Raw genomic sequence first — 72089 nt, forward strand, 5'->3', positions numbered from 1 at the left:
TTTTCCTTTATGTTTGCCTCCTTTTCTATTAATACAACTAATTCTCTTTGTGTGTGAAGCATCTGTACAAAATGCTTCTCACTCTGAGCTGGATTTTTTGGAAGTTGCATGCTAGAAATCTTGAGATTTCTTTCCGAGCTCATTATTCTTTGGCTAGTCTCTTGTGTGAAGTTGGAAAAATCACACAGTTTGTTGTACAATAAGAATGTCTTCCCAAGTACAATTTTCATTCTTTCTAGTTTATTAGCCAATTCAACTTGTGCTAATGCTATATCATTTGATATTCTCTCATTTAATTTTGCCTAGAATTTTCTTTCTGACCATTCCATTAATTTTTCATTTTTATCATGGTCTGCATTAGTCACCCAGTCAATTGTATCTAATAGTTTTTCTATTATAGGCCTTGTTTCATCTGGTGACTGCAAGCTGAAGGCATCCATGAAGATGTCCTTTATCTTGTTCAATGCTTGTCTATACTTGTATTCTCTTCTCAATACTTCTTGTCTCTTTCTCCTATCTAATGCACCTTGTATTTCATTTATCTTTTCTATGGTGAGGTTGTTGGATTCATAGGAGGGAATGATGATTTCTTCATCAAGTTTAGGATCTCCATAGTGAAGTATCTTGGCTACCTTTCTAGAGCTCGAGCTTGGTGTTTGAACTTGCATTGATATCATATCAATGCTCAACTTTTGAAGAGTCTGAGTGGGAGTACCAATTTTTGGTAATTCAACCAATGTTTGTATTGCAACTTTGTCCTCATCTCTTGTTTCTTCCTTCTTTTCTTCTAATTTCCCTTTATCACTAACAATTGTTGGGGGTAAACTTGTTGACTATTCTTATTTTCTTGTATCTTCCCCTATTGCTGCACTCGGCATCTGAAGTCTGTTACTTACTGCTTTTGGTGGAGATGGTGGTGGAAGTAGTAGGAGTTTAGTACTAGTGTATGTAAAAGGTTGTTCCATAGGCTTCACCTTTTCTCTTTGAGGTGCTACTACTGCTCTTTGTAGTTCATCTACACTCACCAATATAGGGCTTGTACACAACTATGCCTGTAGAGTGGATTGGTGAAGGATCTTTGAGAGATCCTTTGCACTTAAAGGATTGAAGTTTTGACATGAAGTGTCAATAAAATCCTTTATTTTTATGATCTTTGCAGGTGTGATAGTGGCACGAGGAGGGCTAGGAGGTGGCATTTGTGTGTCTTGCACAATTTTTTCTTCCTGTTTGTCGAATGCCTTTTCCTCTCCTTTAGCTATATTTTCTTCTTCCTTCTTATTTACTTCCTCTTCTACTCTTCCTTCCTCACCTTTCTTCTCCTCTTCACTTTTATCCTCTATTTCTTTTGCTTCTTTTCTCTTGGCACTGGCTTCTGCCTTATATTCCTCATCAAATACATCGTCAATTGACTTGTATATTGACTTCCACAATTTTGTGGATTTATTTACAACATCCTCTATCTTATTTTGGAGGATGCAAAATGCTCTATTTTTAGGAGAAAATTTGATATTACGCCTTTTATTCGCCTTAACTATTTGACCTTTAGTTAGGTCTGGAAGCACTCTAGCTAGAGTTGATTCTCTTATCTCCTTTTCCATTTGCAAACAAAAATGCCACTTATCTACAACTATCTTGTACAACTCCTTGGGCATTGTACTATCTAACTCTAGAGGTGTGTGTTTGTATTTGGCCATCATTGCATACACTTATTCCTCTATTTTATTTTGCTCTTCTTTATTGAGCTTATTAAAGTCTATAGTCTTTAAACCATTCAAGTTTTCTTTTCTAATATTTACACATAACTTGTCAATGGTAGACTTAGAGAGATGACTTACCACTCTAAACTAGTTGTCATCTAACTCTATTTTTTCTTCATCTGAGTCTCATTAGGCAACATATTTCCTTCTCTTCTTTGGTTCTTCACTAGTTTGTGTTGTGGCTTTCTTCTTCTCTTTGGCTTCATCTTTTGCCTTTTGAGTTGAAGCCTTGGTGGTAGCCCTTGTAGTAGGCTTCTTTGTTTTGACTTTAATGGGCTTTGTCCCCTTATTTGCCTTGGGCCAAGATGCAGGTTGAGTTTTGGCTTTCCTTTTGGTGGCTTTGGCTTTAATAGTTGCTTCCTCAACTTCTTCTCCCTCAACACCTTCTTCTTTGTCCTCTCCTAGGCCTTGTGTCAATTCCAATGGCTCTTGCCTTGGTTTGTCTTCTTCTTGTTCATTCCCATCTTCATCTTCATCTACTTCTTCTTCTACTATAGTGCCTACTGCTTCTATATCAGCTCCAAATGTTTTCCTAAGCTTTCTTATCATTTTGTCCTTCTTCTTCACTATAGAGGCTATTTTCAAATTTGTTTATCATAAGTGCCAAAATGAGGAGCATCCTTATCAATCTCTTTTGCAAGTAAAGGAGTGATTGCAACTAAAGCTTGGTCTACATCAAGTTCATATCCAAGTGGCCTATGCCATCTTACTCTTGGTATCACAACTTGGATGTAGGTGTAATCTATGTCAACCAAGAAACAAATGTCATTTATATGCTGCTCAACCAGTGATACTAGTATCCTCATCCTTTGTTTCATGGAATTCTTGAAGTTCTCAAAGTAGCTTATCATCTGAGCATCAAAATTGTCTCCCATTTTCTCAATAAACTCATTGACTTGTGTAACAATTGTCTTGTTAGGATCCTATTTTATCTTTCCAACTGAAGGAAATTCTTTCATGACATAGAAAAATATGAAAACCAACATTGATCCAAATTTGCATTGAGCTCCTTTAGATTTCCTTATGGCTCCCAAATTTTTATTAATTTGTTGTAGCATGAGCTCTGCTAGATCATAAGTGTGGTCCTTCTTCACAAGTTTGTATGCAGCATCCACTATTATACATGGAATGTTGTTCAATCTGCTTAATTGATAAAATTTATGAGATATAACTCTGATAGTGAAATCAAGTAGGGGTTCAGTGATGGTATCAATGGTCATTCCCCTATTGTTCCATTTGGCACCAGTTTTTTTCTCTATGGCCTCCTTTTTGTCACCTCTCAGGGTCTTAGGCCGATCTAGGGTTGGGAATCCAATGACCCTATGAACAATTTTCTTTGTGATCTTTACTAGCCCTATTTCTAACCAAAATGATCCATCATGAATTTGGCTCAACACTATACAAATCCACTTGGTCTTAAATACAATGGGGAAAACTAGGGCTTTAGTTAAACCCTTCTTCTCAACAATTTGAAACTTGTCCTTCTATATACCCTTGTCACACAGCTTGTCAAAGGCATTTTAAATTTCTAGGTCACCTATGGGTCCAATATTATAGTTATAACATTTCCTAATGTCTTGGACCATTACTACTTTGTCTGGAATGACTGACAAAGCACTAGCTGGGTCATTTTTATAGGCAACTTCGGGTATTGGCCTAAATTCAGGCTGTTTAACTTCATTGGTAACAAGTAGAAACTCATGACCATCCTTTCCCTTTGTGGTTTTAGACCCAGATGCCATCTTAACTGAACTAGGGTTTAATATTTAAATAAACATTCAAATATTGTGTAGCTCGACACTTGATGAAATACCTTTAAATCGAAGAGTTTGGGTTTAATTACTATTGAGATTGACACAAATTGCTGCTAAATCACTGTTTGGTCACCTGTTCACTCTTCTCATTTTTGCTTTGTGTTTGAATGGCTTGAAAATGAGTGATTTTCAACTTTATTAGGCTCAAAACCTAGCATTTATTGCATAGTGCTTACAGCTATACACTTGGCACTTAAAGGTTTCAATATAACTTGGCTCCCATTGTAATTCATTTGCTCAGCTTCCACTAACATATCTCATTTGGCATCAACTAGACTTTCCAGCTCGACATATACTAGAGTTTCACTCAACATCCAAGGGTAGCTCGACATCTTCTACAAAATTTGCAATTTTTAACTTAACATCTTTTCTCATGTAGATTTCTTCTTGGCAACACTTATTTGTTCTTTTGGAACTGATGTATGATTTGACTTAGTATATCAGTCCCATACACTTTCCTTTGCTTAGTTGGATGAAGTGTGACCACTTGACCTCTTGGGTGAAGTGATGTCTCCATTGGATGTACTTGATCCATCTTTTCTTTGGCATGTCTTTTTCATTTCTGCCATGATGTGTTCCACATCAACTTTTTCTTTACCCTTGTTGACTCTTGACTTGGGTGCCTTGGCCTTTGTTGGAAAATTCTTGCTAACATGTCTTGTCTTCAAGAAACTAAAACATGTATTTTAGCTTAACCACCTACTATAATTTCCCTTGAAATGTGTTCTTATGCAGTTCTGAGGAACATGACCATATTCTTGATAGTAGTGACAACTTTTCTTGGTATTGTAATCCCAATTGTAGTGGTGTGCATAGTTGTTTCTCCTTGTAGGCTAATTAGGTGTCCACATAGGCTTTGATCTACACTCAAAAGCTCTATGTTAATAATTTTTGAAATTGTAGCAGTGACCTTCAAATCTTGGTGTCCTCATGATCTTGGTTCTGTAGTCTTGTGTTGTGTGTCCTTGCATGTTATACTTGTGATAATAACCTTTGTTTTTGGATGTGTCTTGCTGATTGGTCTTTCTACTTCTGCGAACATTAGCAGTGTGCCCCTTTTTATTATAGAAGTGACAAGTGGGTTTAGTGTTCTTACCTTTGTTTCTTCTTTCTTCTGCAGTCTTGGATGATTATTCTTGTTTAGTGTTGGTGTAGCCAAGTCCTAAAGTATCATTACTAGCCCTTTGTGATTTTAGTAATTGCTCAAAGTACTTGATAGCCTCATTGAGTTTATTGTAGCTTTCTGCTATCTCCTTTTCTCTCTTCAATTCATTCTACAATTGTTCATTCTACATCTCCAAGGTGGAGATCTCAATGTCCTTCATGTTTAGCTCATGATGAGCATTCATCATTTGGCTTAAGGTGTCTAGCTGCATGTTTGAGATCTTATCAAACTCAATTGTCTTCTCCTCCAGTCTATTGGTGAGATTTCTCTTGTCATCTTCTATCATGGCCTTGTCTTCCATAGCTCTTTTGTTTTGTTCAGTCACTTCACAAAGAATTATGGCTTGTGACTCTTGTTCAAGCTTGAGTAATCTAATTTCTTCAGCTTGAGCTCTTTTTTTCTCCATTAGTTATGCTATTGCTGCATCAAATTCCTTGGAATCTCCATTGGTAAAAACTTGTGTGGTGTTAATCTCCTTTTAGTGTATGTCATTTTCAACTATGACTATCTCCTTCCTTCTTTTCAAGGATTTTCTCAGTTCCTCTCTAGCTTCTTCTACCTTGTGTAGAGAAAGATGCACATCAATCACTTGATTTTCAATAATCTTGCCAACTTTGAAGACTTCCATCTTTTGATCTTTTTCTCTAAGCCATTAGGCTTCTCCTTGTGAGAACCAATGCTCTGATACCAATTGTTGGAATGTTCAAATGGGAAGAGTACTTTTGAGAGGGGGGGTGAATCAAAAGTAACTAGTTTTTATCCTTTTAAACCCTCATTAACACATATCTGAAAGTAAAGTACATGTATGTAAACATATAAGAAAACATGAAATGAAAGCATGCATCAACACATGACACAAGAGTTTTGGTAACCCAAAAAACCTCCAGGAATAAGAAGGTAAAACTGGGGTGGGGATGACACCCACAAAAATTACTACAACAATATGTCAAACCACTTCTGATGGTCTACCCTGTTAAAGGCCTGCCTTGTTAAAGGCTTTACATTGTGTCAATAATGACTTGGTTAGAGGATTTACAAACACTTTACATGAAGTGTCACCATGTTAAAGGATTTACAATAGGCTGTTAAACCCACCTAATATATAGGATTTTCAACACCTTATCCAAAGGTTTCAAACCTCATTGTTAAGCTAACCTATCAACATAGGATTTTCACCATCTAATACAATGGTAAGAGAATATTAGAACATTTGACCTAATAGAGTGCAATCTTCAATTGCTAGATTCAGGTACTAGATCCGCTCTTCCTATTTTGATCCTTGCTTGATCTAATCTTTGTATGTGTCCCCTGTTCTATTCTGATCAACTAGATATGTAATTGTTGCTCCTTTCACTAAGTCTTTCCTTCTTCACACTGAAATTTCACTATAATCTCCCCATACACTGTTCTCCTCCAGATACCTAATGAAGTTTTTGACCTCCTTTTAAAGATTGTAAAGACTTAAGGTTAGGTATGGATCTGTGATAAACATTAAATCTTCAAATTCTCACTCATTCCTTTCATTTTTCTTATTGGTTGCATGCCTTTTCCAATTTTCTGATTGGCTACATTCAAATCACATAGGGAATGTAAATGATTCATCCTTATCCTTTTTCCTTTTTGAAATCTCTCTATGTTGGCTCCAAAAATAATTTACATCTGAGTTTCTGAGGGCACAAACTCATATGTTGATTCTGTGTTACTCGACACATAGTGGACTACTGGTGCTTGACACATACTATTCTGGATTGCTTAGCACCTATTACACTTCATGTTGCTTGGCACATGAATATTCCTAAATCACTTGGCACATACTACACTCTATCTTGCTCAACATGAACTATGACTCGACACCTGTATATTTGCTCAACATCTATTACTTGCTCCACACCTAAAGTCACTTGGCACCTGTTAAGATTCTGAGTTGGCAACTACTATAACTCACTCGGTATACATAGTGTACTTAACATATATGGTGGAATTGGTTAAGTGTGTTGACACTCGAATGTCAAGACCATTCTAAGACCAACATATGCAATCTTAAAACTTTTAATAAATTAATATCTTTTTTTCCACTTATTTATTTATTTTTGAAACGTTAATTGATAAAATATTTATTAACTTAAATAATAATAGTATTTAGCATTATTTTAAAATGAACTCTAAATATATTATTATTAAATTAAATTAATATTATCACGTTCTAAAATTATACTGATAACTTTTATCTTTTTATTTAATTCAATTCTCAATTAATTAAATATAATTAAATATTAAAAATACTATAATACATTTCCATTAAATTAATTCATTAATTTAATAATTTAATTTGACTTAATTAATAGAAAAATCACCAAAGAATCATAAAAAAAATACGAAAACTCAACATAGAAAAACACATACAAGATCAAACTGAAGGGTTATAATCACAAATTAATGTCATTCGACGCATTTGTAAGGTAAACAACTTAGATACTTGTCCTAATTTTCTAGGACAAAAAGGTTAAAGTTTTAGGATTTGGACTCAAGAATTTATCTCCCCTCTCTTACCATTGAGATAATGTGATAGGGTACACTCATCTTGGCAATTTAGGGAAGTCGATACACAATACCTACAATCTGCATAAAATCCATGCAAGTAAAAATACAATATTCTAAACTAAACAGGAAATGGTAGGAAGTGGTGCATCATGTAGATCCCTAATAGTAGGTGACTATGACTCCCTTAACCATATCAGAAATGTCATACATAAAGAAAACATACACACACACCATACACATGCAGTATGGGGTAAGTATCCATTAAAAAAAAAAATGATAATCCATCTAACTAATCAATAACTAAAAATACTGTAATAATCATCATGCATGCATGAAGTATAGAGTACCAAGTAATATCATCATATATCAACTAAATCTGAAACAATACCTAATAATATCAAAACAATGCTACTAATCATCAAGCATAAAACTAGCCTAAAAGAGTTTGACAATAATAGAAAAAATGTAAACTAGCTAGGGGTAGGCACTACATAAGACCTACCCTAAGAATTTAAGGTGGAAGAAGGGGCTAGTGTTAACAAGAAGGTTTTAAATCAGGAAAGAACTAAGAAACATGTTGAGGAAATTATGGAGTTTGAGAATTTGGACAATAATGAGAAGATGGAAATAGACAATGATGAGAAAAGAGAAATGGGGGATTTTGGTTCTAACCTAGATGGGTACTTTAGGATAAAGGGATGTCAACTATTAAAGAAAATGTGGAGGGAAGTCAAGAAAGAAATACAGACACAAATGTGGGGTCAGAAGCCCTCAGGGAGGAGGATGATAAACAAAGTGATCACCCCTCACATAATGCCATTGAGGAGAAAATGGAGGAGGAAATGGGAAAGGAGAATGAAGACAAAGACCCTATTAGTAAGGATAATATCAAAAGTAAAGGTGTGAACAAGGAAAATACATAGAATATGGACATTAATATTGATACCTAGATCAATACTATGACTTCCTCTAAGTCTAGGAATGTGGTTGATGGGAGGGATTTCTGTCATGATGCTAAGCTCTCCTTTCTTCACACTACTAAGCTTAAGGCAAATATTTCTCTTCAAGGTGATTCATGGTTATATAATGAATTAATGGTTCTCAATATGAAAATGGGAATAATGTAGAGAGATTTGAATGTTAAACACACTAAGAGAACCCAGCTAGAAGTGCAAATTGGTAACATCCCTGATAAGCTTAATGAGTAAAAACATGAGCTTCATCACCTTGTACAGGAAAGTGGTCTTAAAATGGAACAAGTCACTTCCAGTCTTTGTGCAGTGATGACCAGTCTAGGAAAGAAAAGTTACGAAGAGATTATGTCCCCTGGTAATGCTTGAGTGGCGAGTCTTGGTGGGCCTAGTGAGAGAACCAGGCAGAGCACAAGGAAAAAGGTTACTGAGGCTCTTGGGGCTCCTATTCTTTTGCCTGTTGACATCATCTAGAGTACTATAGAAGTAGGTAAAGAGGTGGTGAATATTAGCAAGGAGCTATTGTAGTTGTTGGCTATGGATCGTGTATGCTAGTTTCTGGTTTGGGCGATTTTGTTGGTTTTTTTCTTTTTTCTTTCTAGTTTGTTTAAAACTCTAGGTTCTAGGTCCTTGTAAAACTTGGTCATTTTGTATGGTTTAAATTTTTGGTTTTAGGTCCCTGTAGAACCTAGTTTGGATATTTTTTAACTTTAGGTTTCAGGTCCTTGTAAAATCTAGTAGTGCTTTAATATTTATCTTTAGTATTTTGTAAAGGGTTTTGAGTCCCTTCAAAACTTTCTTTTACCGTAATCTAAAAAAGATTATATTAAATATGTATATTCTTACTTTATTTTTAAACACATCTTTATTACCCAAACTAAACAAGAGAATTTGATGAATTTAAATCATATGGTTGAAAACTATGCATTTTATTATATTCTATTTATAGTCTTGTGATGTTTATTTTTGTGATGGTTTTATTTGTGAGTTGTTTAGTTGTCCAAATTAGGATGTACACCAGAGGTGTTTTTGGGATTTCTTTATGATAATTTTACTGTATTTCATGATGTATTTTATGAGATATTTTTTGATGAGCATTTATGAGAACTTGGGTTTTGAGAACCAATGCTATTTTTGGGTTTCCTATAAAGAAATTGAATTCGATCAATATTACTTTTGTGGTATGAGACACAATTATGGTTTGTGAGTTTTGGGAAGGTAATCTAGGTGCATGTCTATGGGAATGACTTGCAATGGGGGCCAAGGCCCAAAGTGGTTGCTAGGGTAACTCATTATAAATTGTGTAACAAGTGATAACATAGTAATTAAAATACTATCATCCCCCATGCCTTGAGATAAATTAAAAAGATAAGTTAGATATTTTTCCTCATCCATTTCTTGAGTGCTTGTATAGGCTAAGGATGAAAATAGGATGATACCTTGAGAGGTATGACTAGTTTCCTTGTCTTCATGAGAGGATATTTTGGTTCAAGATAGAGTCACTAGGGGGTTGGGGTCCTGAGAGACTACCATGGTAACCTTAGAATTGGCTCATTTGATGACACTCCATAGTATGTAGCCCAATTCTCCTTCATGTTTTCTTTATATTTTCCTCTAGTTGTGTACTTGTTGGATATTACTTTTGATGGTGTATTTATTGAGTTATTGTTGGCAGTTAACTTTTATTAATGAATGTTAGTTATTCATTAGAAGTGTTTTTATTGTTGGAGTTAGTGATGGGTGGTTTACTTTTATTGATGAAATTTGTTATCTGTTGGCTATTGTGCTTGTGACACTTGACATTGATTTGGAGGTGGTTATATCTTTTTAGTTTCAATATTTGATTTGTACTTGGTATTTGTTGTTGATTTTGGTATGCAGTGTTGGTTTTGATGAGTGTCTTTTCAAGTTTGGTTATTTTTTTCTTTATTAGTAGTTTGTGTTTGGCTATCAAGATTTCTTACCTAGAATTTTTTTATGATTTGATTTTCTATGTGTGGATCTTACATTATCTCTCCTACACAGTGGGAGTGAGAGCCTGATTAGGTGACCACACAGTCAGGATGTAGTGTCTTCTTACCATTGTGGTCTCCCTTAGATTGATAGATGTTGGATTCTCATTGATACAGTTGTACCATTATCATTTTTATTTTTATCTTGGAGACTTATATTCATCTGATGTATCTATGTATCATGTATTTTGAGATCTTATGAGATATTGTATTGTATATTGATGTACTTGTATTTACTATTGCATACCCTGCGACATGAGCGGTGGATGATGTTATCTAAATGTATTCTATCATATCAACAATTTTATGTATGTGTGTATGAGATAATGTATGTGTTTATTCATTTTATGATTATGGAAATTGTAATTGAGACTTAAACTTATTAATTAAACTTTCTTAAACATGACTCAATGCGAAGGAACCCTCCAGGAATAAATTTTGTATTGTAATTGCATGTGTAAATGTTGTGTATGTGTATATTTCTTCCACATTACTACTCTGATATTGTTTACATTTTTTTTAAAATAGTTTCGTAAACTTTGTAACATATTAGATTTATTTCTTTTGGATTCTTAAGCAGGGTGTTATAGGAAGACATAGAATTGATACTGTTGATACCTATCAACACCAAGCTATCAGTAAAAGTACCAGTGCAATAAGAAGGAGCATAGTATATAGGGGAAAAAAGGACAAGAAAGAGAACACAAAAGAAGCTAAAAGAGAAAGCAAGAGAAATAAGACAACTAGAACTAGAGTTAAGATCCCTAAGAAGTAGAAACATAGAGAAGAAAATATCAATTCAAGAATAAAAACAACCTCACTAGAGCTAGAGTCAAGTGAGGAAGATGATAACAAAGAGAAGAAAATTGAGGAATTGTTCAAGTAGAAATCATCACTAGTACAAAAAAGATCAAATCCATAGGTGAATTATCATTAAGAATAGTGAAACCTGCTAGAAGAGGTAACAATCCCCTTCATCTACTCTCCATTGATGATTACTTAATGATATTGTTCACAATGGAAACTATAATACAATAAGGTATAGTTATGCACTTATGAGTGAAAAATACTAGAACAATGTGATAATTGTAGTACTAGTAAGCATGATGACTTTCAGTAGAACATCAGACATGATAAAGAAGGTGCTAGCAAAGGAATTGGTAAATATTGTAACTAAGAAATATAAAACTGACATTTTAAAACTAAAAGATATTCTTGATGATGCATTTCTAAAAGTTAGACCAAAATGCACACTCTCAAACATGCAGACCTATATTGCAGTTTATATCAACAAGTTGCTGACACAAGCTAATGTTGCATTAGTAGCAAAAGGAAGATAAAGAGAAATGTTTGACAAGGAAATCAAAAGTTGGAAATGGATAATGAACCATGCTAAGTTAGTATGTGTAAAAAGGCCAATTGAACAAGAAAAAGTCCTAACAAGACCAAATCCAAAGGATAAGAGAAAGAAAATGGCAATCACATCTATTCGAACCAAAAAAAAAGAATTCAAGGGATATGTTAAAGAAATAGATGAAGATCTTGTTAACTTCAACCCTCTAACCTCCCAAAGAGAAGCAAGATAAGCAACAACTAGAGGTACAACAGTTTCAAACCATGAAATAACACCAGGGCTGGTAAAACCTCAAGACATTTCAACAACACCAAGACCAATTAATGATCCTAAGAAAAATACAATGCAACCATAAATAGAAATAGAGAAATCATGCACCACTCACCATGAAGAAAGAAGGTAAGAAAGCAACATCCAATTGAGAAAGCCAACAGATACTCCATGCACAGAGGAGGTCTCATCAACAAAGATCATTGAAGAAGGAGATAGAGGCAAAAGAAGCCCAAGAGAGGACACTAATGAGAAACAAATACAATAGTGAATTACAAATGCATAGAAGGAATGTGACCAACTAGTCACACAATCAGTACTAGAGAAGTCCCAAAGCCTCATAAATCCCACATCTACAAAAAAGAAGTTGCAATTGAGAATCTTGAGAGAATCCAAACTAAATTGGATAGGTATGATGACTGATTAAAGGAATTGAGTACTGAAGAACTTGATCACCACATTGAATTATTAAAGAAACTCATAGCAGCAAAGAAAGTGAGTCTAAGAAAGAAGCATGCACAAACATTAATCAAAGCAAGTACATTGATCACCAGAGTACTTGGTAATGTGAAATATGACCCAAATACAAATTTGATTGATCAGCTAGGGAACATATTCCAACATGTAAATATTAGTGATGAAACAAGTCCCCTCAACATAAGGAAGGAAAAAGAAAAGCTCAATCAACTCATTGAGAAATACTCATAGAAACTCTTAGAAGCAAGAAACATTGTAGTCTCTCTCTTGAAGGATATCTCTTGAATCCTCCATAGAATTTTCAATTCCCAAAAATTTCTAATTGATCTAAATGATACTCTCAGATCTTCCCATGAGGGACTATAATTCACTTAAAATCCTTTGATGTGTCATCATGTTTAGCTAGTGTGTGTAGACACCTAAAAATCCTTTAGAAAATAAAGTATTTTTATTTTCTAAAAAATTCCTGATGACATCATCATTTATTAATTAATTAATTATTTAATTAATTAATTAATTAATTTTTATGCCATTAAATCCATTTATCTTAATTAAAAATATTTAATTAAGGAATCCCTCCCAAAAATGTTTAAATCTTATTTAAACATTATTTCCTTATTTATTAATTATTTAATTAATAAATTGACCAAAAATCCTAAAATAAATTTAAAAAAAAATTTTTGCTCAAAACTTGGCCAATTTCCTTATGACCAATAACCTCTTCCAAAATCTTCTAATCCTTCTTTAATTTCGATTAAAGGCTAATCCCATCATTTCCTACCCCTAATCCCAACTCAAAATATTTAATTAAGATTAAATATTAATCCTCATGTTTATTAAAAAAGTTTTAATAAATATCTCCTCAACCCAAACCCTTGAAATAAATAAAACTTTATTTATTTCCTAAAAATCTAATTTATCCTCATCCTAAGAAGTTCTAGACTCTTCTAGAAAGTCTTCATCCTCATCCTAGGAAATTCTAGACTATTCTAGAAAGTCTTTATCCTCATCCAAAGTCTAGACTCTTCTAGAAGATGTCTTTAAACCTAATCCTAATCCCCTCCTAACCTTGTCACATTCCCTAAACATGGGTTAAGAATTACTAACCCAAGCCAAAGTTAACAAATATCTCCTCCTTCACCCACCCTCACTAAATGCCATCCACTTGCCTATCCCTAAGCTAATCCTAAACCATCCTAATCCATCCTCTAATCATTTGCACAAGCCTAAGAAAGCTTAAAACCTTCCTAATCAAGTCCAAGTCAAAATTTCTCTCATCACCCTCAAAATATCTCAACCATAAAACTTTATGAAGTCCACTAGGTCATAAATGACTCTTACAAGCCCTTTTATTGCTCTTACAAGTCATTATGAGGGTCTTTATGAAGATTTTATCCCTTGAGCCTCCTTTGTTGACTCATCCTTCCCCTTTTCTCCATCCTCTCACCATGTGACATGTGTCACTCCTTGATTGGTTGTAAGGAAGCACAATCCATGTGCTCTCCTCTCATGCAATCTAAGCCCTCCATGAGCTTTTTCCCATCCTTGCATCTTAGCCCTCAATCCCTCAAGCCTCTTGCCTATAAATTGGATCCTTCCCCTTTTCAAAATAACACAATCCATGAAGTAAAGTTATAATGCTATTTTGAGAGCCAAATCCATACTAAAGCCATCTATCCACACCAAAAATCCACAATCATCCATTGAAGCCTTTGGAAGCATATTGAGCATACATCCTATCCATTTAGATAAAGCTACTCAACAAGAGAGCTTCTTATTGAGAGAGTCCATTAATGGCTCATATTCTCAATTGAGAGCTCATCTTAGTCTATCTTGAAGTTTATGAATTTTGTTTAGTTTGTAGAAGCTTTATTTAAATTTGGTTTCTATTAGCATACTAACATTGCTCATATACAGTGTGTACATTTGTCAGCTTCAAGAAAAGCTTACACATATCAAATAGGTTATTTTAGTACAACACAAGAGGAACTCCACACTCTTTGAGATGTAATGCTTCCTATTTCCCATAATAGGAACCATCCAACATCATGTTCAAGAAGTAGAGAAGCTACTATATAGAAGCCTTAGAGAAAACATTGAAAAAGTGGAAAAGAACCTACCAACGCTTACCATTCTAACTCTGGCACTCTACAAACTACCAAATACATGGAAGATACAACTGGAAGTTATAGAGGTAACATACCATTTTTTATTGATGATGAAAATGGGAGAATAGATAACAAAAAAACATAAAAGGGGGAAAAGAACAATATAGATCAACAAAAAAAAAAAGGAGAAATAAAAAGAGATCAACAGTGGAGATGAGTAGTGAAAAAAAAATTTAAAAAAATGAAGCATACATGGAGAAAATCTAATTGAGCACATCCAAAAACAAAAAGGGGGGAAGACCCAGAGAAGAAATCAAGTTGAAGAAAAACCATAAGGGAGGTAAAGTAAACAAATATATAGAGAGGACAATATGAATGGCTAAGTTCACTCACTAGTAAAGATTCTACCAACACTCCTATCAAGGAAAGGTATATGTTTTTCCTCCAATTCCAAAGGATGATTTTTGACCAAATTGGACACATTTGCACAATGTAGTAGAGTTGGTATGAGTGTGTTGTCATTGATTTACAACTAGTCAAAGAGCACACATCACCTTATGTGTACTAATAGACATTTTCACCAGTCTACATAGGAGAATAAGATGAGGAATAAGATACCACAATCGGTATGAGGAGTCATCATCATGAAATGGTAGATTAGGTATGAAAAGAATTCAAAATATGTTTTTATTCTGACAAGAACAATGGAGCACAAAAAGGAAAATAATTTAGATGGGACCTGAAGTGGATAAACCACACCATATGTCTAAACCCTACATCATAGGTGTCGTAGGTTTCTTTTGAACCACTCAACAATTTGAATTCACTAGTTTGGGAAGGATATTCTCCTAGAGTTTTGACACCCATAGATAAGATGAGACTTCACACATTCAAGGATGCATGGTTGGAATGAAAAAAATGAGAATGCTGAAATAGGGAGATTGAGAACAAAAGAAGAAAGAAGAGGCTGAAAAGAGGAAGTATGTCACACTAAGATCACTAAGAAGACAAAAATGATTTTTAAAAAAAAAATTAGGAGAAGATCAAAGTCAAAGAGCCACATCCAACCAAAAGTTTTAGTGTGTACTATAGACAAGGGTGAGTATAAAAGTGAAGATCCAAGTAAAAAAATAGATATCATCAAGTGCACTAAAGTGACAAGGGGATAACATGATATCTCAAGAGGTATTCATTGGAGATATATCAAGAAAGGAAGTTCTATTTAAATTCTAGATTACATTTTGATTTATTTCTAACAACTATAATAATCTTGTAAGCTCTTAATTGAGATTGCTTCAGTAGTAAGTATATGTTAAATTCTCTAACTAGGTTCCTCTCAAAAGGAGTGTTGAATCCTATAGCCAAGTAGCCTTAATAGGTTGTTTATAATACTAATAGGTTACTAACATTCTTAATAGAATGTTTATTTTTAGAAGGATAAAGTTGTATCTCTTAATAAGAAAACCTTTTAACTACAATAAAAGGCTAGTGGATATGTTATCCCCACCATGATTTTCATCCTCACATCAAGGGTTTCGCCATACAAAATTTGTGTGTCCATTGTTGAATTCTCTTGTGTATGATTTTATTTTATTTTATTTTATCTTACTACGTTCATATTTGTTTTGGAAATCAAGTGGTAGTTAGATAATTTATTCAAAGTACTAAAAAAGTAACATGTCTTAGAGTTGGTGTTGACTCACACCCCATCTCAATACCGGTTCAAACCAACATCTCTCTCCTCCCTTTCTCTTATTTAGCCCAATATCCCTTATGAAATTTCATTCTTTCATAGTTTGGAATTCTCTCTTGCATGCATTTATTGTGTTACATAAGGGTTACATCCTAAGTGCAATGGTATTCTTGTAAGTGAATCATTTTTAGAAAAGATCTCTCATATAGGGCATATATTGGATAATGTTTCTTATTTGTCTCAATGATATTTTATCACTTTGGTGTTCCCTTTGCAACCACTGTGTTTGTATAACATGGTACCCTTTTGTCTTCCTTTTCCTCTTTAAATAGATTTGCATTATCATATGATATATTCTCATTTTAAGTTATGTATTTCTTTGTTTCATGCAAGACATGATTGTTGCTTGTTAAATAATTATTTCCATGCCTCAAATATGAGTGTTTTTCATTTAATAATAATATATATTATCATTATTTTTCTATAATTTACTTCATACATGATATTTTTTCTAGCATATATGTTTCACCTTATGTTGTTTGGAAATGCATGCATCGTGATGCATGTTGTCTTCTCTCCATCTATAGTATTGCATTATTCTATGATACATCTTGTTTGATATATGGTGTTTTGTTTTGTGCAAGGCTCTTATGGTTATTTCTTACAATTATTCTTTATATCTTACTATTTTTTTTTTTATCACTTTATAATCCAACATGAACTTCTCATTCTTCCTATTGCTCACTTCTGGTTTCTTGCCTCTACACTCAGGGTGAAAGGTTTCTTGTACATTCTTTTTTTTTAAAAAATTGTTAAAGGGTCAACCTTCATAGTGTATTAGTGACTTTTTTTTTTTATCATGTGATATTATTTTCCTATAAGGAACTATTTTCTAGATTAGGATCCTCTCTTATTTACAAGAGGTGTGTATCTTTTATCATCACCTCTTCTTTATTTGCAAAACTATGTTCATCATAAATAGTTTCCCTTCTATGTATTTGAGTGTAACACACCACAAACAAAAATAAAACTAAGCTATGAACAAACATAAAGAACCATGGAATTTTTTTAATTTAATCATCAAATTGCAAGATCCAATACAAAGATTGAATCATTCTCAGAAATATAAACCTCAACATAAAAGAATATATCATCAATATATATTTCCATAAAGATGTCTATACTTAATGAGTTTAGTACAATATAGATGAACAGTATCATTCAAAGACGCCTAGGTCCAACAAATGAAATTTTACAAGTATCAAATTCAGTTTCATGAAGTAACTTCAACAGTCTTCTTTCAAACTAGATATTCAACTTGAACACATGAAAATAACACAAACATACAACACAACACACAGAGGGCTCAGTACACACTGAGTTAAAAAGTGTAGTCCACCTGTATACATGTCAGAATTAACATATATATATATATATATATATATAAAACCTTAAAGCAGATATCCAAGTACATAACATAGTGCAATTCTAATATTACTATGCAAGAAGTAACACCTTCTAAACAATGAAAAATTAAACTCATACTAAGAATAACCAGTTAATGAACCATATATATACTAAGGTGTCATCACTATGGTGCTAAGATACTACATTCGTATATGGTACACCCTTAGATAACACATAGTGGGGTTCTCTATAATACTCGTGAAATGACGCAATAGAGACCTACCTTGTTCTCCGTACTTAACCTTACTGGTTAAAGTCATAGGTAAGGCCAATTATCTTTTATTTATAATTAACCCTCCCAATTCATTTTAAAATGATCATTGAATTTAATTAGCTGAATAGAATAAATTGATATTCAGCCACCTCGATATACGTTCACTACAGCTATCCTTAACATACACATCATACAGATATTCTAAGAATGTACATGTAACTAATAACAAGTCAGTTTTCTCATGATATTACATTCTTCATCTTTTAAAACTCTCATCTTCTACTGTCAATTTGAAAGTAAACTTAGGTTATTATAATAACAGAAGTAAATACTAAAATATTACAATCTTGTAAATATCACTAAACTACTATATCATTTGAATGATATTTACCAGTCGCAGTACTATACTACTTATCTCTACTATTATAACAAGCTAAGCGTATTCTTTGAATTGACCAAGATAATAAAAAATACACCTATGATAATTTTACTTCAATTGACATATCTTCAAACGCATATCATAAATCTGCTTCACAAAATGAAATAACTTACATTCCAATCACAAACTAAAATATATCAGTACGTAAAGAATTCTGTTTCAAACACTAAATCTCTAAACAATCCCTAAATTCTATAAGGTACTTCATAGCCTAAACTAAACACAATTGAATCCAAATGCAGCCAAAAGATCCTTGGAATATCTTAGGATATTCAAATGTCTATAGAAATTTCATCATTGTTTAGTAATAAAATTCCACCTAGTTTTAACTACAATCAGCAATTATCAGAAAATAAAATATAATATCTGAGATTAATTCAAAATACACTTCACCAATATGCAAAGTAATTTACATCATACTAATAGCCGGAAGTAATTAGGATGTAAATTCCTAAGCTAACAGAAGCACATAATCTCTTCTCATAATGATCCTGTTGATATAACATCACCTATCTATATCTATGTTTTTTTGAAAAGAATGCCTTATTCATTTGCAACTAATTCCACAACAATAGATATTTAACACTCAATTTCCATTATAAATTATGGAATAATTTATCCTATCACAGAGTTTCCAATTCGAAACAAGTTTCCTTTTTAAAACATTTGACAAAATGTCATTTCCAAAACCATTATCAAATGTTAACTAAGTTACTGTTTTCAATATATAATTTAATCATATTATCGGATTCGACATACTTCTAAAGAAAAATAATGACAAAACCCTTGAATTACTCATCAATATCATAATACAAGATAACTATCATAAGAAATTCGAACTAACAATGTTCAAACTGTATAATTGACCATGATTCATGAAGAAATTTCAAACATTTTGTTACCCATAAAATGCTATGCAAGTTAACATGAAAATTTTAACATTGCTATGGTTTCATGCAAACCATTTGACAAAATGTCTCTGCCCTCAACAGTAGACACGAGCCCGGTTTAAAACATTCTCAAGTCTGAGGCCGAGCCTCTCAAAATTTTCTATATATAACCAAGTAAGCTGGAGGTATGGGTTCTCACAAGCTCATACCAATGAAAGCACAAACTTGCTCGCTATTACACAATAGTCGACATGCTCACTGCCGCAACCATATGTTTCTCACAAAACTCAACTTGGTGGGAAACATATGTTTGGGGTAAAGCTATATAAACATAAATGAAGCAACTTCCAAACATATCTCCTCCACAAATTCCACATTCAAAGGTGAATACATACAGAGCTTTGCATAGTACACAGTGAACATACTCATCTTTGAATGTAAAATTTCACAATATGCAAATCTGATAACTTTTACATTATGCAAAATGAAAGTAACATGGCATTCGCAAATAGAGTGAAAGAGTAGGGTAAGAAATTGCCCCCTACCTGAACAATTGAAGATGGAAGATTGTTCCTCAAACCAACTTGATGCCAAAACCCCAAAAACAAAATCCAACACCGGTGAGCAAACTCTACAATGTCGACTCACACAATTTGTAGAAGACTTCACAATAGAGTGAAGCAGGAACTCCATAAACAACAACAACCAAACTCTGAGAAATAACTCCATCGAGTTAAACCAAATATGCACATTAACCTTCCAACCAACTCCCATTAAAATGCCGATATCTCAACATGAAACCACATATGTAAAATCAACAGAGCAATGTGGCTCAAAACCCGGCCCTAACCAGCAAAAACCTGACTCACATCAAGGTATGGCCGACTGCAACTTCAATGCCATAAGTTCGGCAGTTCCAAGTCCATCGCCATGAATATGGCTCAAACAAAATAACAATGTTACCCTCCTTCATAGCAATTGATACCCATTTAGGGTTACATCATTGCTAATTTCTTATGAGGTGATTTAACTCTTTTTTTTTTAAAAACAAATACAAATGTATGCCAAGCTCCACTAAGGTGTTAAACCCTAATCATAAGAAAACACATATATAAATAAATAAATATATATATATATATATATATATGCAAACCATGGTTCCCTCAATTAACAATCCAATACGAGTCAAGAAATGAAACCATCTTAAGGGTTAACACGATCTAAACATTAAATTCCTATATAGTTACATGAATGAAAGTACAATAAAGGATTCTGATTAAATATAGCATATAACCATTTATAAATATCTGCAACATCACATCAACATATAGCATGAAATAGAATGCAGTAAACAAAGAGTCAAAACATAATAACATAATTGATAATCTATCAACTTGAAATCAATGATATGCCAAATTCAATACATAAAATCCTAAATCACATTTATTGCTAAAACATAGTTCTTCACAGAAAATATGCTCAGCATCAGTCTCATCATTCAACAATAGTATTATAACCAAGTTCTACAGAAATTCAATCATAACATCAGAAAGAAATCTTAAAATAGCAAAGTCCTAATTTGCAGAAAAACCCGGAGTAGTGGTCAGGCATGACATTAAGATTCTTTCATCCTTAATCCAAGGATCTATATTTCCTATGACATAGGGTTCCAAAAAAGTGGAATTTTGTTCTCTCCCCCTCTTTTATCTTAAATGTTTTATCTTTTTTTAGACACTCGTCTTAATGGTAGATGTCTTGATAAAAATATCTCTTCCTTTAAAGGGTTTCACAAGTGACACATTCTTTCATAACTATCCATTTTATTAGCTTACAAGAGCCAGTGATCTTCAATAAGTTTTTGGCATACACTATCATTGAAGGACATCTCATTGTTTCTAGTAGTTATCTTTGATTCCCTTCCTTATGATATTCATAGCTACCTAGTCATCATAAGGAGGGAGGAATTCATGCACCCTCCTTGTACTATATTAGTTTATTTTTATGCACTTTTACTTTTATGTTGCAAAATACCACTCCCTAATGGTTATAAGTGACTCTTGTCCATCCATAGAGATCAAAAACATATTTAAACATCATGGTGATACCAAGGAGTTGATCCATGGGTGTATGCACACATAAATACACATGCATGCAAAAGTTTTCGATGGTACAATACTGACTCCCAGGCACAAAAAGCTATTGTACCATTCAATATTGCCTTTTCTCTTCTTTTTTTCTTTTTTTAATGGTTTACATCAAGACACACAAACCTTGTGAGGAATGATAACCACATATCTCTATATATATCTTTTTTTCATGCTAGTAGGATAGAATCATGAGGAGTGAATTATTCTATGATTCACATGTCTTTTCTATGTTATGATTTATGTTTTTGTAATATCCTTCCAAACATGATATTAGTGGGTGAGACATTTTATTACTATGGTCTCTTTCACTAGTTGATTTGGGTTTTTAGTACTAGCCCCTTTTGAGTCTTTTAATTTTGTTGTTGTTTTTCTTTTCTTTTCCTTTACTTTTGTGCTCATGTGTATGGGAATGGAGTTAGGATCCTAATTTTGGGGGGCTTATGTCCTTGAGCTTGGTGATTTTATATCTCATTGTGACTAGTTCCTTCATCTTTTCTTCTTCTTCCTTTATTTAGAGTATGAGTTGCCTCATACTCTCACTAAAGTGGGGGATCAATGTACCATCTTAAAATGGAATCACTTAATTTTGAGACCTTTTATCTCTCCTTAATGTGGTTTTGGTCACTTTATCTTCTTACAATATTTCCCAAATCTTTGAGTCACCTCTCATTTCTATGCATGGGCTGTATAGATGTTACTTTATATTCTTTTTTTCATTTATTTTGATACTTTCATCATTTCTTGCTTCTTTATGCACTTTCCCCTAGACCTCTAGATCATCATTCTTAGAGTTACCCTCGAGTATAGGTTGATGTATTTGACCTATATTGATATAGGATGACCATATTAAACTATACCTAAAGGGATTTTAGTCTTGGGACCTATTATCTCGAGTGTTTAAATTATTTAGTTTTATGCCTTGGTCGACTCACTTTGTTTTTAATCCCAAAAATTGGTATGTAAGGGAGCAAAGACATTTAATTTTTATCCATCATCACTCAAGCACAATCATAAGCACTCACACATGAGATATCAAGAAAATATATTCAAGGAATTCATCAAGTATTCTTCAAGAATAAATCAGATCTATCCTAAATAGATATGAATGAATGAACCCTTTTATAAATTATAGTAAAAATTGTTTAGACTTTTAAAAAAAGTTACAACTTTAATAATCTCTAAATTGGCTTTACATGAGTTGGAGACCAAAATGGACATCCACGCCTTATTTCCAAAAATGAATTCATGAAAATTTACAATGAAGAGAAATGTTCCCAAGAAATCAACTCAAAACTGAAAATAGGAAAATGGATCATACATTTTGATGATATCATAATTGATTATATTCTATTGTATTGCATTCACTTTAAGCCTAAACCAAAGATTTTGTAATTATAGTTTCCAAATATAGAAATAACAATGAAGAGCATGTGTTTAATAACAATGAAAATTATGTGTTTTGACACTATGCTTAATAGGAACATCAATACATGATACGAGAAAAGATATCATCACCAACCCTGATTTAGGTGGTTTATAACCCATCCAATTACAAGATTCCAATATGATAATAAAACTATAAGTCACACACATTTGTCTATGTAGCGATGAGTCAATAAGAGATGTGATCTTTTTTGTTTTAAAATGCCTAAAATATCTACATCACCAAAAAGAGTCACTTTTCTTGCACATAGGTTGTTTCTCATGAAACACCTCCATTTACAAAATTTTATTCAGTAATTTATGATATTGCTATCAAGATTAAGGTGTGCCATTTTTTATTCAAACTCATTGACCCATGTTTCATGATTAGTGGTTCACAAGAACCCATGTCTCTTGAGAATAAATGGAACACTCAACACTCATTACATCTAGCTGATACTCACAAACGTGAAGCATTTAGACTTCTCAAGAGTTCACCCATTCCAATACTACTCTAGTTCAAATAAACCTAACTATGAAATTTCTTCCATGGTTAAGTCTACAAAAACCTAGTTGAAAAACCATTAAAATCTTTTTGTCTTATAAATAAATCATTAGAAAGCCCCTTGATCTCACCAATTGATAAGTAGGTGATATTTCTACAACAAGTCAACTTATTCTATTTCTATCAGTATTCAACTATGTAGATTTTTTAATCAAATTCATTAACTAGTGTTTCATGCTTAATGGTTCACAAAAACCCATATCTCATTAGAATGAATGGAACACTTAGCACTCATTACATATAGGTGATTCTTATAGAGGTGAAGCACCAAGACTTCCTAGGTCACCCATCCCAATACTACTCCAACTTAAGTGGGCTTAACTACAAAGTTTCATCCATGGTTAATTCCTCTCTACTTGAAAAACCTTCATCAAGTGTTCACCTTATTAACCATTCATTAGAAATTTACTTGATTTCATAAATTGATAATAAGTAGATACTTTTCACAATAATTTAAATTATGATATTTCTATTAGGATTCAATGATAGTTTTTTGGTTTAAATGAATTGACCAATGTTTTATGATCAAAGATTCACAAGAACACATCTCTCATGATAATGAATAAAGAACTTAGCAAGTAATGCATCTAGGTGATTCTCATAGAGGTAAATAAATGGGACTTCATAGGAGGTCACCCATTCTAGTGCTAATCTAGCTTGAGCATGCTCAGCTGCAAAGTTTCCTCTATGGTTAATCCCACTCTACTTGTAACCCCATTTGAAAAAACTTCAAAAAATGTTTTTTTATTATAAATCATCCATTATAAATTCCCTTAAGCTCACTAATTAATAAGTAGGAGATATTTTACATAGTAACTATGTATTTTTTTTTACTTAATCTCAACTACCCATGTTTCAAGAGTAGTCATTCACAAGGACCCATCTCTCATGAGAATTAATAGAAAACAATACTAATTGCATCTAGGTGATGGTCCTAAAGGTAAAGTGTAGGGAATTATTAAGAGATCAACCCTCATACTACTACTCCAACTCAATTTTTTTAGCTACAAAGTTTCCTACATGGTTAAGCCCACTTTGCTTGCAACCCTAAATGCAAAACCTTAAACAAGTGTTGTTCCTTATGAACCATTAATTAGAAATCCTCTTCATAATCACCTAGATTCAATAAGTTCTAAGTGTCTAATTTATTCTCATGAGTTATTGGTTCTTATGAACCACTACTCATTAAATATGGGTCAAAGATTTTGAATCAAAATACTAAATAGTTAAGTCCTAATAGAAATATCACAATTTGACTTGTGGAAACTATCTTTGACTTATCAATTGGTGTATCAAAGGGCTTTATAATGAATGGTTTATGAGGTACAACACTTTTTGAACATTTTACAAATAGGATTACAAAGAGAGTGTGCTTAGTCATGGAGGAAACTTAATACTTAAGTACACTTGAGATGGATTAGTACTAGGATAGGTTACCTCCTAGGAAGTCTTAGTACTTCAACTTTGTGATTGTCACCTAGATGCAATTACTGCCAAATATTTTATTTATTATAATGAGAGATGGATTTTTCTAAAACACTACTCATGAAACATGGGTCAATGATTTGCAAATAAAGATTTAATAATGCAACACTTTCTCAGTTAAGATTTAATGTCCAATATTTAGAAATGCCATACATAAAAAATTCATATTTAATTTATGATCTAGAAATGTATTTTTTATCAAAATAAAAGCAATGTGTCTCATTAAAAAGTATAAGACCAATCTAAATCCAAAATATCCCCAGAATGCAATAGTGGTTTCACTTGAGTTGCTCAAAAGTCACAAAAATACCACTCCAAAATATGTTCCAACCCCCATAATCTAATTGAATGGTAATGAGGAAGGTTGATAGGGAGTTGTATGTCTAAAATGCATCCAAATAGAAAAATGAACCTTCTCAAAATACTAGATTCTCATCAAATGTTGTATGACCATCAAGAGGGAAGATAAAACCAATAAAATAGAAAATATGCACTCCAAAATCTTCACTAAACTTGTTCTCTTTAAATCTAATATTTGACAAGTTCTAAAAAGACTAATATATGAACTCCAATGTACCCAAATCTGATCCATGAAAGAAATCACAAAATATTTTTTAGATTATATCTCTCAATTATGTGGAGAATGTTTCCTACAAGGATTTTCATTCCCATGAACCCAAGATGAAGAAGCAATCTCCTACAAACAAAAGTAATATGAAAATCAAAACACAACATAAGTAATGATCTTTGTATTCTAAAAAGTGAGAAAACTTCTACGAAACCTTATTCTCAAAGAATCTCATGGATTTGGAAATTTGAGAGGTGGATCCATGATGTGAATGAACTCAATAGATATAATTGTGGCTCTCAAATAAATCTAAAGATGGAGATCCTAGCAAGGTGGACCATAGAATAAGAGATTCAAAGAGTACAAGAAACATGAGTGCAAGTATCCAATAATCTAAGTGAGTATGCAATGCAAGAATAAACTAAAATGAAATGCAATAACAAGGAAAGTAAACTAAGCTAACATGATGAAAGATTACTTCCCCCTAACTAAACTACATGTTTTATTCTAAATGCAAAAAAATGATATGATAATCTAGAATGAAAGTATGTAAGAGTGCAAGTGAGTTGTCAAATGTTCGAAATTTTCAAGAATCAAAATGACAGCATAACATTAGCATGAAGTATAGATATATGAGAAAGTGAGGAGATAGCCTCCTTTTTAAGAGATTCAAATGGTAGAGATTAAGAGGCAAAAATAAGAAATGGAGATTTATTCTTTAGTTGATCCATGTGCTCAATATTCTCAAGAGGTAAAAGGGATGGATGAGATTAAGACACAAAAGAATGAGTAGTGGAGGTTAAGAGGAAAAATCCTTTTGAAAAGTCAAGATTCCACTTACCTTGGAAAGTGTACATTTTATAGTATATACAACTTGCTTTTTCTTTTTCTTTTTAAATTAAAAAAATGCTTTTTCATGTGCACATAGAATAAAGGGGATTTTTATTTCATTAAAAGGGAGCATGTTCTTCTAATTAAATAAAACCTGGGATAAGGTGGTAAAACTATAGGATAAAATTAAATAAATGATTAAACAATTATGCACAATTGATTAAGTGCATAGTGTGGTCTAGCAAATAGATTTAAAAAATATATTAAAAAGAGAGCTTATAGTTTACTAGACCAAAATTGAGTGATTACAAACTCCACAAAATTATTTTTATATCATTGTCAAGAAGCTTGACTCTCTTTATGAATGCATGTAGACTAAACAAAATATTTTTCTCTATCCAATTTTTTTTCTTCAAAAAGCACTATTTTTATCTTTTCTTATTTTTTGGGACTTTGTTTTTTTCTCCTATTTTTGGGACTTTTTTCCTCCTATTTTTTAGGATTTCTTTTTAAATTTTGAATGAAGGAAATGATATATGGCAATTTACTTAATGTAATATTGGAAGGGGAAAAGAAGAGGTTAATTTTATTAAATATAATAAATATGGAGATCAATATAAGGGATTATTTTGATTTGGTTTGATGTTATTCTTGATGCTTTAGTTTTAGGCATAGAAGAACTGCAAGTTTAGGCATTTTTTACCCCAAAATTTAAGCATCATAACTTTTTACTCGTTTCTTGAAACTTGTAATTACATACCTCTTTGGAAAATTCTTCAAGAGATCTAATTATAGTTCCTTGGCATTGTTCCTTTAACACACCATTCTAAGGGATAGATGCAAGTTTCAACCCCAAATTCTAATCCAAAGACCTCCAAACATACACTTTTCTGAAACATAAAAAATAACCAGAAAACTAGATTTTGAAATTTCTCGATTCTATTCAATTTGTTGCTTGTACCCTACTATAAATCACCTAAAATAATTTCAAAATTCTCTAAATGAAAGCCACTATAGATAGCATATATATTTTGGTGACTCACAAGAGATCTTAGCTTACTGAGAAAGAACTTTAGAATCTCTAGTTTCACATAGTAGATTGCCTTATACATTGGGAACATTGGAAATATACCTTCCCCAAAATAAGAAGAGGAAAAAAAATTGTGCAAGCATGCACTTAGAGGATAAATGGAAAAGACAACATGCAGTCTCTTAAGGATAATATAGTATGTGAAACCAAACTTTTTGGAAGAAAAAAAAACCCTAATCTACCATGTGTAGATATCTATAATATAATATTAAATAAAGCCATTAATTGGGTTATCGAAGTAGCTCCCCTTCCTAACCAATTTATGATATTTTACATGTTTATGGTCAGCTAGAAAAAAAAGGAAACCAGACAGGTGTCCACCATTCCGGAATGCCTTGTAAAGATTGAGAAAAAATAGCTTGCCCATGTTTGAATAATGTCCTCTTATAGTGGATAGGAAATAAATTTTTATTCTCTTTGATTCTTTCCTTCATGCTCTAGGTAAGCATGACTATGGGTGACCTACAAAGTTGAGTTAGATGCCTAATAGGACATCCTCTTGATATCTCTATTGCTTTGATCTTCTGTTAGCCAACAAAGAATATCTTTGATGACCTTTCTAATGGTAAGAGAACCTCCTTGTTTTTCCATCTACATGGGGTCCTCTTGTTAAAAATATAATAGGGAAAGTAAGATACTAAGAGTGTGGGGGGAGGGGGGGTGAACTGGGATCTATGATAACTTTAATACTTCAGACATGAACCATATTTGACATCTCCATCATAAACCCTCATTAAACATTAATCTCATATCAATAAAAGTATGTAAATCAATGAAACATCATATCTAACATCTAATTTCATGGATAAAATTCACAAAAACATAACATACTTGACACAAATATTTGGTAATGCAAAAACCTTCCAAGGTAAAAGGTAAAATTGTGGTGGGAATGACACCCACAAAATATTCACTACTATAGTAGTAAAGTGTTCTAGTTAAGCCTATAATGTTTGATTAGGTCTAATAATATACCCTATGAGGGCTCTACCCTATCAAAGTCTTACAATAATGTTAGGTCTACCTTGATTAAAGGATTTTACATCATAACTGAGTACCCTATGATGATATTTACAAAAACCTATTAAAGCAACTCTGTTAAGAGATTTAAATCCTAAAAATCTTGTTAGAACGTAATAGTACCTAATCTTTCAATATGCACTTCAATATTGATGTCAAATCTCCTCTGTCTAGTGTATTATCACCTCTTGATGATTGATCTTCAATAACTCTACTCAAAAATATTCACTACACTACATGATTGCCTCTATCTTTTTCCTATGATTCACATCAAAACTTCTTTAGATCATTTTTTCTCATACACACTAGAATTAGGTATAAAACCCTCCTTATATATTTGTTTTGTGAAGCTTCTAGATCATGATCAATGATCTAGATTCATCCCTTTTATTGTTTAGTCCTTCTAATTTTTTTGATTCGTGGATTTCCTTTCATAGGGATTGTTGATCTTCATCATTATGCATAACCAACTCCTTGATTAGCTCCTTGATCTGTAAAATATGCTTCAATCTTGACAAAAATAGTTTACATAAGCTTTTTTTCCATTAAAAACTCATATACACAAACTATTTTATTTAGCACTAATACTCTTTTGATGCTTGATGCATACTATTCTTTATGTTGTCCCTCAACCTTTACTCCACTTAGTTTCTACTGTAAGTTTCTCTATCTCTCACTCAACATTAATTATATTCTTAATCATTCAGCATTCACTAAACTATTTGGCAACTCTTAAATTTTCTTAGCACTAACTAGTGCTTGACATGAACTAAATATGTACACTTTACATTTTACTTTGTGAGCTTGTATAGTGGCTTGGTTGTAGTGGTGACCAACCAAAATTTCCTAGAAAATGACCAAGTGTTTTGCACTAATAGATAATGCCAAGATTGCTTTTAGGGTCAACAATCTCCCCCTTTGGTCTTAGTGGAAAAAACACTTATCATGATCCACATTTCATGTTCAACAAAACTTAAAAATTGTAAAATGCTAAAATATGCAAAGTGTTCCTTTTATGATGTACTCCATACCTTTAACTAGCTCGACAGCTATATACATGCTCTGCTTCTATCTTTAGTTCCACTTGAGCTTGATCATATTTTTTGTGTCATGATTATTGTAGGGTATTTAAAGGGGTTAAACCATAATTATCCAAAAATGGCTTATGTAGCTTCAAAATTATTATCAATGAGCTATCCCAAGTAGTCATCAAGGACCATATTGCTTGAATCTCAATCTCCAATTTAGTCACATGATCTACCAGACTATCTACTATAGATAAGTTTAGATATCTCTTTACTTACTCCTTTCAATCTATAAATGCATTTTCATGACCTCAAAATGAGGTGTCAATATAGCTTAAATAAAAATGAGCCTTGCTCTCATTATGTTATCTTCTACCTATAACTCGACTTGTCTTCCTTGATAAAATCTCAACTTGTAAAAATATACTGGACTAGAACCTGTGTCCTTGTTTAGTGTATTAGTACTATACTTAGAGCCAACTTCATTCTTGTCCATTTGAGCTCTTATTTCTTTTGTGAAGATAGACACATCACATAATTTCCTAAACAATATATGTACATTTTGAATGACTCTCTCCAAATTATCTACAAGTTTTGAAAGTCCTACATGTCTTATAGAAATTTCTACTGCAATCTTTTCCATGACCTTCTTTTCAAATTTCCTCTCAGAGCATTGCATAATTTTTTCATAACTATCAATTTCTAGTTCATTCAATCTTTGTTCAATAATTGGAGCATGCTCATTCAGATTATCAATAACAACTATGTCAAGGAATATGTCCTTGATATCATAAAGTACTTCTTTAGGTTGGTGTTCTCTTTTTGTATCCTTTTGTCTCATTTGTATTGCTAGCAACTATGTTAGATTATTTATGTTCCAATTTGGAATCACAATCACTTCATCAAGTGTAACATGTTTTCCTTATATTCCTCCAAGAGATTTCATCTTTATTTTCTTGCATTTATTCCCCTTTGAATATGGGATGTTGGTGCTCGGCAAAGATAGTTATAGACTTTGAGTGATAATTTCTACACTCAGTCTTTGAGAATCCTTAGCATCTTTTGTCCTATCCTCTTCACTAGTTTTTTTCTCTATGGTACTTGTCACCTATTGTTCAGAAGCAGCAATCTTGTTCTTCTCATTAATAGAAATGAGTTCACTTGTTAAACTTGGTTTCTTAGCCTACTTTGTTCACTCAAGTTGAGGTCTTGATGCACTGACTATCACATCTACAGTAGACTAGACTACTTTAGCATGTGATCCATCTTCCTTCTTCTCTCCTTTTTAGATCTTATTGTTATCACTGATCTATTCAATTCTTTGTACTAGTTGACATAGTTTATTGCTTGGCAACACTCATATTTGCATGTGCTTAACTATCAATGTTGGTGTTTGAAAATGTTACAGGTTTTCAATTATCCCACTAAGAAAGTGACACATCTAGGGATAGCTAACTCCCATTTTCAACATGTCATTTCAGACAACAGGCCAACTATAAGGCATGACCCTTCTTCTTCTTCAAGCTCTGCAAAACCTAGGAGGGTGGACCTATAGATTCTTTATATGGTACCAGTTATCAAAGCATACACTAAATCTATTATGAAGCAGGTAAAACCCTTATTTCTCCTGATAACTCATGAAATAACATCAATTTGCAGTAGCTAAATGCAGATCTAGAAACCTCATAAGTTGAGTGAGGGCATTCTATTATAACTCTTCAACATGAAAGGGAAAAGTGTTGATTATTGATGTTGATGTTCAACAAATCCTCAAACATGCAGCAATATAACAAGTGATCCTATAATTGATCAGTGCCTAATCCATTGGGCAATTGCATGAATTCAAAACATACATCTATGACATTAGGACATATTATGTATACCCAGACATTAGATCTATCTAATCACCTTATGATTCAGACATCAGTGTTCATTCAGATCTCATTCTCACAAAATATCCTTGTCAACATAACCAGAAACCCTGTCAGACACATCAAGCATTTACTTGGGACTTTGTTCCAACAACAAAATATATCAGACATACAACCTGAAGGGGAAGCAAATGGATCTCAACTCTTTGTTCCAAGACCACATAAGACTACAGATTACTGAGACAGGAGACAAGAACTAGAATGAAACTAGTGAAATTACTATTCATATGTATTCATTTCCTTGAAACAATACAATCAAATGCATGAAATTAAAACATGAAACAACCTAACATATTAGAACTATCAATATTATCTGCACTACTGCTATTCACATGAGAGAAATTTGTTGAAGAATGGAGGTGGAATCATAGTTTCGGATCCAAAGAAATGGTCTCACAGAATGACTGCAAATTTTCTACCAACAATGGTTTTTCAGTAACAAAAACTGGAACCTCTAGAAAGAATGAAAAATAGAAAGATATAGCAAAGGAAAGAATCTTGGATCTGATCTTCAGGTGACAAGTGTCCATTTGAAATGCAATCCTCTGTAACTAAATAACTTCTTCCTTCCATCTCCCATTCTGATTTGATCTTGTTTCATCATTACACTCTAACTAATTGGAAAATATCTCTATTCAAATGATGAAAGCCTTTTGATTCACTAAAATATCTGATTTGCCTCAATGAAATACTGATGAAATTGAGATTCAATTGATTTGAAAATGGTTAAAATTGCCTCAAACCTCATTTTCACTACCTTTTAATCGTATTCAGGTCATTTCCATCCTAGAAATCAAATCTAAACTTCAATACCTGAATATTGTTGCAATTTAGGTACCTGAGACAAATCCTCCTGTAGCTCAAATAGACTGCTACTTGTGCAAAAATTGACCTCATATTTGGAAAATTTAGATCTTCCCAATTTTGACGATATATTGGAGTGCATAACTAGCCTCCCAGAAATGCCCAGAAAGTGAATTTGAAAAAAGCTCTTTTGCTAGAAAACCATGGTTTGCACATCTTTGTTTTTTAAATTTATTTTTGAAATTTTTTTAAAACTCTAAAGTTAAAACTTTAGAAATAATATCCCCTTTTGAAATTCAAAAAAACTTGACGTGCATTTAAAATGATTAAAAATCATTTTGTAAACAAATCTTTATAGTAAAAGTAAAAATTTTTACTCTACACTATTTCCCCACCCTCCAAATTTGGGGTCAAACTGGGTTTGACCAAGTGACATGTGTCACTCACTAATTCGTCCACCTCTACTTCATCTACCACATCACCATCTACTCTAGGCCTAGTGACACGTGGCAAAATCTCGCTTTCTCGCATTTTTTAAGTAACGTGCATCTTTGTTTTGCGAGAATGCAGATGTCATCCTGTGCGTCGTGTCTAAATTGCTCGCCTGTGCCATGTCACTATGTGTACGAGACCTAATTTCCATATGTCATTAGCCCGCTTTCCCACATTTTTTAACCCAGGTGCAACTTCATATTGCGAGAAAGCGGGTGCTGTCTAATTGAGACACTTGTCCTCATCTGGTTGCATCTTGATTTTTGATGCCACATCATCATAGGTGTAGGTTTGTTTAAAATTATGCTTTATGCGACCCCACTGACATCACACCTCCAAGTGGCATCCACTAATGCATGGGCCCATGCACATGTGCGCTGCTCTTCCAAAGAGCATTGTCTTAAAGACAACTAGTGGAATGTGTGCAATATCATTTAAAGAATATGAATAGTAACCCCTAGAGGAATATGGGATGATTGACATCGACCCCTCTTGCTAAAATTTGGAGATGCTGTCTTGTTCTGCTCTTTCAATGCTAACGCCAACCAGTTGGCCTTGACTATTGGATTTCTTGCAAGATGTGGTTCGAATGTTCTCTGTGGGATGTCTCGAATCTTAGATGTGGTCCTTCATTTGCTCACACGACTCTATTATAGCATTCTTCCCGATCCCTTGTAGCTGCTTGGTAGCCTGGAATGACCCGAACACCTGCTCCACTCGTGATTCTCTTGGAGGCACTCTTGTCTTCTTTAAAGAACTGCGTGGGGTTCTCTGTTAAATCTTAAAAATTCCCTGCCGCTCCTTCATACATCTTTCATTATCACAGTCTGCACTCACCATGATTAGAAAAGTGCTTTCTTTTAATACATGGATCTGCTCTATTCTCCTTCCACGCCTTCAATGCATGAGCTCTGTGTGCTTTAGCGCTGATGCTTCTTTTCTTCATTTGAAATGGCTTTATCTCAACCATGTGTTTCTTATTAAAATTTATGTGGAGATCTCCGCCTTTGGCTTGTGTGAGTTGCCATCTATTGGATGTGTGACTTTTCTTCCTGCCACATCCCTTGCTACAAGTTGCGGCTTCCTGCTGCTTAGATGCATAGGGTTCTTTGTTTGTTTTTTAGCGCTGCTTCTTCTGGTATGACATGAGCTTTCAGTGTTCTTTGTTGGCAGATTTCTTTGAAAATGCTTGCGTGGATGCATTTTTCTTGGCAGGGCATAATCTTTATTTGGTGTTGATGGGTTCAAGTATATGCTATTGCAGATTCTCTCTCTCATGTTTTTTACGCTCTTGGTCATTGCTTTAATTGCTATGGCTTTCTTTTAACTGCATTGCCACCTCCTCAATTTAAAACTTGTGGCTTCCTCATTCAATTATTTATCTAGTGCATGAAAGTTTGCATCATGTTTTGAGTGCACTATGTGGGCAAGTTCATGTAGTAAAGTTTTCTTAATGCTCTCATACTTCTTGAAGCCTTTAAGATCATCTGTTCTTAGCCGTACTGCTATTTCCTATCCATGATTCTGATGAAGTATTTCCTATAGATCCAAGTGCCTGTGCTCTATCATATGATGATTCCTGACATTGTTGACGTGCTATCTAATCTTGGCGAGGAATATCTAAGCCACCATGTCGAGCTTGTGTATCTTCATAATATGACCATATATTGATTACTTTGCTCACAAGTGAAATAACAACATTATTGAAAACACCCTGTAGTATAGACATTATATCTCCATGATGATTGACTTGAGATATGCTATGAGAAATATTTGATGTCATAAAAATGTACTGAGGTAGTAATTTTCCAATATTAATGATAGTTTCACTGTTAACTGCCAACAGATGAATCTCACACATGTGGTCCCAGATGATTGTGTGTGGCCAACAAGCTCAATTGTTACTTTCTACAATCGATGAAATGCTCCCTCCTACCATCTTCTCCAAGAGACCATAGACACTTTAAAATATGTTAATCTGACTTGGGGTGAGCTAGATAGCATAAACCCTTCAGGATTTAATTCTGAGCTTCTCAAGTGTGGCTAGTATTTTCTAGAACACCAACTCCCTAATATACCTTATCAATCTGATACCATTTAGTTGGGCCCCAAAGTGGGTTCGACTAAATTTTTTTTTATTTTCAAACAACTGAATCGTCCAACTGATCTATTCACAACCTAATATTGATTGAAAACAAATTTTGACTGCTGATTGATCAATTAGAGTTCATTTTACAACTTATCTGCAAATTGCCAAATTTGTGCCAGAAGGTCTGTTCACTGGCCTTTAAAACTAACCTAAACATCTGATTGAGCTCTGAAACTTGGCACACTAATTCTCTATTTCGTACACTTGCACCCTATCAAATCTTGTCTTATGACGAATTCCCAGTCAAAAGATATTCATCGTGAAAGTTGCCTTCTCATAATTACCTGCAAGTAAACATGTTAAAAAGCAATAAACTGGCTTTAGATATGGCTTGGAAAATTGGGCAAATTGACACTTGGGAAAATGAAACTTGAGGCATTAGTTCTCTATCATGAGGATAATGTACTTCTGTGATTTGGGCTCATGATGAATCACGGGGCGCAAATGGTGATCAGTCAAAGTGGGCTACTCAGAATTTTGCAGACTAGACATGCTGACAGAAAGTATTTTTTGCGAATGGAATTGACCTGGAAAAGTGTGCAGATGGATTCGTTACGACTTACAAACTGACACGCTTATAGTATTTTTAGAGGACAACATAGTGGTACAATCCATTCAATCTTACCAATCATGGATCTCAAGTTATGGTATCATGAACAAGGGTCCTAACAAATCTGCAAATGCTGACACCAGTAAAAGGTAACAAATTGCGTTTGGAATCACATTTGAAAACTAATCAAACAGATTCATAGAGACTTGAAAATTGAAACATAATAAGTCTCTGATGTCTACAATGCAACACAAAAGGAGTTTTAGTATTTCGATCAACTGGGTCAAAATTACAACACGTCAAACAGGGCTTCCCAGAATTAGGTGCAAAGTGCATTAGCATGAAAACAGTAACTGACCAACTTTGAGGGATTCAAAAATTAATCAAACGAAATCAAAATGACTCAAAATTTGAAACATAGGTTCTCAGGTATGGACACTAGACAATCTCAAAGTGATAGGTCATGACACATTTCTGGGTGCAAGATATTCATTGGAAAACACAACCTCCTGTCGTTGTTTGACACTAGGGCATAATTGCAAATTTGACAAATGCTTGAAACAGGACTTTGCCAAATGACTCAAAAACTCAATTTAACTTCACAAATTGCTTAGGCATGCTGAATGAAAGGTGCTAGAAGCATTAAACACCTTAGGGGTCTTAGATGGACAGCCGGTGACATAGGCATCAAAAGCGTTTATAGGGCTTGATTTTCTCAAAATTTCAAATGGATGCTCAAAATGGGAATGCAATTTTGAGTGCCAATAGTGGCTCTGTCTAGGGATGCATGTCTCTTGTGGGCATGGAAAGATTTTAGATCTCTAGGAGAAGAAGACCACACACTTGATAGCAAAAACTTTCTCTCTCAAACAGCTTTATTGAAAATAGAGAAACAACTACAACTACCAAGATTATGTACACACGATGGCCCCAGGCCACCGAACTTCAACAAAATTGTTTACCTCTGTCATAAACATGATTCTCATCTAAACTTGCATGAGATAAACTGGAAATTCTTCTCCTATTAGTTTCACCAATCATATTATCATCATATAACAAATCACTTGGTAAACCAAAATCATCACTCTTACTTTCATAATGCATATAAAAACTTACTTCATCTTCAACCGTTAGCTCATTATGAAAATACTGATCAGCATGCTTAAACATATCAGACTAAAACTGAAAACTCTCTTCATTTAATGGTTCATGCATGCTACCATTCTCAAATATGAAGGCTTCATATTCAACTTGGGGAAAAAGACCACTCATACCTTCAAAATGTGTATCCTTTTGTATAATCGGATAGGAATCAAATGAACAATCTAACTGATACTCACATATGTCATTCACATCAGAATCTGAAACTAATCCAGGATCTTCAAATGATTCTCTAAAATCAGCAAGTGGATTATTCATCACATTAAAATATTCATCGTAAAAATCATTGCAAGGTATAGGCAGATTTTCAATAATCGTCTCATCAAACACCTTGTTATCATAATCAGGTGCAATATCATGATCATATTCACTGTCATATTTGGAAGAAGAATAGTCTGACCTCTTACAATAGTAAGACAAAGTATCATAATTAAAATTATTCCCTTCTAAATCTAAAACTTCCATGTGTTCTTCAAAAAGAGGATTGATAACTCCATGCAAAGCGCCTTTGTAGACATTAGGACAAGTGATGTGCTGATCAATGTCAAACTCCTCACCATATAACAGATTAGTGAAAACTTTAAAACCATCTCTAACATCACTATCATGGACACTTTCAACATATGAAGAAGAAAAATCAGAATCATCACAAGAGGACACACCATCAACTCCATCAACGAAGCATGCAAAATATAAATCAAAGTTACTTTCATTGTCTTCATGTAGGTGATTCAAATGTCTTGCAAGAAAATCATCATTTATCTAACTAATAGGTGCTGATGCATTAATCTTAGGATCACTCATATACTGATCATCACTATATGCATCCTCAAGACATTCTTCTACACAATTAGGTAATATGTCCTTATAGATAACCTCGTTGTCTTTATATTGTGTAGACACATTTTCTTCATAACTTTCAATCTCAAACTGATTTACATAATTCTAAAATGGAAACTCACTTTCAGATTTAGAAATAGTACTCATACCTTTACTAGCAAGAGAACACTCACTTCTTTCATTGCTCTCTTCTTCCCAATCAGCATCTGATTCACATGAAGATGCATATGTACTATCACAATCCTCTTCTTGACTTGAGCAAAAAGTCTCACCATTGTCTTCACATGATGCTTCTTCACAATATGTCGGATCAGCAATTTCATCTTTATCACTTGATACATCACTTCTAGGTTCTTCATCCTCATACTAAGATAAATACCTTTCCTCTTCTTGATTCATTATGTTTTCAACATAATGCAAATCATAATGGGAAAATGAATGACTGGATTTATATCTTGCATGCATAACTCATCAAGTGAATCAACTCTATCATTCACTGTTGTAATACCATAAACATGTGCATTCAATTCAGCACGAATGGAATCATTTCTTCTTTGCAACAAAGAGATTTCAGGTTCACATGTTTTTATTTCTGAATCTTCAACAAAACTATTTACAACAGTAGGGGTACTTATTTGCTGATCTGAAATTAAACATTCTATATGACATTGATTTGTTCTTTGCACCTCATCTTGCCGGCAAATATTTATAGAGAAGTGACTTTGGGTTAACCCATATTTTATGTTATTCTCAATCTCTATCATTGTCATGAATGCCTGATGCAAAGTCTTGGGTTCTTTATCTCTCAACAGATAGCTCATCTTCCTATCAAATGCACTGAGATAAACCACTAAACACATTTGATCATTTGGTTTGTAACTTTCAAGAATTTCATTTAAAACCTTAGCAAATCTGATATTAAATTCAGGAACTAACTCACCATTCCTGACTTGGATATTCAAAAACTTATCAAAATAATCAGAGATGCTTATTCTTTCCCCAAACTGCATCATGAAAGCTGATAGTAACTCATCCCAAGATGAAATTGAACATGCTGGTAAAAATAAAAAACAGTCCCTAGCATCATCTTCTAAAGTCTGAACAAACAACTTCATCTGAACATATTCATGAGCAATTTCAAAGTCACCAACCAAATCAATAAACAACTGAACATGATCACTGGCTGAATTTTCATGGTTTCCACCAAACTTAGGTAAATACTTTCTGAGGTTACAAGGCATAGTATTCAGGAAACCATGAATACCATTAAAATTTAATGGCATATACTACTTGGTAGAGATGGATCTAGGAACTTCACTAACCTGTTGCATCTTAGGTGAAATGAATCTTGACATTCTTCAAATTCAAGACTCACTCACCATTAAACATTTTTAGAATTCATAACTTGCAACAGATCTTGACAACCCTCTACCAAATGAACACTTCAAACACACTTCACAAACCTTAAATACAACCAATTGAAACAAATCCAGTGAAATGTGTGAAACTTAAAACTATTCTCCTCTTTTTATTGCTGAGACTTCACTGGATGGAGAATACACTTTCCATAATCAATTTTCATGAAAAGGAAATACATGAAAATGAGAATACCTTTAGTGTTGTTGCATGAAACCTTTGATCTGCTGATTGGCCTGGTGCTGATCTAAATTCCTCACACCACTGATCAAACCTTACAGAGTCGCCAACTCCTTGAGGAGAATTAAATGAAATCACTATTGTGATTCATCTTTTATCATTTCAAAGACTTTTATAACAACAAATCAAACAACACTTTCATACTTATTAGTCAGAAATTTATAATAGATCTGTCTTCTTGCTTGCAAATTCACCTATCTTTCAGATCTGCTCGATTCCACTGAAAACTCTTGAAAACAATTTATACATCATTGATCTACAATGATTCAAAGATCCTTTAGATAGAGTCACCACTCACTTATGTGAGAAAGATTTTAAACATGATTCATAACACTAGAAATCTGAACTGAATTGTCAACTTTGTAAAATTTGAAAATCATCAAACACCTTGAAGAGAGACAAACCTTTGATCACTTCTAACTCTGAAATTGCAACAGTACTTTTGAAAATAACAACTGGATGAATTGACTAGAAATAAAACTCAGTAACAACACAATCTGAACTCAACCTTTAAGTTATTGTTGCAAATGGATAAAACTTACTGGGGTGCGTGAAACTTCAGCAAGGAAATAAGAAAGACCTCTTGCTACACATTTTTTATATCCAACCTATTTCATGCCAGAGATTTTAGCTTCTTCTGTATGTAGTTCCCTAGCAGAGTCACCATTTTGTTGGTGACTCGGATGGGCAAAACCCAGCTGATAGTAGGATTGAAATTTTCAATGAACACCAGAGACTCTTGTCCTTTCAACAAAATGGATTGCCATCTTATCTCCCCAGCAGAGCCACCATTTTGTTTGTGTTTGAAAACATTATAGGTTTTCAATTATCCCACTGAGAAAGTGACACATCTAGGGGTAGCTAACTCCCATTTTCAACATGTCATTTCAGACAATAGGCCAACTATAAGGCATGACCCTTCTTCTTCTTCAAGCTCTGAAAAACCTAGGCGAGTGGACTTATAGATTCTTTATATGGTACCAGTTATCAAAGCATACACTAAATCTATTATGAAGCAGATAAAACCCTTATTTCTCTTGATAACTCATGAAATAACATCAATCTACAGTAGCTAAATGTAGATCTAGGAACCTCATAAGCTGAGTGAGGGCATTCTATTATAGCTCTTCAACATGAAAGGGAAAAGCGTTGATTATTGATGTTGATGTTCAAAAAATCCTCAAACATGCAGCAATATAACAAGTGATCCTATAACTGATCAGTGCCTAATCCATTGGGCAATTTCATGAATTCAAAACATACATCTGTGACATCAGGACATATTCTATATACCCAGACATCAGATCTATCTAATCACCTTATGATTCAGACATCAGTGTTCATTCAGATCTCATTCTCACAAAATATCCTTGTCAACATAACCAGTAACCCTGTCAAACACATCAAGCATTTACTTGGGATTTTGTTCCAACAGAAAAATATATTAGACATACAACCTGAAGGGGAAGCAAATGGATCTCATCTCTTTGTTCCAAGATCACATAAGACTACAGATTACTGAGACAGGAGACAAGAACCATAATGAAACTAGTAAAATTACTGTTCATATGTATTCATTTCCTTGAAACAATACAATCAAATGCATGAAATTAAAACATGAAACAACCTAACATATCAGAACTATCTATATTATCTGCACTACTGCTATTCACATGAGAGAAATCTGCTGAAAAATGAAGGTGGAATCGTAGTTTTGGATCCAAAGAAATGGTCTCACAGAATGACTGCAAATTTTCTACCAACAGTGGTTTTTCAGTAACAAAAATTGGAACCTCTAGAAAGAATGAAAAATAGAAAGATATAGCAAAGGAATGAATCTCGGATCTGATCTTCAGGTGACAAGTGTCCATTTGAAATGCAATCCTCTATAACTGAATAACTTCTTCCTTCCATCTCCCATTCTGATCTAATCTTGTTTCATCATTACACTCTAACTAATTGGAAAATATCTCTATTCAAATGATGAAAGCCTTTTGATTCACTAAAATATCTGATTTTCCTCAATGAAATACTGATGAAATTGAGATTCAACTGATTTGAAAATGGTTAAAATCACCTTAAACCTCATTTTCAGTGCCTTTTAACCGTATTTAGGTCATTTCCATGCTAGAAATCAAATCTGAACTTCCATACCTGAATATTGTTGCAATTTAGGTACTTGAGACAAATCCTCCTGTAGCTCAAACAGACTGTTACCTGTGCAAAAACTGACGTCATATTTAGAAAATTTAGATCTTCCTGATTCTGATGACCTATATTGGAGTGCATATCTGGCCTCTTGAAAATGCCTAGAAAGTCGATTTGAAAAAAGTTCCTCTCCTAGAAAACCATGGTCTGAACATCTTTGTTTTTTAAATTTATTTTTGAAAATTTTAAAAAACTCTAAAGTTAAAACTTTAGAAATAATATCCCCTTTTGGAATTCAAAAAAACTTCACGTGCATTTAAAATGATTAAAAATCATTTTGTAAACAAATCTTTATAGTAAAAGTAAAAATTTTTACTCTGCACTATTTTCCCACCCTCCAAATTCGGGGTCAAACTGGGTTTGACTGAGTGACACATGCCACTCACTAATTTATCCACCTTTGCTTCATCTGCCATGTCACCATCTACTCTAGGCCCAGTGACATGTGGCAAAATCTCGCTTTCTCACAATTTTTAAGTAACATGCATCTTTATTTTGTGGGAATGCAGATGTCGTTAGATCGTGACACATGTCACGATCCTGTGCATCGTGTCTGAACTGCTCACCTACGCCATGTCACTACATGCACAAGACCTGATTTCCACGTGTCGTTAGCCTACTTTCCCATATTTTTTAACCCGAGCGCAACTTCACATTGCGGGAAAGCAAGCGCTGTCCAATTGGGACACTTGTCCTCATCGAGTCGCATCTTGATTTCTGATGCCACATCATCATAGGTGTAGGTTTGTTTAAAATTATGCTTTATGCAACCCCACTGACATCACACCTCCAAGTGGCATCCACTAATGCACGGGCCCACGCACATGAGCGCTGCTCTTCCAAAGAGGGCTATCTTAAATACATTTAGAAGAATGTGTGCAATATCATTTAAAGAATATGAATAGTAAGCCCTGGAGGAATATGGGATAATTGACATCGACCCCTCTTGCAAAAATATGGAGATGTTGTCCTATTCTGCTCTTTCAATGCTAATGCCAACCAGCCGGCCTTGACTATTGGATTTCTTGCAAGATGTGGTTTGAATGTTCTCTGTGGGATGTCTTGAAACTCAAAGGTGGTCCTTCATTTGCTCACATGACTATGTTATAGCATTCTTCCTGATCCCCTGTAGCTGCTTGGTAGCCTGGAACGACCCGGACACCTGCTCCACTCGTGATTCTCTTAGAGGCGCTCTTGTCTTCTTTAAAGAACTGCGTGGGGTTCTCTATTAATACAGGGTGTTCCCCCCTTTTTTAAATCTTAAAAATTCCCTGCCGCTCCTTCATACGTCTTTCATTATCACAGTCTGCACAACCTCATCATGATTGGAAAAGTGCTCTCTTTGAATACATGGATCTGCTCTATTCTCCTACCATGCCTTCAATGCATGAGCTCTATGTGCTTTAGCACTGATGCTTCTTTTCTTCATTTGAAATGGCTTTATCTCAGCCATGTGTTTCTTATTAAAATTTATGTGGATATCTCCACCTTTGGCTTGCGTGAGTTGACATCTATTGGACATGTGACTTTTCTTCCTGCCACATCCCCTACTACAAGTTGCGGCTTCCTGCTGCTTAGATGCATAGGGTTCTTTGTTTTTTTTTGGTGCTGCTTCTTCTAGTACGACGTGAGCTTTCAGTGTTCTTTGTTGGTAGATTTCTTTAAAAATGCTTGTGTGGATGCATTTTTCATGGCAGGGCATAATCTTCATTTGGTGTTGATGGCTTCAAGTATATGCTACTACAGATTCTTTCTCTCACATTTTTTACGCTCTTGGTCATTGCTTTAATTGCTATGGCTTTCTTTTAACTGCATTGCCACCTCCTCAATTTAAAACTGATGGCTTCCTCATTTAATTGTTTATATGGTGCATGAAAGTTTGCATCATGTTTTGAGTGCACTATGTGGGCAAGTTCATGTAGTAAAGTTTTTTTAATCCTCTCATACTTCTTGAAGCATTTAAGATCATCTGTTCTTAGCCGTACTGATATTTCCTGTCCATGATTCTGATGAAGTATTTCCTATAGATCCAAGTGCCTGTACTCTATCATATGATGATTCTTGACATTGCTGAAGTGCTATCTAATCTTGGTGAGGAATATCTAAGCCACCATGCTAAGCTTTTGTATCTTCATAATATGACCATATATTGATTAGTTTGCTCACAAGTGAAATAACAACATTATTTAAAACACCTTGTAGTATAGACTTTATATATCCATGATGATTGACTTGAGATATGCTATGAGAAATATTTGATGTCATAAAAATGTACCGAGGTAGTAATTTTCCAATATTAATGATAGTTTCATTGTTAACCGCCAACAGATGAATCTCACACATGTGGTCCCAGATGATTGTGTGTGGCCAGCAAGCTCAACTGTTACTTTCTGCAATCGATAAAATGCTTCCTCCTACCATCTTCTCCAAGAGACCATAGACACTTTAAAATATGCTAATCTAACTTGGGGTGAGCTAGATAGCATAAACCCTTCAAGATTTAATTCTGAGCTTCTCAAGTGTGGCTAGTATTTTCTAGAACACCAACTCCCTAATATACCTTATCAATCTGATACCATTTAGTTGGGCCCCAAAGTGGGTCGGGCTAAAAAAAAATTTGTTTTCAAACAACTGAATCATCAAACTGATCTATTCACCACCTGATATTGATTGAAAACAAATTTTGATGGCTGATTGATCAATTAGAGTTCATTTTACCACTTATTTGCAAATTGTCAAATTTGTGCCAGAAGGTCTATTCACTGGCCTTAAAAACTGACCTAAACATCTGATTGAGCTCCAAAAACTAGCACATTGATTCTCTATTCTGCACACTTGCACCCTGTCAAATCTCATCTTATGAAAAATTCCCAGTCAAAAGATATTCGTCGTCAAAGTTGCCTTCTCAAAATTACCTGCAAGTAAACATGTTAAAAACCAATAAACTGGCTTTAGATATGGCTTGGAAAATTGCTCAAACTGACACTTGGGAAAACGAAACTCGAGGCATTAGTTCTCTATCATGAGGATAATGTACTTCTATAATTTGGGCTCATGATGAATCACGATGCGTAAATGGAGATCAGTTAAAGTGGGCTACTTAAAATTTTGCAGACTGGACATGTTGACACAAAGCATTTTTTGCGAATGGAATTGACCTGGAAAAGTGTGTAGACGGATTCGTCACGACTTACAAACTAACACGCTTATAGTATTTTCAGAGGACAACACAGTGGTACAATCCATTCAATCTTACCAATCATGAATCTCAAGTTATGGCATCAAGAACAAGGATCCTGAAAAATCTACAAATGCTGACACCAGTAAAAGGTTACAAATTACGTTTGGAATCTCGTTTAAAAATTGATCAAACGAATTTGTCAAGACTTGAAAATTGAAACATAACAATTCTCTGACGTCTACAATGCAACGCAAAAGGATTTTCAAAATTTTTGTCAACTAGGTCAAAATTACAACACGTCAAACAGGGCTTCCTAGAATTAGGTGCAAAGTGCATCAGCATGAAAACAATAACTGACCAACTTTGAGGGATTCAAAAATTAATCAAACGAACTCAAAATGACTCAAAATCTAAAACATAGGTTCTCAAGTATGGACACTAGATAATCTCAAAGTGATAAGTCATGACACATTTTTGGGTGCGAGATATTCATTAGCAAATGCAGCCTCCTGTCGTTGTTTGACACTAGGGCAGAATTGCAAATTTGACAAATGCTTGAAACAGGGCTTCGCCAAATGACTCAAAAACTCAATTTAACTTCACAAAATTCTTAGGCATGTTAAATGAAAGGTGCTAGAAGCATTAAACACATTAGGGGTTTCAAATGGATAGCCGGGTACATAGGCATCAAAAGTGTTTATAGGGCTTGATTTTCTCAAAATTTCAAATGGATGCTCAAAATGGGAATGCAATTTTGAGCACCAACAATCAATATGGTTCAAAGTAATAACATAAATAGGTGTTTGTTCAATCATTTGAGAAGTTACATGCATATCAATTTTAGGATATTAATTCACTTGAACTAACACAAGATTGGTGCTCATCAACACCTCTTTTGTTGACTTTTGTAAAGGAGTTTGCCCCTTCTCTAACTCTGTCAATATTTTCTTCTTAGCCTCTTCCTTTCTATTAGTCCCATATTGATGTTGATCTTCTATGGGTTCATTCTCTATGGTGATTGTTTCTGTTTTCTTATCACTCTCTTGAGTCATTCTTTCAATTGTATCTATTAGTTTCTCAATGTCATTAGATATCTCCTTTTTTTTATCCAACTCTTCTTCACTTACCTTCTTCTCTTCCTCATCTTTTATTTCTTCATCATCAAGCACTAAGCCATAGATCTTCTTCAATATCAACTCTCTCTCTTGTATTGCTTCATCAACTCTATTCTTTAGTAACATATATGCTCTTCTTTTAGGAGAAAATCTATTTGTATGGTTCCTCATTTCTAAGAAGATTTTTTACTTAGTTAGTTCAAAGTTAATTTGAGCTAATGAGGCTTCCATTATATCTATGATAGTCTCTTTTACTTTGATCTTGTCTTCTTTTATCAATCTTTCATATTTAATGTAATGAAAACTTGATAGTCCTGCAACATTTCTAACACTATCACATACCTCATTGAGGTTTCTTGCATATTACCACCTTGAATTACTCAAGTCATCTAACTCGGTCCTCTCTTCTTTCTCTTCTTCATCATCCTTCTTAACCATGAGCCTTCTTCTTGGTTTCATCATTGATTTTCTTAGCTCTTCTTCATTAGAGGTTGTCTTACTCTTTGTAGAGCTCTTAATTTGAGCTATCTTTGTTATTTCAACAACTCCTTATGAGGTGTGGTAACTATAGTTCTAGTTTCCCTAGTTCTTTTCCTTGTCACCCTTAGTAGAGTAGGAGTCAAATCTCTAGCAGTCTTCGTTAGAATCTTCTTTACCTTAGTCTCAACAATAATAAGTTGTTTCTCTTTGAATGCATGGGGCATGAAAACCACTATATCCTTTCCTTTTCCTTATCCTTCTTATTCTTCTTCATCTTCTTCATCACTACTTAGATCTTCACCTTCTCCTTGTGTTATCTATAATGATACTTCACTAAATGATCCTTCAAGTGGTTGTATCATCTTCTTTATTTATCTTTCCATCTTTGTCACTTTGAATCCCATTGTGATTTTAATTTTAGTTGTTTCATATGTGCCAAATGGCTTGGAATCTTTGTCAATAGGCTCATCCAATAATGTATTAATGGAAGCTACAACCTCATCAATATTTATTTCATACCCTAATGGCCTCAAGCATGCAATTTTGGGCATAGCTACCTAAATATATGTCCAATCAGCATCAACTAGGAAATAGATATTGTCATAATATTTGTCTACCAATGATTTAGGTCTCCTTCACCTATTTTTCATCTTGCGTTTGAATTCTTCAAAATGCCCATCAATTACTTTCTCAAAATCATCTCCTAGTTGTTTGATATACTCATTGATTTGCTTTGTTACTAGTTTCTTTTTACTCCATGTTACATTTCCAATGGTAGGGATTTAATTTTGCACATAAAAGAATATGAAAACTACTAGTGATCCAAACTTACACGTAGTGCTCTTTTATTTCTTGGTGCTCTTCAATTTCTCCTCTAGTTGTTGTAGTTGAATGTTGGCATGATCATAAGAGTGACCTTTCTTCACAATCTTCCATGCCACATAAACTACAACACAAGGTACACTGCCTAGTTTGCTAGATTTATAGAATTTGTGAGTCATGACCCTCACAATAAATATTAGCTCATGATCTATAATGGTAGAGATATACATTCCCATCTTGTTCTATTCTTCCAAATTATTTTCTTCAATCACCTCTCTCCTCTAGAAAAGAATATATTTGACCTTACCAAGAATAGGATATCCCATAAGATGGTGAATGACTTGTTTGGTGATTTAAATCAGCCCTCCTTCTAGCCATAGCTTCATGTCATGTACATGATTCAAGATGATCTTGATCCACTCTGCCTTGAAAACCTTAGGAAAATTTAAGGCAAGAGTTAACCCTTTCTTGACAATATTCTTATGTTCTTCCTTTATTCTTCCATCAACACAAAGTTTTTCACATGCATTAAATAGTTTAAAGTCACCCATTTCACCAATCTTACACATGTAGCAACATATTACATTGTGGATTAAGATACCCTTGGTGGAATGAAAGATAGGGCTCTAGATGTGTCTCCTTTTATAGCTATTTTAGGGTAGGCTTCAAACTTAGGAGGATTTCATGCTTAATTACAAATTAACTAATTATCACTAACCTTAGATGATGCCCCTTTCTTCATTGTAGAAAAACTTGATGTCATTATATATGTATAGGGTTTGATCTATGAACTCTACATCACTTGGTAATATCACAACAACTGAATCACACTCGATTATCAAAGGCGTACTAAGAAATCTTTTCTCAAATTGCTACATAATATTTTTTAATCACTTTATAACTTTGATCTTTTGAAAAATAGAGTGCATGGTATGTGAAATGACTTGTAAAATTTGATCAATATCCTAAACATCCAATATTAGGGCCTCATTAATGCATCATAGATATATTGGGTGTACAACACTTGCCTCATCCAACTCTATAAAACTCAAAAAACACAATTAAATTTTTCTTGATCGATACCACTTCAATCTCCAACTCATTCTATGTACCAACTCGGTTACTATAATAATTTGGTCTTCACTACTATTTGAAGACTCTAACACTAGCACTTGGTCCTTATAAGTTATTCAACTTGACTTAGAATACATTGCTTGATTCAAAACTTCATGTCTATGCTCATGCATCTAATATCATGCTAATTTGGAATTTTATGCAAAAAATCATAGGAACTAATGTATAATATAGCAATTTGAAACACAGTCCCATACATACCTCATTATTTAGTTTGAGGAGGGGGAATCACCTAATCCATTGGATTAGGTGATCACAATCTCACCATTTGTATTATTTCTTTCATCTTATTTCTTCTTCCAAGTTTGACTCATCTAAGTTCTTACTTCTTATACATTGACCTTTTCTTTTCCATTGATTTCTTCATTATTGTATACTAGTGCTCAGATCCTACACTCTTTGGTTAGGTGATTGACCTTCTAACAATGAAAATATATTGGGAAAAAGTTTTTCTAGTTCTTACCTCTAAAGTGTGTCTTCACACAATTTTCTACAATGTGTCAATTCTTACCACATATTTGGCAAGTGACCCAAGTGTTGTAATCCCATCCTATTATATTACCTTGCCTAGGTGGATTGCCTTGATTCGTAGGTGTCTAGATAGGTTTTGCATTAGGTCTGCATTCTTGTGCCATGTGACAATATTTCTAATATTTATAATAGTAACCTTCAAATCTAGATCCCTTGTTGAACTTTGACTTACACTCATGTGCTTGGTGTCCATGCTTGTTGCAATTAAAGCAATAAGCATTAAATTTGGGTTTGGGATTTGAATTATCAATTTTTCTCCTACAAACATTTTTTGTATGGAATGTTTTTCCATAGTGATAGTATGTAGACTTCTTGTTCTTTTGTTTTTTAGTCTCATTCCTTTATTCTCCTTTCTTTGATGACTCTCCTTACTTGCCACCAAGTAGGAACTCGGCATAGCCTAGTCCATAAGTAGCATCAGATCTCCTTGTTGTATTCATCTATTCATTAAGTAATCTCAAGGCCTCTTTAGTTTTTTTTAACCTCTCAATGAATCCATTTTTATCTTTCAACTCATTCTTCAATCTATCATTCTCATATTTTAGATTTGCAATCTCATGATTTACACTTAGTAACTGATTAACCATGTCAAATTGATTTAGTCTTTGTACTTCATTGATCCTTCCATCAATTCTTCTAAACATCTATCTTTTATCTCCATCTTCCATTTCTTTGTCTTCCTCGACCTTTTCTCTATCTTCTTTAGCCTTTTTCTTTTATTTAGTAACTTCACACAGTCTTACTATTTGTATCTCAAGTTCTCTTTTTAGTGCTTTGACTTCTTCATTCAGAATATTGATCTTCTCCAACATATCTTCTATTGTTGCATCAGATTCACTAGTTTTGTCTTCATAAAATAGTTCTTCAATAGTTTCTTCTTTGTATTGGGTGTGAATTTTTTTAATTTCTATCTCATTCCTTCTCTTCAAGGATTTCCTCAATCTCTCATTTGTAGTCTTGAATTGTTCAAATAAAAGATGAACATCAAGATCCTAGTTCTCAGTGATCTTTCCCAGTTTGTAGTTGTTGATCTCATATTGGTTTTGACAATTGAGTGCCAACACACTTTAGAAATTTTCTAAGTTGATGCCAAGTATAATATAGATGTCGAGTCATTCATATGCAGAGCAAATAGATAGTGTCGAGCAAGTTTCAACTACCGAGTGACTAATGGATACCAAGCCAGTATATGTGCCAAGTAAACTATAGGTGTTGAGCAAGATAGAATTTCTATATGTGCCAAGCATCAATAATCAATAAGTGATTTCTATATGTGCCAAGCATCAATAATCAATATGATGGGGACACAACCCAAGAACAGAATGGACACAACAGAAAAGGGAAAATTATATTAACTGAGAAAATAAGCTAGTACAAATAGTACAGAGAAAATAAACTTCAGAACATGCCCTAAGGCTTACAATAGCATAAATCTGGAGAATATTTCTCCTTTTAGCACCTCCTCTCAAACTCCACTCCGAACTGCCTTTTACAATGCCAGAAATCTCCTTAAATAGACCTTGGAGGGTTAAGGACTAGGAGTACATTCTAGAAAGTGCTAGTAGGCATCCATAGACAAAATAGAAGGTTCTGAAAGCTGCGTTAGAAGTCGGTGCAAATCTAGAAGAATCCAGAAATGGTAACCGAACTTCCGGGAGGCATAACTTTTGAACCGTAGCTCTGATTGACGAACTGTTTACATTTTTGAAAAGATCTCGAAGCGCTCTATAGCCCTATGGACAAGCTTCACTCGTCCCCCATTTTTCAACCCTTTTTGAGGTCATTTAATGCCCCAAACCTGACTTTGAAGCATTCTTAGGAGGTCTCCAAAACTCGAAAAACTGCAATAACTTTCAAATCATGGGGCCTATTGACCTGATTCTTTTTCTGGAATGCTCTAAATCATGATTACATTCATCTAGCCATTTCACACCTTCTAGTTTACCGAAATGATGGCCCAAATACATGCTCTTATTTTTTTCAAGATTTTCAAACGCACTGATAGTTGAACTATGAGAGTTGGAACCTTTATTTGAGCCAAATGGGTATCCAAAAATGTAAAGACATGAAACAGAAACTAAGTCTAAGTACATTTTTTTGGGTGACATAGGATTGCCCTTATACCTCTAGATGCTCTTGCATCACAATAAGTGCCAAGTAACACAAAATCAACATAAGAGTTTGTGCCCTCGCAAACTAAGATGTAAACCATTTTTTAGCTAACATATGATAAATCTGGAAGGATTAAAAGATAAGATCAAATCTATTTGATTCCCTATGAAATCAGCATGCAACCAATCAGAAAAATGAAAAGAATTGAGCAGAAAAGATGGATGAATCTCAATCGTAGATTCATACCTAACCCTAAGCCATGAAAACTTTTTAAGGAGGTTGAAACCCCATAATTCAGTAATGTATGAGAGAGTATGTGAGAAGAGAATTGAAGAAAGGAATGACATAGTGAAAGAGAGTGAAGAATAAAAGGATGAAGAGTACATTCAAGGTGACTTAGAAAAATAAAGGAATTGCCAGATCAATGAACATCAGAATAGAGTATCAGCACTTTGTACAAAATCATGTTAGATCAAAGAGGATTAGACCATAATGGATTGAATATCGATCTAAAATCAACAATTGAAGATTGTAAGTTATCAGGTCAACACATTCTACTACACTATCTAGCCATTGTATTAAGAGAATGAAAATCCTATGAAGATAGGTTGGTTTAACAACCATTTTGTAAATCCTTTAACAGGGTGACATTCCAAGTAAATGTTTTGTAAATCTTTTAGAAATCTCAAAACAAGGATTAGAAAGATCTGATATCATCTAAGAAATCGAGCAAAGTGAAAACTAATAAAACAATCCAAGAGAGCTTAATGTGAAGAATATTACCATAAACCAAACGAGCTTCACAATGGATCAACAAGAATGGAGTCAAGATATTTTGAAATGGGAAAGCAAAGAAAACCCCTTGTGTAATCTTATGAATGGAAGACAGAAGTCCTAATAAAGGAGAGAGAAAGAAGGTGGAGAAAATAGCTCATTACAATAACATCAAGATGATGTATGGAAGAAGTAGTTGTAGAAGAATGAGAGGCGTCTCTTTTATAGAGATGAGAAAGGAGTTGCATGTGTAACTCCCATCTCTATGAATGCCACCATTCATAATAAGTGTGTGCAAAGTGCCAATATCCTCTTAAGGAGGAATAAACTACTTCCCTTAATAAAGGAATTACAAAAAAGAGTTATCCTCACATGTGGACTAGAGGACAAGAAAATAATATGTCCTTCACATGTGTACTAAAGGATAAAATACATAAGGGATACCTTGGTTTATCCCATTTAATAAATAAATAAAACCAAGGAAAGATTACTACTTCTAACACCCCCCTTTAATCTTTACTTGGGAAGATTACCTCAAAGGGTATCAAACCCAGGTTCTTACAATGAAATTCAAATTTCTCTCTAGAAAGAGGTTTTGTCAAAATATCAACAACTTGATCTTCACCCTTCCAATAGATGAGGGACACTTTCTTTTCTTCAATGTGTTCTCTAATGAAGTGGTGGTGGAGAGAAATATGCTTTGACTTTGCATGGTAGATAGGATTCTTTGCCAAGGCTATTGCACTTTGATTGTCACAATACAAGGGTGTAGGGTCTTGTTGAGGTAGACCCAAATCTTCAAGAATTCTTCTTAGCCATAGAGCTTCTTTAGATGCATAAGTACAACTTTTATATTCAGCTTCGGTAGAACATAGAGAAATAGAGGTGTCTTTCTTACTTTTCCAAGATATAGCACCTGAACCAACAAAGAAACAATAACCACAAGTAGATTTCCCATCGCTGGAATCTCCACCTAAATCAAAATCAGTAAATCCTTGTAAAGTAAAAGTAGAACTTGCATCATAAAATAAACCTAGATTAAGAGTTCCTTTGATATATCTTAATATTCTTTGAGCTATTTTAAAGTGTGTTTGTTGAAGTTTGGACATAAATCTTGAAACTAAACCAACACTATATGCAATATCAGGTCTAGTAAGGGTGAGATAATTTAAACTTCCTACAAGTTGTCTATAAGAGGTAGCTTCAACAAAAGGATTGTCTGTATCAACCATTAACTTAGTTCCTAATTCACATGGAATAGAAACATGGTTAGAATCATTCATTTGAAACCTATCCAAAAGATCTTGAGCATACTTTCATTGAGAAAGAAAAATGCCCTTAGGTGTTTTCCATATTTGCATTCCTAAAAAGTAATGTAAAATTCTTAAATCAGTCATTTGAAATTTTTTATTGAGTTGAAACTTAATATCAGAAATCAAGGTGTTAGAACTTCAAGTAAGAATCAAATCATCAACATATAAAATAATAATAAGAATATCATCTTGAATATGTTTAATGTATAAGTTAGGATCATTTTTACTTCTATAAAAACCTTGAGAAATAAAAAAGGCATTAATTTTGGAATACCACTCTCTTGGAGATTGCTTTAAACCATAAATAGATTTCTTTAGTTTACATACTAAATGCTCACTACCTTCTTTGATAAAATCTGGTGGTTGAGCCATATAAATTTCTTCATGTAAATCAACATTTAAAAAGGTACTTTTAACATCCATTTGATGAATAGGCCAATTCATTTTTGAAGCTAAAGAAAGCACAATTTTTATAGTAGGCATTTTAGCAACTAGTGCAAAAGTTTCATTGTAATCTAAACCTTCAATTTGGGAAAATCTCCTACCTACTAGTCTAGCTTTAAACTTACTAATTTCATTATTTGCATTGAGTTTGGTTTTATATAACCACTTGCATGAAACTAAATTCTTACTATGAGGCAAAGAGACTAAATCCAAAGTTTCATTAGAGATTAAAGTATCATATTCCTCTTGCATAGCTTTTTGCCAATGAGGTTGAATCTTAGCTTGTTCAAAAGTTTGAGGATCATTAGAGTTCATGAGAGAAGTCATCAAACTATAATTACAATAATTAATTCTCCTAGGTTTAAGTCCACCAAATCTAGTAAGATAATCATCACTTTCATTAAGTAAACCTTGAACCCATTTAGGTCTTCTCTTAGTAGTAATAAATTCATCACTAGAAGAAGAGTCATGATCTATAAATGCATTATTATCAACATCATTACTAGAATTAGAAGAAATAGGAGGAATAAAAGAAGATACTTGAGGAGTAGGGTTTAGAGAAGGTTTAGGGTTTAGAGAAGGAGGTTGGTCCTCCACTACTACAATCTTCCACTAAATTCATCATCTTGAACCTTGGAACAATCATGTACTTCATTTTCTACAATCCAAATATCTCTTGCAATTTGAACTTTGTTCGTAAGAGGATTATAGACTCTATAACTTTTAGTATTTTCATCATACCCAACAAATATAAATGGAGAAGATTTAGCATCTAATTTATGCCTTTTTTGTTTGGGTGTATGAACATAAGCAATAGATCCAAATATCCTTAAGCGTTGTAAATTGGGCTTTCTACCTTACCAAGCTTCTTCAAGAGTTATATCCCTCAAAGCCTTAGTAGGAGTTCTATTAATAATATAAGTGGCACAAGACATAGCTTCAGCCCAAAACTTATAATCCATATTTTTTGCATGTAACATGCATCTAGCCATTTCCATAATAGTTCTATGATTCCTTTCTGCTACACCATTTTGTTGTGGTGTATAAGGAATATTAAGCTGATGTTTAATACCAAATGATCTTAAGTAAGAATGAAAGAAATTATTAACATATTCAATACCATTATAAGTTCGAAGAATCTTTATCTTAGAATCAGATTGCCTTTCCACTAACATATGAAATTCGAAAAATGTATCAAGTACTTGATCTTTATTATGTAAGAAATATATCCAAATTCTTCTAGTAAAATCATCAATGAGAGTAAGAGCATGCATTGAACCTTGGATGGAGATATTTTCCATAGGTCCTAAAACATCACTATGAATCAATTGTAACTTATGAGATACCCTCCATGATGAACCATGGGGAAAGGGCTCCTGATGCATTTTTCCACTCATGCACCCAGTGCATGTAATCTTAGATGGAACAATATGAGGTAATCCTTCAACCATATGAGATTTTAGCATCAATGATATATAATAAGAATTCAAATGACCAAGCCTTTCATGCCACACATTAAAATCAATATTTTCTTGCAAAGAGTACCTTGAAGAGGTAAACTCATAAAACTTGAATAAATTATCATGACCCAAATTAGCATTAGCAACAACGGCATTAGTGCTAGGATCAATAATAGAACACATGTCCTTATGAAATTCAAATTTATAATCTTGACATAATTTAGCAATTGAAAGAAGATTGGTTTTCAAGTCAGAAACATAAAGAACATCATGTAACTTTCCATTTGGAACATTAACATCACCAAATCCTTCTACTTTGCAACTATGATTATCAGCTAATTGAATTAGAGTATTTGAAGGATTGGGTTGCAAAGAATCAAACACTTCTTTATGAGATGTAACATGTTGAGAAGCACCACTATCAACAACCCATTCTAATCATTTAGAGGCATTCTAACTAATAGTAAAAGCATGACGAGATTGACTACCATGAGATTTTTTATTATTGTTATTGATAGGTTGCTTATCATTTTTCTTTTTAAAACAATTGTTAGTCAAATGACCATCTTTTTCGTAATAAGTACAATGAGGTTTATTATTAGGACTATTATATTGATTAGGATGGTTATTATTATGATTTGTATTTTGATTATTATTGTTGTTAAGAGAAGGTCTAGAATTAAATAGGTTGCTATTATTGTGACGATTATTAAAGTTATGATTGTTATGATTATTATTGAAATTGTTAGTATTAAAATTTTGATTTTGATTATTATTGGGAGCATGATTAGACGATCTAACATTTTGATTTTGATTTTTAGACACAAATGCATGTTCATTAGATCTAAGAGTACCAAATTGCAACAACTTAGCTTCCTCTTGACGTAACAAATTTTGAAAAATACTATAAGTTAATTGACTAGACAAAGAATGAACATTAGTGATAAATTGTTGAAATTTTCTAGGAAGACATTTCTTTAAAATAATGGTAATTAATCTAATATTAATGAGAGTAACACCTAATCCAATTAGTTGACTTTTAATATAATCAAATTTAAGTAAAAATTCATCCATAGATTTGAAATCAATATACCTCAAGTCTTCCAAATTGTCTTGCAATTGAATTTTGCGTGATTTAGATGGTCTATCATACGTTTGCTTCAAAATATCCCAAGCTTCATGGGCATTAATGCAATGAGCAATTAGAACATATAAATTAGGGTTAAGAGACATACCAATGAGGCTAAGGGCTTTCTCATTTTTAGTATTCCATGCATTGTTTTCATCTTGTGTAGCCGAGGTACTAGGAACTATAGAAGGGTCAATAACAACATCTAAAATATGCTTAAATCAAAAAATGAAGGAGAAATGTGTTTTCCAAGCATGATAGTTCGAATTATTTAACTTAATTTCAAGAATGAGAGTTGACATGATTGAAGAGAAAATAATTTTTATTTTATTTTTTAGAAAACACGAACTTGAAATTTGATGAACAATAAAGTTCAAAAAATAATATCCCTGTTTTATATATGTAAAAAAAATATTAAACTTTAGTAAAAAAATAATATTTTAAAAAAAAAGGATTTATATATTTTAATTTTAAAAATACATAATTCAATTTAAAAACTCTAAAAATAAAATAATTAAAACTTTAATTATTCTTATTATATAATTCTAAAGAAACTTCTTTAAAAATTAAATTAAAGTAAAAATTTAAAAAGTAATCTTAATCTTTCTCCCTTTTGCTATTTAAAACCACATACCTTTGTTTAAATAAAATATTAGTCAAATCTTATGTAAAATGAAAATAGATTTAATAAGTTAGCTTAAACTTATATTAATAATAAGGAATCTCAAAAAAAAAAGATTTTTGGAGTAAAATATTGAATTTGTATTATGAGTGTAATTTCAAAAAAAATTGTTTTTCGTTCTGAAAATGAATGATTTCTTTTAGAGAAAAAATGTAGGTAATTGGTCGAATGATTAATGATATAAAGTAATTCTATATAAAAAAATGTTGCAGGGAAAGGAATAAGAAAAAGTAGAAACTGGCAATGCACAACAACACACCCAATCAAAACCACAAATTGTGTCATTCAAATGCGACAAACTAAGATATATCTGTTGAAAAAGGAATTCTATGTAGCAAGATCTATTTCAAAAAATTTTTTTATCAAAATGAACACTAACAATTAAAAAACTTGTCTCGATTCCCACATATAATGTGAGCTTTTTAAGGAGAAAAAGATAAAATTAAGGTATTGCAAAGAAAGCAAATAATGACGTGCAATAAAAAGAATAATAATTCTGTGATGAATGATTATAACTATGCCAAGTAACTCACATCCCTCTTGAAATGGCTAGAGCAACAATGAAAAAAATCTCTTATAGCTAGAGCAGCAATGAAAAAAAAAAAATCTCTTACAGTAGGAGAAAAAAAATGTCTCTCATAGCTGGAGTAGCAATGGCAAGTTATAACCTAGAGAATGGGTCACACAGCAGCTAGAAGGAGGCACGGTAGCTAGAAAATAAGGCTACAATTTACGCTTGTAGATTTTATTCAAGCAAGGAAACAAGGAAAGGTTGGGTGTGAAGAAAGCTGGATGGGAGAAGAAACAAGAAAAAACTAAACCAACAAGAGTCAACAAGAAGCAAGGAGAAAGAAGAGTAGTGAAAAAGATTAAATAGATGAGGAAATAAAAGAAAATATCTTTAAAACAAACAAGAAAGGTATAAGAGAAGATGAATAATAGATAAAGCTATCACAGAGTTACTAATTTTTTTAATTTTTTTTCAAAGATTTAATAGTAAAAAAAATCAAAAGAAAATATGGATAAGAGAAGATTTTGATTTTTTTTTTTTAAACATGAAGAGGTTTTAATCTATTAATGTAAGATAAAAGGTAATTGTAAATATGATTTTGAAGTGTTCCTTGCAATGAATTATTAGGGAAGTAAATTTTTTTTTAATATTTTAAATATTTAATCAAAAAATAATAACTGCACACTTTACAATAATAATAAAAACTTTTTAAACTAAGAATTGATAAATGCTACCTGTTAGAACAATAGCAATTTTTTAAAATATATATATAAATACCCTTTGGCAACAAGCCTTCCAAAGAGGGTTAGAAAAAAAATTATAGAAAAAACTCGCAAAACAAAGGATTAAAAATGAAGTTTTGCTCCTCTTCTCCTCTATTAACAAAAAATCTCCAATATGGTAACCTTCACAAAAGCTCAAAACAAGGATTAGAAAGCTCTGATACCATGTAAGAAATCGAGCAAAATGAAAACTAATAAAACAATCCAAGAGAGCTTAACGTGAAGAATATTACCATAAACCAAATGAGCTTCAGAATGGAGTCAAGAGATTTTGAAAGGGGAAAGAAAAGAAAAACCCTTGTGTAATATTATGAATGGAATACAAAAGCCCTAAGAAAGGAAAGAGAAAGAAGGTGGAGAAAATAGCTCATTACAATAACATCAAGATGATGTGTGGAAGAAGTAGTTGTAGAAGAATGAGAGAGGCATCTCTTTTATAGAGATGAGAAAGGAGTTGCATGTGTAACTCCCATTTCTATGAATACCACCATTCATAATAAGTGTGTGCAAAGTGTCAATATCCTCTTAAGGAGGAATAAACTACTTTCCTTAATAAAAAAATTACAAAAAAGAGTTATCCTCACATGTGAACTAGAGGACAAGAAAATAATATGTCCTTCGCATGTGTACTAAAGGATAAAATACATAAGGGATACCTTGGTTTATCCCATTTAATAAATAAATAAAACCAAGGAAAGATTACTACTTCTAACACTAATATAGAGTGGTAAGTCACACCACCAAGTCTGACTTAGAAAATGTATGTGATAACATTAGAGATAATGTAAACTAATCTAGCTTTAAAAACATTGATTTTAATAAGTTGACTAGAGAAGAAAAAAACATAGTTGAAGAATCAGTCTACACTATGATGGCCAAGTTCAAGAACACTCCACTTGAACTTAACAATTCAATGCCTAAGGAGTTATATACTATTGTAGAAAATAAATGGCATTATTGCCTTAATATGGAAAAAGAAATAAGAGAGTCAATATTGGCTCGAGTAATGCCTGAACTCACAAAAGAGAAAATTAGCAAGGCAAATAATAAGCATGGAAGAAAATTTGCACCCAACTATAGAGCATTTAGTATACTTCAGAATAAAATTGAAGATGTTAAAAAGTCCACTCAAATGTGGAAATTAATTTATGGCTTGACAACTGTAAAAGAAGGAGAGGTAGATCTCTTTGAGGGAAGAAACAATGGAGAAGAAGAGGACATAGATAAGGAAGAAGAAGCTGAAAAAGAAAAGGCAGATGATACAGTGGAGAAGGAAACAAAAAAGTATGATATGGCAACTAATGAACTGCAGCAAATAGAAGAAAGTGTACAAGACAAACAATTGCCACCTCCAGGTCCTCCACATGTTACCTCCACAACTACAGACACAATAACTTTACAAGATGTTCCTGAAAATTTTGGTCAAAATATTAATCCACTAATTGTAGAGGATCTTAAAAGGATCCTTCACCAGACTACACTATAAGCACAATTGTGTACAAATCCAGTCTTCATGAGTGTGGAAGAATTAAAAAAGGTTGTAGCTAAAATCACAAGGGATAAGGTGAATCCACAAGAACCACCTTCTCACATCCCTACACCCACAAGTGGACAAGAAACAATGCAAATAATAGTATACACATCTACAAAGGTTGACTCCACCATTAAAGTCTTGATGATTGAAAAAAAGACACAGAGTATAGAGGAGATAGAGCCTACAAGGGATAAAATAGGACATATAGATACATCTATCTATATAGTACAAGTACAAGGTGCAACCCCATAGATCACAATAATTGATAAGGAAAGATTTGAAGGGGACAAGGAAATTCCTAAGGAGAAGGAGCAAGAGGCAATACAAACATTGGTAAATTTGCCTACAACAAGGACTCCAACAATCCTTTAGAAGTTGAGCAATGTTGCCATGCCACTACAAATATGTTGCATTAGAAAGGAAAAAGAAGCAAGAAATACTCAAAAATAAGTACAAACAAAGGCAAGCTTTAAATGAAATCAAGGACATCTTTCTAGATGCCTTCAGCCTGCAAACACTTGATGAAACTAAGCCCATTATGGAGCAACTATCTAATATAGTGGACCAGGTGCAAAATGAAGACCTTGATACAAATGCCAAACTACTAGAATGGTCAGAAAGGAAATTTTAGGTGAAGGTAAATGAGAAAATCTCTACTAAAATTGCACTTTCACAAGTTGAGCTAGAAAAGAAAATTAAAAAGGTAAGGGCAATACTTGAGAACATATTCTCATTGTACTCAAAATTGTGTAACCCATCAATTTTCACACAGGAAGCTAGCCAGTGAATAATGAGCTTGGAGAGGAATTTAATGATATCAAGCATGTAACTACCCAAAGATCCAGCTCAGAGTGAGAAGCATTTTAACACTATGCTTCACTCTCAGAAAGAATTAGCTATGTTAACAGCTAATGAGGCAAATACAAAGGCAAAATTAATCTAGATACAATCTACCATAACCACACACATGGAAATTTTGGATAAAGAACTGGCCTATGCTGAAAATGTGTTAAAGAAAGACCCCAATCTTTCTACATTAGAAGGTCTAGTTCACCTTGTAGCAGAGTTAGCCATCCAAATAAAATAATTGGAAATCGCAGTACAAAATTGGGATGTTGCTCTGAGAATAGTAATGAAGTTAAATAAATCCTTTTTGGAAAAATATTCTATTAATGTATAAACTCCTTTGACATAAGTGTCAAAAATGGGGAGATAAATTTTGAGGGGGAGAATTAGAAAAGCAAAAGGGAAACTATAACTGCAAGGGAAGATATGTGAAAGAGGGAGTCAGAACAGAGTAGATAAGATAAAGAATGATAAGGCAAGGCGTATCAGAATCAACATGAGACAAATCCAACATGAGAAGTTTTGGATACAACAAAGGCACATCAACTCAGGGGGAGTTGCAAATTTTGAGGTATAAAATCCTTCACAAAAATACAGTTTTGAAGTTTTGTTTATATGCCAAACAGAATGTTTATTATACTCAAAGAAAATAGATTCATCATGTATAGTTAAGTATTTTTGACACTCATGTCAAAGGGGGAGATTGTTGATCTTAGATTGTTTTTTACAATTGAGTGTCAACACACTTAAGAAATTTTCTAAGTTGATGCGGAGTATAATATAGATGTTGAGTTACAATATGTGCCAAGTCATTCGGATGCCAAGCAAATAGACAATGTTGAGCAAGTTTCAACTGCCGAGTGACTAACAGATGCCAACCTAGCATATGTGCCTAGTAAACTATAGGTGCCAAGCAAGACATAATTTCTATATGTGTCGACCATTAGTAATTAGTAAGTGTTGAGTAAAAAAGAATCAACATGAGAGTTTGTGCCTTTACAAACTAAGATGTAAACCATTTTTTAGCTAACATATGACAAATCTCAAAAGATTAAAAGATAATATTGAATCTATTTGATTCCCTATGAAATCAACATGCAACCAATTAGAAAAATGAAAACGATTGAGCGGGAAAGATGGATGAATCTCAATTGTAGATTCATACCTAAACCTAAGCCATGAAACCTTTTTAAGGAGGTTGAAACCCCATAATTCAGTAATGTATGAGAGAGTATGCAAGAAGAAAATTGAAGAAAGGAGTGATAGAGTGAAAGAGAGTGAAGAATAGAAGGCTGAAGAGTACATTCAAGGTTACTTAGAAAAATAGAGGAATTGCTAGATCAGTGAACATTAGAACAGAGTGTCAGCACTTCGTATAGAATCATATCAAATCAAAGAGGATCAAATTAGAATGGACTGAACGTCAATCTAAAATCAATAATTGAAAATTGTAAATTATCAGGTCAACAAATTCTACTATAATTTCCAACCATTATATTAGGAGAATGAAAATCCTATGAAGATAGGTTGGTTTAACAACCATTTTGTAAATCCTTTAATAGGGTGACATTCCAAGTGAATGTTTTGTAAACCCTTTAGACAGGTACACTTTTAACAAAGTGTTGGAGCTTTTAACAGGGTAGGCCTCTCACAGGGCAGACCATTGTTGATGGTCAAACTATGTAACCTTGACAAGTTACATATTGTTGCAGTGATAAGTTGTGGGTGTCATGCTCACCCTAGTTTTACCTTCTCATTTTGGAGGGTTTCTGGGTTATCAAATATTGTGTCACAATTTTCATGCATGTCTTTACTTTCATGTTTATTAGAAATGTTACATGCATGTAATAATTTTAGTTAAAAGGTTCTATAGCTTAAATTTTGATACTTCTGATTCACCCCCCCCCCCCCCCCCCCCCCCTCAAAAGTATACTTCCTACTTGTAAATTCCAATAGTAGGCTTCCATATTCAAGATCTTTAACTCCCAAGTGGTTATACTTTTGACAAGAGTACACAAATTAGATACCAAATTATTTAAAATCTAACAAGGAAAGTAAGATTCTAAAAGGGGGGTGAATCAAGATCTGTAAAAAAATTTACACTTCAAACATGAACCATATAAGAGATCTCCATCATAAAATTTCATTAAACATTAATCTCATATCAATGCAATCATGAACTTAAACACAACATCAGATCTAACATCTAATTGCATGAATAAAACTCACAAACATATAACACACTTGAGGCAAAGATTTGGTAATGCAAAAAACCCTCCAAGGCGAAGGTAAAATTATGGTGGCGATTTGACCCATAAAATATTGACTACTACAAAAATGAAGTGTTCTAGTTAAGGCTAAAATGTTTAATCACTTCTGATGATCTACCCTATGAGGTGTCTTCCCTATTAAAGGCTTACAATACTATTAGGTCTACCTTGATTAAAGGATTTTACATTAAAACTAAGTGAGTACTATGTTAGGAGATTTACAAAGTCCTATTAAAGCCATTCTATTAAGAGATTTAAACCCTAAAACACTTGTTAGAATGTATTAGTACCCGATCCTTTGGTATGCACTTCAATGTTGATGTCAGATCTCCTCTATCCAATGTATTATCACCTCTCTATGATTGATCTTCAATAACTCTTCTTAAAAATATTCAATGTATTTCTTGGTTGCATCTATCCTTTTCCTTTGATTTTCCTCAAAAATTCTCATCAAAACTCCTTTCAATCCTACATTCTCACACACATAGGAATTAGGTATAAAACCCTCCTTATATAGCTTTTTGGTGAAGCTTCTAAATCATGATCAATGATGTAGATTTATCCCTTTTTCCATTTAGTCCTACTAATTTTTTGATTGGTTGATCAAATTTTCTAGGGATTAATGAGCTTCATCATTACACATAATCAACTCCTTGATTATTTCCTCAATCTATAAAACATGCTTCAAGTTCAAAAATAATAATTTACATAAGTTTTTGTGTCATTACAAACTCATATACCCAAACTCTTTTCTCAGCACTAATACTCCTCTAAAGCTCAATGCACATTTTTCTTCATGGTGTCCCTTTTCCTTCACTTTTCTTGACTTATATTATAAGTTTCTTTATCTCTTGCTCAACATATACTCTATCTTTAATCACTCAACATTCACTAAATTGTTCAGCAACTCTTAAGTGTCTTTGGTACTAACTAGTGCTCGACATGAGCTAAATATGTACACTTTACATTTTACTTGCACAACCTGTATAGTGGCTCAATCACAGTGGTGATCGACCAACATTTCCTTGAAAATGACTAAGTGTTTTTCTCTAATAAAAAATACTAATCATTCACCAAATTTCATGATATAACCTCAAATTATAGAAATTAAAAAGTAACCAAACATGATCCAATTTTTTGCAACCTGTAATCATGTAGTGCCTACCCTCGTTCACATCTTTTCTGGACATTGTTAATATTATCAGACTATGATAAACTAGTTTTATGTTGATGAATTAGTGGTATTGTTTTGACATTATCAGACATTATGTTATGGATTCAGTGGTTATAAGATGAGATCATTTAGACTTTACATTTCATGCATACATGATGATCATTATATTGTTTTCAGTTATTATTGACGATTAGATGGATGGTTTATTATCTTATGTGTTTAATTATGGATACTTACCCCATACTTGCATGTGTATGGTGTGCGTGTTTTCTTATTGTATGGCATTTTTAATGTGGTTAAGGAAGGGAGTCGTAGCCACATGCTTAGTCAGGATCTACATGATGCACCACTTCCTGCCATTGTTTGTTTAGCTTAGCATTATATATATTGTATGTACATGCATGCTTTTTCTACAGGTTGCAGGTATCGGGTATCGACTTCCTTGAATTGCCAGGATGAGCGTACCCTATTATACTATCTCAATGATAAGAGAAGGGAGATAAATTCTCAAGTCCAAATCCCAAACCCTTAAACCAATTGTCCTAGTGAGGTAGGACAAGTATCTGGATATTTTACCCACCAAATGTGTCGGATGACATAATTCATGATTTTTAACCCTTTAGACTAATTTTGAGTGATTTTCTCTATGATGGGTTTTCATATTTTATCTTGGAAGTCTATGGTGAATTTTCTATTAATTAAGTCTTAATAAATAGATTTAATTAATAAATTAATTATTTGAGAAAATTAATATAAAATATCATGTTATTTGATATTTTGATTATAATTAATTGAATGGGAATTAATTGAGAAAAAAGAATTAAAAGAAAATTAGAAATTAAAATTAATATTAATAATAAAATAATAATAAAGTAACAAATAAATAATAATAAAAAAAGTTATAAAGTTAAAATGAAAGTTATATATATTAAATAGAAATTCTATAAAAAGTAAATTGGAGTTATAAGCTTGCATGGGAATTAATGCACTTCTCTATTTCTCATGTGTCAACAACATGGGGGTTAGTGCATCAATTAAGCACATGGTGTCTACAACCCTATGGCTCATCTTGAAGGTTGGAAAAGACCCATGCTTAGTTGGTGACACCTTCCAGCTATTTCTAGAAGCATTCTAGATGTTTCTTGAAAGCTCTTTATATTTAGGCATTCATAGAAGCTTAGATATAGCATTGGGAGAGCAATTGAAGCATAGGAGGACTCGAGAATTCTGAAGAAGGGAGGAGCTTGCTCTGTGGATTTTTTGAGGAAGAGCGATTTAGTATCAGAATCCGGGTAGATTCTTGTGATTTTATTTATGCTATTTTCACATCATGCATCCCCTGTCTTCTTCGTGTCTTCCATATGTCTTCTGAGAAGTTTCATATTTATATGCATTCTCAATATGGGTAGATTAATTTTATTGGAGAATTTTATATGCATTTTATAATGCAAATATTTTATTCTTAAATTGTAGATATAATCTTGTGGAAAAAAAACATACATGGTTATATATTCAGATCAGCATACATATACATATATATATATATATATATTTATATATATGCATATGTATACATTTATTATGAATCTATTATAAAATTTGAATATATATATATATACATACATACATACATACATACATACATACATACATACATACATACATATATATATATATACTGATACATACATATATATATACCTATGTATATTTATATATAATGCACTAAATTGAGCAATTGATAAATCGCAATGGGAAATTTAATAAATCACAACGCGATTCATATCGCATGAAACAAGTATATATTAAAATGTCGTGGGCACGATTCGTACCCTGCGCCTGCAGAAGGCAGAGACCTGTCATCGCAGGTCTGCGGTGACAAGGGTACTACGCACCCGCTGTTGGCGCAGTGCCTGCGATCGCGGGTACTGCGTACCGCAGCAAGAGTTTTGGGGGGGGGGGGGGGGGGTTAATTGATGTTAATGTTATGCAAAAAAAAACATTATGTTAAAACATTTATAAATAATCGATTCTCATTGCTATACAATATGGTGTCAATCGAAATTGTTAAATCGATTTTATAAAAACGTATTAATATATTTACATATATATATATATATATATATATATATATATATATATATATATATGTATGTATGTATGTATATATGTAATATGTAAATATGTTATTTATAAATTTAAGTTATTATTATTTGATAGATGATTTATATTGAAGGTTTATTTTCATAAGGTGACTCTTTAATAACTTTAGACTATTTAATAATTTAATTGTTTTAAATTATTAAATAAAGAATTGATAGTTTGGTGGGGCATGTATCAAACAAATATTATAATTTGAAAAAAAGATTTTTAGTTCTGTTAAGGAAAACTTATATCAAAAAACAATATATGTGTTCCTCCATTCATTCTTCAGACTTGGAAAGTTAAACTGAGAGCTCTTCATTTAGATTCAAGTTGTAAACTTGGTAAAACCAAAACATGTGTTTGCATTGTGTATTCTTTGAGCTATTGTTTTGGGTTTTGGGTTGACTAGTGTTGACCAGTATAGGATGTTTACCAGAGGCTTGGGGGTTATGTGATTGTGGTGACATGATGATGTTTTAATCTCGATCTTTATAAACCCAACCATGGTTATGTGATGGAATGCTCTACGTATTGGTTGTGATTACTGATTGTTATAGTTGAGATTCTTATGTATGAGACACTTGACTTAACCATTATTTTGTTCATCGATCAGTTATCCTTGGTTATTTTCTAGTCGCCATGATGGGACTATAATGTGGATTTATTTTTGATAATGTCATGTTGTGACATGTTTGACTCAACCATTTTTGGAGTCTTCGATCACTATGATATATATATATATAGGTTATTGAGAACCATTGGATATTTGATTATCAGTGATACTTTAGTTGCCAATAGAGAGCTGTTGTGTTCATGATTTTCTATGGATGTTAGCTCATGGAGATTTGATGCTTTTATGCATATTTGATGATTTTATGGATTATATTTTGTGATTTTGAGACTTATGATTCCATGAGTAGTAGGGTAGGATATTTGCATGTAGTGACGGGAAGTGGCTTGCAATGGGGGCCAGGGCCCTAAGAGGCTACCAGGGTAACTCATTGTAAGTTGGATTAATAAGTGATAACATTCACACCTAATACTAACTGAATGAACCTAAAAAGATAAGTGTTTTGTTCTTGCCCATGCCTTGAGTGCTTGTACAGGCTAGGATGGGAGTAGTGAGATGCATGGTTGCGACCTTGCATTCCGTAGTATGCCTCGTCAGTATGAGAGGATACTAGTGGCCGCATGAAATAAGTATGGACCCGTGGAGTTTAGCTAACTACCAGGGTAACTTGTACGTGATAATTGTGATGACACTTTCCCGCTTGCATGGTAGGTTCCTACATGTCATTGTGTGCCTCTGGGATTAGATGTCAGATTTTTTGTTAGGAACCTTGAGTTAGTATACTTTTAGGATTCTTGGACTTATAGAGATATGTGCTCTGTGATTTTGATAGCCTGTTTGGGACTTGAGATTATCTCTTCAGCACGGTGGGAGTAGACCACTTAGGTACCACGCGGTCCGGTGGTAGTGTAATTTCCACTCTTATCATTTTGAGAATTCATTGAGACATCGTGGCTGATGTGTCCTTCATGATGGTGGATATGTATCCTTTTTCATTGATGATTAGCATATGTTAGATGATGTTATCTTATGCTTTAATTTTCATGTTAGATTACTTCTACATATGATGATGTATTTATTAGGAGTGACATTCCTACTATGTAATACCGATGATCTCTTCGGTGATTTGGAATGTTATGCATGGAGGGATGGCTAGGATCCACAATGGTCTAATGATGCTATTGACAGTTGGGAGGAACCGTGCACTTAGTTTATTATGTTTGATCTTTATGATGGATGTATATGTTTTCTATGATGTTGTATCATGTGATTATCTCTACTTTGTTGTATCAATGATTAGAATAGGATGATGTACCTTATTCTATGTATGTGTATTCTTTTGACCTTGTCATACCCTGAGACATGTACAGTGGATGATTGAGTATTTGAAATGTAATGAATAAACATTGGACTTATCATTATTATTTCATGTGGATGTTGTACTAGATGGATTCATGTATGTAATTCAACGTTAAGGGATCTTAAAGAATGTAAACTATTATTTATGTTATGTTTAATTTCATATGGACATTGCTATTGCTTCTGTTATTGTGTATAAGCTATAAGTGGTATTTACTTTCACTTTTAAAAAAAATGCTACTAAACTTAGTGAAATTCTAGGTTAATTCTTTGGATCCCTTGGCGGGGCATTACAAATCAAATATAAGAGTCTAGAATAACAAATAGTCACTACATTCATTCAAAATTGGCATGTAACCTTAAATAACCTACAATATAGCAAAAAAATGGAACAAAAGAATAATTGATAATAGTCCAATATATTTCTTCTATTTATTGAGTAGATAATAAAAAGACTATGGTCTAAAAAATGAGACTACCATTGTTTTCTATGTGTTCTTCTATACCGTAAATGAAATAATCCACAATAGAAGCTCTCGATCCAAATATTCTAGATTGTATGAAAAGAAAATATCCTTATTATAATGTTCCTAGAGGGTTTTATAGAAAAGGTTCCAAACCAAATCTTGAAAATGCAACCAATAAAGGCCCTGGCTTGATGCTAAGAGGAAGATCCCATCATGTCAGTTGTTACAACCACCTGAAGTGTGTCAATTTTGCCATCAATTTTATCCTTTTACATACACAATATTGGAACCCCATGTGCCTTTTCAAATTACCTTTCCATCATGAGGGAATAAATTCTCAACTCCACTTGCAGTGATTCCTCAATTTTGCACATGGAGGTTAATGCATTTTTGGATCAAAACCACCTCAACAATTATCACTAACCAAAAAAACAACTTTTTTCTTGAAGAATAAGAGCCTCACTACCTTTTAAATTTTGTGACCATGAACTAGACACATGGAATGTTGGTGGGATTTCTAGCAAGAATTCTCCCTTCTCTTCTGTTATGATTCAGAAGTATTTGGGGAGGGTTGAATCAATATGTGCAAAATTGTACAATATTTTGCTATTGTTTACTAATAAGAAAACATATAACTAGTATTTGAATAATCATATGATATTTAAATTATAAAATATTAAATTAATTAAAGGAAAATATTAAAATATAATGATATTTATTAATTAAATATGTGTATTTAATTTTAAAAGTCAAAAAATGAAAGTTGGAAAAAGTAATTAAAATATCAAAGATAACATATTGCTTAATAATTATTATATAATCAGTGATAATAAAATTAGAGTTGCACTCAGGCAAGAGCCTACAACACAATGGTAAATTGTGAGCCTCTTATCCAAGAGGTCTTCGGTTCAACTCTACCAAGCTTAATAAATTATAATAATTAATCACATCACATAATAATAATGAATCTTTGCATCGGCCTCTTACCAATAAAAAAAATAGAGTTGCACCCGATAAGTGAACTTTAAATATTATTCTTAACTAAAATAATAATTATGAATTTAAAAGTGTTGTAGACAAATAAATAAAGTAAGAAAAATAAATAAAATAATATTTTAATTCAAAAGTGCACTAAGTGTGTATGAAAGAGTTAGCAAATTAAAATTATTTAATATTAATTGAAGTGGGTTATTTTTTATAAAATCGGATATTAGAAGCCTTAGATGGGATTAGGGTTCTTTCTGAAAGGTTTTTTGATTCATTTAGCATAGACAAGTTTTAAGAGAGAAAATTAGTGGATCAAACTTAAAGAAAATTTTCAAAGCTTAGGAGTATTTTGGATTGTGTGAATTAACTAGATTGTCTCAAATTTCAGCTATTGGTTTTGAGGTAAGGTTTGAAAACTTATTGTAAAGTTACATTTGAAAAGAACTAGTTATCTTATGTTTGCCAATGTGTACGTAATTTATTGTTAAATATTGTTATTTTGATCAATGTGTGTGTTTGTGCAAATTTGGGAAGATAAACTTGTTTGATCTTTGTTAGTAAAAATCTTGATTGGAACTCAACAAATCTGGAAAACTATAGAGAAAATTGGAAAACTATAAATTTTATATTCATTTCAAAACTCTTTTGGTAAAAGAAGAATTCAATGAGGAAATTTTAGCAAATGGAGATATTAAACCAACTAGGGTTTAATGATTTTTTTTTTTTTTTTTTTGTGTTGATTCCAATTTCCTCTGATTTAAATATGTTGTTTTTCTTATTCAATAAATAAAATGAATTTTTGAAAAATAAAATAAAAATGGTTGTTGGGAATTTCCCTATCATTATTTGTACAACAAATCTTATTTTAAAAAATTAAGAATTTCATATTTTACAAGTTATTTTAATTGCAAAAAAATAATTAAAAATTTTGAGGAGGAGAGTTTGACCCCCCATGGCCTGCGTGTCTTGGACATGTTAGTGTAAATAATTAATTATTATTTACACTTTACTTAAGTTTACTTAGGTTAAATGCATTATTTTATTATTTATTAGTTAGACACCTAGGAATATGCATACTCATATGAGTTGTCATGTTGAAAACATAAGAGTTAGCAACTCTAATTTAGCACATGGTGTCTACAACACAGGAGTTTGCATAATCAACTGAATTGTCATGTAGACAACATAGTTGTTTGCACTATAATTAAGCACATGGTGTCTACAACATCTTTTTATTTGACACACCTATGTAAGCTTATCCTCGCATCATCGCACAAACTTCTGTGCTCAATGGAGGATAATCCACTCTTGGTGGACATGTGCTTAGTTGTGAGGCTTATCATTTTGCTAACTCCTAGTCATTCTAGAGGCCTTTATATATAGGCACTTCTAGTGTACATGTACATTAATTCATTCTCATATTGTTATTATGATCATACATCATTTGGTCCATATTGTGCTTTGTTCTTGAGCTTGTTGATCTTGGCATCATTTTTTCTTAAGGAAAATTCGTACATGGTATTAGAGCTATACCAAATTATTACACGGTATTAGAGCCATAGGAGCATCATTTCATAGCCATTGGAGACCACTTTTGCATCACCTCTCGGAGGACCCTAATTTAGATCCAGAGTATATGCAGTTATTGAGAGCATCTAGAGCCAAAGCGAACCTTACTATTACATCTGAAGCATCAATTCGGTGAATTTTGACTATAAATTTTCCTACCCAAGGCCATAGTCAAAATTGAGGCAATTTTTTTTGCAAACCGGCACCCAAAGTCCCAATTTGCAGAATTAGTATGATCTTTTCAGATCTGTGCATTTGATTTTTCAGATCTGCATATTTATTTCTGTCTTTGCAATTTCTCTACAATTTTTAGATTTGCATGTTCTTCATTTTTTTAGATCTACAATTATTATTTTTATTTCCAAAAAAAATTGGCTTATTAGGCCTGTAGAGAACATTTATTACAGGCAACCAAGTGATCAATTCCTAGTGCCCGCAGCCAGAATTTCCTCATAACACTAGCATATTCCAATTACAAACAATGGCATTTCCACATAATCTATTGAATCACAAACCTGACAAGCTACATAACACAAAATAGATCAACCAACTGACGACATTAAGCCATTTCAAACATTCGATGGCTTCATATTTTAAACATTCACCATTCATCCACATGGTGATGTGGGATTAAGTCCCACATCCACTACTTGCTCTCCACCCCTCCTTAGGCCACACCAATGCTGACGCTCAACCCTGGCACCACCATTAGCTTCTATGTCTGCCAACAACCTCAATGTTTCCATTCGGCTACCTACATCAGATTAAGTTTTGCCAAAATATTCCTCTGATCTGCTAACTCAAACACCACATTTTCTCCACGTGGCTCCACATCAATAGTGGCATGCATCCTCCATGTGGCACAGTCAACATAGTCACTCACCAACTCACCTGGAGCACACATCAGTGCCACGTACCAACTCACCTGGAGCACACATCAGTGCCATGTAACTCTTCTTAACAAGTTAGCACCATCATTAGCATGACTATCCACATTAGCAAGCAGACATGTGGTACTACCACATCATCATTGTTGTATAGTACAATCAGTACTGACATCACCTATCCATACATATGGACTACCACATCAACTAGGTGGGCCCTTCTTCATTAATTTCATGAGCCTCAATTTGATGGTTGTCTAACCATCACCAACAGGCTAGATTACACTCCCACAATGGCTATTTGGACATCAAATTTAACCTCATGTTTTGTTGGGCATACCTCTCACCAAATGTAGTTTTGATTTCACACTCCAAATTTGGGAGGCCATATCTCAGTCATTTGGACTCCAAATCAAGTGCAATTTATTTTGATTTTGGCTAGAATTTCTTGATCTTTTCAGTAGTGCTATTATTTTCTAGTTTTGGTCACAAATTTGTCAAAAAATGCATTCCCCTAAGTTGCACTCAAGGGGATGTTAGTGTAAATAAATAATTATTAATTACACTTTAATTAAGTTTACTTAGGTTAAATGTATTATTTTATTATTTATTAGTTAGACACCTAGGAGTATGCATACTCATATGAGTTGTTATGTTGACAACACAAGAGTTAGCAACTCTAATTTAGCACATGGTG

The sequence above is a fragment of the Cupressus sempervirens genome, chromosome 9 (assembly GCF_028749045.1).
Source record: "Cupressus sempervirens isolate cs-2001-9-10 chromosome 9, ASM2874904v1, whole genome shotgun sequence".
In the NCBI taxonomy this organism is placed as follows: domain Eukaryota; kingdom Viridiplantae; phylum Streptophyta; class Pinopsida; order Cupressales; family Cupressaceae; genus Cupressus; species Cupressus sempervirens.